At 40.8% G+C, this 72,089-nt stretch overlaps 2 protein-coding genes and 1 pseudogene across 9 annotated transcripts; 2 read left to right on the top strand and 1 right to left on the bottom strand.

The window, feature by feature from the left end:
* Positions 1–29, top strand: part of LOC109557016 (single-stranded DNA-binding protein 2 pseudogene) — a 1,012-nt pseudogene extending 983 nt beyond the window's left edge.
* Positions 30–19,865: 19,836 nt separating this feature from the next.
* Positions 19,866–22,235, top strand: PSMB4 (proteasome 20S subunit beta 4). Its single transcript, XM_019955595.2, has 7 exons — positions 19,866–20,042; positions 20,287–20,493; positions 20,738–20,884; positions 21,061–21,142; positions 21,513–21,629; positions 21,838–21,926; positions 22,113–22,235. Exons 1-7 carry the CDS (start codon positions 19,903–19,905, stop codon positions 22,123–22,125), a joined length of 795 nt encoding a protein of 264 aa, XP_019811154.1. The 5' UTR covers positions 19,866–19,902; the 3' UTR covers positions 22,126–22,235.
* A 2,001-nt stretch (positions 22,236–24,236) lies between these two features.
* Positions 24,237–70,654, bottom strand: POGZ (pogo transposable element derived with ZNF domain). Of its 8 annotated transcripts, none has more exons than XM_070785687.1 (19): positions 70,458–70,654; positions 54,405–54,529; positions 53,272–53,430; positions 44,780–44,955; positions 43,779–43,887; positions 42,332–42,622; positions 42,033–42,224; positions 39,164–39,270; positions 38,145–38,482; positions 37,596–37,750; positions 33,017–33,117; positions 32,188–32,334; positions 29,199–29,333; positions 28,910–29,082; positions 28,613–28,753; positions 28,078–28,134; positions 27,771–27,883; positions 27,496–27,520; positions 24,237–27,365 (listed from the first exon to the last, which is right to left on the bottom strand). In XM_070785687.1, exons 2-19 carry the CDS (start codon positions 54,526–54,528, stop codon positions 25,694–25,696), a joined length of 4,215 nt encoding a protein of 1,404 aa, XP_070641788.1. In that variant the 5' UTR covers position 54,529; positions 70,458–70,654; the 3' UTR covers positions 24,237–25,693. The 8 variants fall into 8 exon arrangements, with proteins under 8 accessions (XP_070641788.1, XP_070641787.1, XP_019811110.1 ...); XM_070785686.1 differs by having other exon boundaries at positions 42,033–42,251; positions 70,458–70,652; XM_019955551.2 differs by lacking the exon at positions 70,458–70,654 and adding an exon at positions 68,955–69,860 and having other exon boundaries at positions 42,033–42,251.
* Positions 70,655–72,089: the final 1,435 nt, after the last annotated feature.

The following is a 72,089-nucleotide window of genomic DNA, read 5'->3' as shown; positions in this document are numbered from 1 at the left end:
CAATGAATGTGTGATCCATTACCAAGTCTCCTCACAGAAACCACAGTGAGTCAGCAGTTCACAGCACTACTACGGGAAAAAATTATTCACCACAGTGTACAGTTAAAGGAATCTCAGTCACACCAAACCAACCTTTTTATTTCCTGCTCTATCCCCGATTTTGTGAAGAAAGTGGGTCCAAACATGATTCGAATAATTGTATGGAGCAGCACTTTAGAAGTGCCCTCAACTGAACTTCAAATGATTATCTGTGTATGCATATGTGTGGGAAAGAGAATGTATTGTATGTGTGGCTCAGGAGGGCTGAGAGGAGCCACTCCACTTTCAAGGTCAGCAGGGGCAGCGGTGAGGAGATACCCCTCCTCCAAGGTAAGGAGCAGTGGCTGCGCTTTGCTGGAGCAGCCGTGAAGAGATACCCCACATCAAAGGTAAGAGAAACCAAAGTGAGATGGTAAGTGCTGTGAGAGGGCATCAGAGGGCAGACACACTGAAACCATAATCACAGAAAACTAGTCAATCTAATCACATGGACTGCAGCCTGGTCTAACTCAGTGAAAACAAGCCATGCCATTTGGGGCTACCCAAGACTGGCGGGTCATGGTGGAGAAGGCTGACAGAATGTGGTCCACTGGAGAAGGGAATGGCAAACCACTTCAATATTCTTGCCTTGAGAACCCCATGAACAGTATGAAAAGGCAAAATGATAGGATACTGAAAGAGGAACTCCCCAGGTCGGTAGGTGCCCAATATGCTACTGGAGATCAGTGGAGAAATAACTCCAGAAAGAATGAAGGGATGGAGCCAAAGCAAAAGCAATACCCAGCTGTGGATGTGACTGGTGATAGAAGCAAGGTCCGGTGCTGTAAAGAGCAATATTGCATGCTGCTGTTGCTGCTGCGTTGCTTCAGTTGTGTCCGACTCTGTGTGACCCCATAGACGGCAGCCCACCAGGCTCCCCTGTTCCTGGGATTCTCCAGGCAAGAACACTGGAGTGGGTTGCCATTTCCTTCTCCAATGCATGAAAGTGAAAAGTGAAAGTGAAGTCGCTCAGTCGTTTCGGACTCTTAGAGACCCCATGGACTGCAGCCTACCAGGCTCCTCCATCCATGGGATTTTTCTAGGCAAGGGAACTGGAGTGGGGTGTCATTGCCTTCTCCAGCAATATTGCATAGGAACCTGGAATGTTAGGTCCATGAATCAAGGCAAATTGGAAGTGGTCAAACAGGAGATGGCAAGAGTGAACACTGACATTCTAGGAATCAGCAAACTGAAATGGACTGGAATGGGTGAATTTAACTCAGATGACCATTATATCTACTACTGCGGGCAGGAATCCCTCAGAAGAAATGGAGTAGCCATCATGGTCAACAAAAGAGTCCGAAATGCAGTACTTGGATGCAATCTCAAAAATGACAGAATGATCTCTGTTCGTTTCCAAGGCCATCCATTCAGTATCACAGTAATCCAAGTCTATGCCCCAACCAGTAATGCTGAAGAAGCTGAAATTGAATGGTTCTATGAAGACCTACAAGACTTTTTAGAACTAACACCCAAAAAAGATGTCCTTTTCATTATAGGGGACTGGAATGCAAAAGTAGGAAGTCAAGAAACACCTGGAGTAACAGGCAAATTTGGCCTTGGAATACGGAATGAAGCAGGGCAAAGGCTAATAGAGTTTTGCCAAGAAAATGCACTGGTCATAGCAAACACCCTCTTCCAACAACACAAGAGAAGACTCTACACATGGACATCACCAGATGGTCAACACCAAAATCAGATTGATTATATTCTTTGCAGCCAAAGATGGAGAAGCTCTATACAGTCAACAAAAACAAGACCAGGAGCTGACTGTGGCTCAGATCACGAACTCTTTATTGCCAAACTCAGACTTAAATTGAAGAAAGGGGAGAAAACCACTAGACCATTCAGGTATGACCTAAATCAAATCCCTTATGATTATACAGTGGAAGTGAGACATAGATTTAAGGGACTAGATCTGATAGATAGAGTGCCTGATGAACTATGGACGGAGGTTCATGACACTGTACAGGAGACAGGGATCAAGACCATCCCCATGGAAAAGAAATGCAAAAAAGCAAAATGGCGGTCTGAGGAAAAGAAGTGCTGCGATTCATGGAGTCGCAAAGAGTCGGACACGACTGAGCAACTGAACTGAAGATCTTACAGAAAAACCCAAATGAACATTTTGGCCAACCCAATACATACAACAGGATATTATTTTTCCTTAAAAAAGAATGAAATCCTGACAAACAAAATGAATAAACCCTGAAGATACTACACTAAACAAAATAAGTCAGACAGAAAATGACAAATATTGTGTGGTGCCACTCATTATGAAGTATCTAGAGCAGGCAAACTCATAGAGATTCAAAGTGGAACAGGGCTTACCAGGGACAGATGAAGAGGGAAGGGGTAGATATTATTTAATGGGTATACCGTTTCTGTTTGGGATTAAGAAAAAATTCTAGAAATGAACAATGATGCTAGGTGTACAATATTGTGAAGATACTTAATGCCATTGAATGGTACACTTAAAATGGCTTAAATAATAAATTTCATGTTAAGTGTACAATAAAAAACTCAAAACAATTTTAAACGTACACACCAACGTATACAATGGAATACCACACAGTAAAACAAACAAACAAACACAATCATACCATTATATACGACAACATGGATGAATCTCAAAGACAAAGTGTTGAGTGGAAGAAGCCAAACACAAAGGAGTGCATACTGCATTATTCTGTGCATCTGAAGTTTAAGAGCAGACAGAATTTCTATGTTAATAGAAGTCAGAATAATGGTTTTCTTTGCTGAGGAGGATTATTGATGAGAAAGGAGGAAGGAACATAATAAGAGTTTTCTGGGGGAAAGATTTATATCTAGATCTGAATGGCGGTCACATGGGGATATATACACACATAAATGTTATTTGAGCTATGCATGTAGAATTTCTACACCATAGATAAACCCATAAAGATGTAAAAAAACCAGTATCTTTGATTTAGAAATCACAATTTTGGGAATCTAACCTACCGAAACAAAAGCATCACTATGTAATAACAAAAGTTTGCACATCATAAAAACGAATCACAAGATTCTGGGACAATGATGATTACACCATTTTTGAATCTCACTGAATTCTCTCATAAAAATAGAACAACTGGGCAGCAAAGCCAAAATCCCATTAACAATGACAAACTGACGTGACCGCAGCCCCATGACATCCAAAAACAAGTGGGGGGGACAAACCACTAAAAGCTAAAAGACCAGTGTGGCGTCAGCACTCGTGTGGGAGAGACACTGGGGCCTCCGACACACCCGAGAATACCAGACCCCCAGAGAGCCAACAGACATTGAGAGGAAAGCTGAACAGGGTAATCTGAAAACAGCAGTTCCAGGAGAGCAGGGCTTTGCCCAGTGATGAAGCTGAGGAATGCACGTGAGGTCTGAGGGGGCTGGACTAGCCTCAGTCCCAGGAACTCTCTGACTGAGCAGGAAGGCTCCTTCTGGGACAGGGCTCCACAATGAGGAGAAATCGATGCAAGCAGAATAAAAATCAATTAAAACAGGACGATAGAGCCGGATGAAGAGAAGGAAGGTCTAAGGAAAAATGAAGAGAAAGCTAGGAAATCTCAGAGAATAGGTCATGTTTTTTGAAACACTACCTAAAAAACAACAGCAGAGGGAGCTCTATGATGTTAGAAAAGCTATCTTGAACCATGCCTCTTAAAAGTTCAGGAAAAGATTTTTGCTATGGTCTCTTTTGTTTCTTTTGCATTTATTTCTGCTCTAATTTTTAAGATTTCTTTCCTTCTACTAACCCTGGGGTTCTTCAGTTCTAATGAGGTGGATGAAACTGGAGCCTATTATACAGAGTGAAGTAAGCCAGAAAGAAAAACACCAATACAGTATACTAACGCATATATATGGAATTTAGAAAGATGGTAACAATAACCCGGTGTACGAGACAGCAAAAGAGACACTGATGTATAGAACAGTCTTATGGACTCTGTGGGAGAGGGAGAGGGTGGAAAGATTTGGGAGAATGGCATTGAAACATGTAAAATATCATGTAAGAAACGAGTTGCCAATCCAGGTTCGATGCATGATACTGGATGCTTGGGGCTGGTGCACTGGGATGACCCAGAGGGATGGTATGGGGAGGGAGGAGGGAGGAGGGTTCAGGATGGGGAACACATGTATACCTGCGGCGGATTCATTTTGATATTTGGCAAAACTAATACAATTATGTAAAGTTTAAAAATAAAATAAAATTAAAAAATAAAAAGTTCAGGAAAAGAAATATTTCCACAGTATGGTACTGGCACAAAGACAGAAATATTGATCAATGGAACAAAATAGAAAGCCCAGAGATAAATCCACGCACATATGGACACCTTATCTTTGACAAAGGAGGCACGAATACACAATGGATTAAAGACAATCTCTTTAACAAGTGGTAATAGGAAAACTGGTCAACCACTTGTAAAAGAATGAAACTAGAACACTTTCTAACACCATACACAAAAATAAACTCAAAATGGATTAAAGATCTCAACGTAAGCCCAGAAACTATAAAACTCCTAGAGGAGAACATAGGCAAAACACTCTCCGACATACATCACAGCAGGATCCTCTATGACCCATCTCCCAGAATATTGGAAATAAAAGCAAAAATAAACAAATGGGACCTAATTAAACTTAAAAGCTTCTGCACAAAAAAGGAAACTATTAGCAAGGTGAAAAGACAGCCTTCAGAATGGGAGAAAATAAGAGCAAATGAAGCAACTGACAAACAACTAACCTCAAAAATATACAAGCAACTCCTACAGCTCAACTCCAGAAAAATAAATGACCCAATCAAAAAATGGGCCAAAGAACTAAATAGACATTTCTCCAAAGAAGACATACAGATGGCTAACAAACACATGAAACGATGCTCAACATCACTCATTATCAGAGAAATGCAAATCAAAACCACTATGAGGTACCATTTCACCCCAGTCAGAATGGTTGCGATCCAAAAGTCTACAAGCAATAAATGCTGGAGAGGGTGTGGAGAAAAGGGAACCCTCTAACACTGTTGGTGGGAATGCAAACTAGTACAGCCACTATGGAGAACAGTGTGGAGATTCCTTAAAAAACTGGAAATAGAACTGCCTTATGATCCAGCAATCCCACTACTGGGCATACACACTGAGGAAACCAGAATTGAAAGAGACACGTGTACCCCAATGTTCATCGCAGCACTGTTTATAATAGCCAGGACATGGAAGCAACCTAGATGCCCATCAGCAGATGAATGGATAAGAAAGCTGTGGTACCTATACACAATGGAGTATTACTCAGCCATTAAAAATAATACATTTGAATCAGTTCTAATGAGCTGGATGAAACTGGAACCTATTATACAGAGTGAAGTAAGCCAGAAAGAAAAACACCAATACAGTATACTAACACATATATATGGAATTTAGAAAGATGGTAACAATAACCCGGTGTACGAGACAGCAAAAGAGACACTGATGTATAGATCAGTCTTATGCACTCTATGGGAGAGGGAGAGGGTGGGGAGATTTGGGAGAATGGCATTGAAACATGTGTAATATCAAGTATGAAACGAGTCGCCAGTCCAGGTTCGATGCACGATACTGGATGCTTGGGGCTGGTGCACTGGGACGACCCAGAGGGAGGGTATGGGGAGGGACGAGGGAGGAGGGTTCAGCATGGGGAACACAGGTATACCTGTGGCGGATTCATTTTGACATTTGGCAAAACTAATACAATATTGTAAAGTTTAAAAATAAAATAAAATTTAAAAAAATAAATTAAAAAAAAGAAAGAAATATTTCCAAAAGAAAAGAGAAACAAGAAAGGGTAGAAGGCAATTCCTACACAAAGTTATTATGAAAATAAAGAGAATAAGAAGCAGAATAACATCCTTACTGACAATGAAAGTACACCAGGCAGACATATCCACAAGAACAAACTATAATACGCTATTTCAAAATGAGCTGAAAGATACTGTGAAAATAATGTAGAAATGAAAGACCAACAGAAATGAGATTTTTTTTAAATTTTATTTTTAAACTTTACAAATTGTATTAGTTTTGCCAAATATCAAAATGAATCCGCCACAGATATACATGTGTTCCCCATCCTGAACCCTCCTCCCTCGTCCCTCCCCATACCATCCCTCTGGGTCGTCCCAGTGCACCAGCCCCAAGCATCCAGTATCGTGCATCGAACCTGGACTGGCAACTCGTTTCATACATGATATTATACATGTTTCAATGCCATTCTCCCAAATCTTCCCATCCTCGCCTCTGCAACAGAGTCCATAATGAGAATTTAAAAAATGCAGCTATTAGGTGACTAAACATAGGAAAGAACTGAAAATAAAAGAAAAAATCTTTTCAGAAATGAAGACTAAATTAGAAGGAATATAAGACTAAGTATATATAATAGGTAGTGTCTTAAGAGAAATAGAAGGTAAAAATTTTTTAATTAAAATAAATGAGATACAGGGAATACATACTAAAAGTTAAAAATCAAGAAAAAAATTAAACAACTACATATTGAACTAACATACCACATATATAAGATTATCAATTCAGAATAACCACTGTTGTCATGTTCTGGTAAAATTACTGAGATTTAAGGAAAACATTAATGCTAAAGATTTAATGCCTAAGAATGCTCAAACTACCGCACAATTGCACTCAACTCACACACTAGTAAAGTAATGCTCAAAATTCTCCAAGCCAGCCTTCAGCAATACGTGAACTGTGAACTTCCTGATGTTCAAGCTGGTTTTAGAAAAGGCAGAGGAACCAGAGATCACATTGCCAATATCCGCTGGATCATGGAAAAAGCAAGAGAGTTCCAGAAAAACATCTATTTCTGCTTTATTGATTATGCCAAAGCCTTTGACTGTGTGGATCACAATAAACTGTGGAAAATTCTGAAAGAGATGGGAATACCAGACCACCTGGTCTGCCTCTTGAGAAATTTGTATGCAGGTCAGGAAGCAACAGTTAGAACTGGACATGGAACAACAGACTGGTTCCAAATAGGAAAAGGAGTTCGTCAAGGCTGTATATTGTCACCCTGTTTATTTAACTTATATGCAGAGTACATCATGAGAAATGCTGGGCTGGAAGAAGCACAAGCTGGAATCAAGATTGCCGGGAGAAATATCAATAACCCCAGATATGCAGATGACACCACCCGTATGGCAGAAAGTGAAGAGGAACTCAAAAGCCTCTTGATGAAAGTGAAAGTGGAGAGTGAAAAAGTTGGCTTAAAGCTCAACATTCAGAAAAGGAAGATCATGGCATCCGGTCCCATCACTTCATGGGAAATAGATGGAGAAACAGTGGAAACAGTGTCAGACTTTTTTTGGGGGGCTCCAAAATCACTGCAGATGGTGACTGCAGCCATGAAATTAAAAGACACTTACTCCTTGGAAGGAAAGTTATGACCAATCTAGATAGCATATTCCAAAGCAGACACATTACTTTGCCAACAAAGGTTCATCTAGTCAAAGCTATGGTTTTTCCTGTGGTCATGTATGGATGTGAGAGTTGGACTGTGAAGAAGGCTGAGCGCCGAAGAATTGATGCTTTTGAACTGTGGTGTTGGAGAAGACTCTTGAGAGTCCCTTGGACTGCAAGGAGATCCAACCAGTCCATTCTGAAGGAGATCAGCCCTGGGATTTCTTTGGAAGGAATAATGTTAAAGCTGAAACTCCAGTACTTTGGCCACCTCATGCGAAGAGTTGACTCATTGGAAAAGACTCTGATGCTGGGAGGGATTGGGGGCAAGAGGAGAAGGGGACAACAGAGGATGAGATGGCTGGATGGCATCACTGACTCGATGTATGTGAGTCTGGGTGAACTCTGGGAGTTGGTGATGGACAGGGAGGCCTGGTGTGCTGTGATTCATGGGGTCGCAAAGAGTTGGATATGACTGAGCGAATGAACTGAACTGAAGGAAAAAAGTATTTCATTATCCAAGCTATTTACATAAGGGGGAAAATTATATTGTCATTAGACTGTTTGACAGGAACAAATTATGTCAGAAAAATTCCCTGGTGGCTCAGTAGTAAAGAATATGACTGCCAACGCAGGAGATTCAGGTCAATCCCTGGGTTAGGAAGGTTCCTTAGAGAAGGAAGTGGCTACCTACTCCAGTATTCTTGCCTGGAAAGTCCCATGGACAGAGGAGCCTAGTGGGCTATAGTCCATGGGGTTGCAAAAAGACTTATCAACTAAACAATGACAACTGAGATATACTTCAGGGGGAAAAATGTGGGCTAAGGGTTTTATATCCAGCAAAACTGACTTGGAAGTTTGAAGCGCACACACAATTGTTACTAGTGATAACTAAGAGAATGTATATTCCATGAGCCCTCCCTGAAGGATCTAGAAAAAAGCTTTACAAACAAAATGATTACAGCAACATCAACAGAAGGACTGGTGGTAAGACATATGCTGCTGCTAAGTCGCTTCAGTCGTGTCCGACTCTGTGTGACCTCATAGACGGCAGCCCACCAGGCTCCCTGTGTGTATATCTATAACTTATAGAACCAGGAATAAATATGTTTATTTTCTTTTCCCCAAACCTTTCCTTTTGTGGACAATTCAGTCCAAAGCCATTAGGTGGGACCAGGCAATGTGGGCAACTGTGTATGAAGTAGAGAATGGTGCAGAGCCACCGTGGCACAGCATGAGATGTGAGGAGGACATCTAAGCATGGAGGTAGGGAGCAGTGATAGGGAACTGACATAGGCTGTTGGAGCCACAGTAGGATAGAGGGCATGCACTTGGAGAGATGGCCCAGTATGGTAGCCTGAATGGGGTCCAGAGAAAACCTTCATGAATGGATGGTCCAGTAGGCTGTTGGAGCCAGAGCAGAGTGAAGAGGGAATGGTGAAGGGATGCAGATGTTGACAGTGATGGAAGATTGGTTATGCATAAAAGAATTGATTTACATATAGAGAGAGGATAATTGGAGCTAGATTTCTCATTTTCAGAAAAGGAAATTACAAATATGAAAAGGAAGGAGATTAGAATATGCCAAATAGTGGATTGAAATTGGAGATACTGGTATAAACCTGTACAGATAGTTTTCAGTTCAGTTTAGTTCAGTTCAGTTGCTTAGTTGTGTCCGACTCTTTGTGACCCCATGGACTGCAGCAGGCCAGGCTTCCCTGTCCATCACCAACTCCCAAAGCTTACTCAAATTCATGTACATCGAGTTGGTGATGCCATCCAATCATCTCATCCTCTGTCATCCCCTTCTTCTCCCACCTTCAATCTTTCCCAGCATCAGGGTCTTTACAAATGAGTCAGTTCTTCACATCAGGTGGCCGAAGTATTGGAGTTTCAGCTTCAGCATCAGTCCTTCCAATGAACATTCAGAATTGATTTCCTTTAGGAGGGACTGGTTGGATCTCCTTGCAGTCCAAGGGACTCTCAAGAGTCTTCTCCAACACCACAGTTCAAAAGCATAAATTCTTCAGTGCTCAGCCTTCTTTATAGTCCAACTCTCACATCCATACATGACTACTGGGAAAACCATAGCTTTGACTAGATGGACCTTTATTGGCAAAGTAATGTCTCTGCTTTTTAATAGGCTGTCTAGTTTAGTAATAGCTTTTCCTCCAAGGAGCAAGTGTCATTTAATTTCATGGCTGCAGTCACCATCTGCATTGATTTTGGAGCCCCCAAAAATAAAGTCTGTCACTGTTTCCCCATCTATTTGCCATGAAGTGATGGGACCAGATGCTATGATCTTAGTTTTCTGAATGTTGAACTTTAAGCAACTTTTTCACTCTCCTCTTTCACTTTCTTCAAGAGGCTCTTTAGTTCTTTGCTTTCTGCTATACAGGTGGTGTCATCTGCATATCTGAGGTTATAGATATTTCTCCTGGCAATCTTGATTCCAGCTTGTGCTTCATCCAGCCTGGCATTTTGCATGACATATTCTGCATATAAGTTAAATAATCAGGGTGACAATATACAGCCTTGATGTACTCCTTTCCTGATTTGGAACCAGTCAGTTGTTCCAGGTCCAGTTCTAACTGTTGCTTCTTGACCTGCACACAGATTTCTCAGGAGGCAGGTCAGGTGGTCTGGTATTCCCATCTATTGAAGAATTTTCTACAATTTGCTGTGATCCACACAGTCAAAGGCTTTGGTGTACTCAATAAAGAAGTAGAGATTTTTCTGGAACTCTCTTGCTTTTTTGATGATCCAACTGATGTTGGCAATTTGATCTCTGGTTCATCTGCCTTTTCTAAATCCAGCTTGAACATCTGGAAGTTCACGGTTCATGTACTGTTGAAGCCTGGCTTGGAGAATTTTGAGCATTACTTTGCTATCATGTGAGATGAGTGCAATTGTGCAGTAGTCTGAACATTCTTTGGCATTGCCTTTCTTTGGGATTGGAATGAAAACTGATCCTTTTCCAGTCCTGTGGCCACTGCTGAGTTTTCCAAATTTGTTGGCATAGTGAGTGCAGCACTTCAACAGCATCATCTTTCAGGATTTGAAATAGCTCAAGGGGAATTCTGGAGAAGGCAATGGCACCCCACTCCAGTACTCTTGCCTGGAAAATCCCATGGACGGAGGAGTCTGGTAGCCTGCAGTCCATGGGGTCGCTAAGAGTTGGACATGACTGAGCGACTTCACTTTCACTTTCATCACTGGAGAAGGAAATGGCAACCCACTCCAGTGTTCTTGCCTGGAGAATCCCAGGGACAGTGGAGCCTGGTGGGCTGCCGTCTATGGGATCGCACAGAGTTGGACCTGACTGAAGCGACTTAGCAGCAGCAGCAGCAGGAATTCCATCACCTCCACTAGCTTTGTTTGTAGTGATGCTTCCTAAGGCCCACTTGACTTTGCATTCCTGGATGTCTGGTTCTAGGTGAGTGATCACACCATCGTGGTTAACTGGGTCATGAAGATCTTTTTTGTATAGCTCTTCTGTGTATTGTTGCCACCTCTTCTTAGTATCTTCTGCTTCTGTTAGGTCCATACCATTGCTGTTTTTTATTGTGCCCATATTTGCATGAAATGTTTCCTTGGTAACTCTAATTTTCTTGAAGTTTATATATAGTTTTCAGTATATACATTGATAGATAGATAGATACAGAAATAAATATGATGTAAATGTACGTGCACAGCTCTATCCACTAAGTAGTCTTGGGGACAGCAAAATCTCAGTAATGAACTCATTAGAAACCAAATTTGGCCTCTAAATACCAAGATCAAGAATTTCAGTGGTGGTCCAGTGGTTAGAACTCTCTGCTCTCACTGCCAAGGGCCCAGGTTCTATTCCTCGTAGGGGAACTAAAATCCCACAAACTGTGTAGCCAACAAACAAACAAACAAACAAAAAGAGGAATAAATATCTGTCTCCACTAAAAGGAATCAAGGTCCTTTGGAAAAATGACTGATCCAGGGCTGGTGCAGAGAAAGTACGAGCCTGGAACATCTTGTTTTGCCAAAAAGTAAGGATGTGATCAAATAATGATGTGTGTGTTCGTTGCTCAGTCATGTCCGACTCTTTGTGACCCCATGGACAGTGGAGCCTCCAAAAATATTGGAGTGGGTAGCCCTTTCTTTTTCCAAGGCATCTTCTCGACTAAGAGATCGAACCCAGTCTCCCACATTGAGGCAGATTGTTTACCATCTGAGCCTCCAGGGAAGTCCAAATAATGATACGATATGTTAAAAGGATCCAGAAGCTAGTATTTTTAAATTAAAAGGCTCTTGCTGGACAAATCTGGAATAATTTGAGCATCAGAATGAATGTTTAAATCTATGAGTTCATAAAAATATATTAAAAAAGCTAACTGGTCACATTTAGATAATGATAGGGGTAAATCATTTAAAAAGTCATTAAAGAGAAAGAATAAAGCATTTATCTGACCTTTCTTAGATGAGTTTCAGATCAGATCAGATCAGTCGCTCAGTCGTGTCTGACTCTTTGCGAACCCATGAATCGCAGCACGCCAGGCCTCCCTGTCCATCACCAGCTCCTGGAGTTCACTCAGACTCACATCCATCGAGTCAGTGATGCCATCCAGCCATCTCATCCTCTGTCGTCCCCTTCTCCTCCTGCCCCCAATCCCTCCCAGCATCAGAGTCTTTTCCAATGAGTCAACTCTCCACATGAGGTGGCCAAAGTACTGGAGTTTCAGCTTTAGCATCATTCCTTCCAAAGAAATCTCAGGGCTGATCTCCTTCAGAATGGATTGGTTGGATCTCTTTGCAGTCCAAGGGACTCTCAAGAATCTTCTCCAACACCATAGTTCAAAAGCATCTATTCTTCGGTGCTCAGCCTTCTTCACAGTCCAACTCTCACATCCATACATGACCACTGGAAAAACCACAGCCTTGACTAGATGAACCTTTGTTGGTAAAGTAATGTGTCTGCTTTTGAATATGCTATCTAGGTTGGTCATAACTTTCCTTCCAAGGAGTAAGCGCCTTTTAATTTCATGGCTGCAGTCACCATCTGCAGTGATTTTGGAGCCCCGAAAAATAAAGTCTGACACTGTTTTCACTGTTTCTCCATCTATTTCCCATGAAGTGGCAGGACCGGATGCCATGATCTTTGTTTTCTGAATGTTGAGCTTTAAGCCAACTTTTTCACTCTCCACTTTCACTTTCATCAAGAGGCTTTTTAGTTCCTCTTCACTTTCTGCCATAAGGGTGGTGTCATCTGCATATCTGGGGTTATTGATATTTCTCCCGGCAGTCTTGATTCCAGCTTGTGTTTCTCCCAGTCCAGCGTTTCTCATGATGTACTCAGCATATAAGTTAAATAAACAGGGTGACAATATACGGCCTTGACGAACTCCTTTTCCTATTTGGAACCAGTCTGTTGTTCCATGTCCAGTTCTAACTGTTGCTTCCTGACCTGCATGCAAATTTCTCAAGAGGCAGACCAGGTGGTCTGGTATTCCCATCTCTTTCAGATTTTCCACAGTTTATTGTGATCCACACAGTCAAAGGCTTTGGCATAGTCAATAAAGCAGAAATAGATGTTTTTCTGGAACTCTTGCTTTTTTTATGATCCAGCGGATGTTGGCAATGTGATCTCTGGTTCCTCTGCCTTTTCTAAAACCAGCTTGAACATCAGGAAGTTCACAGTTCACGTATTGCTGAAGCCTGGCTTGGAGAATTTTGAGCATTACTTTACTAGCGTGTGAGATGAGTGCAATTGTGTGGTAGTTTGAGCATTCTTTGGCATTGCCTTTCTTTGGGAATGGAATGAAAACAGACCTTTTCCAGTCCTGTGGCCACTGCTGAGTTTTCCAAATTTGCTGGCATATTGAGTGGAGCACTTTCACAGCATCATCGTTCAGGATTTGAAATAGCTCAACTGGAATTCCATCACCTCCACTAGCTTTGTTCGTAGTGATGCTTTCTAAGGCCCACTTGACTTCACATTCCAGGATGTCTGGCTCTAGGTCAGTGATCACACCATCGTGATTATCTTGGTCGTGAACATCTTTTTTGTACAGTTCTTCTGTGTATTCTTGCCATCTCTTCTTAATATCTTCTGCTTCTGTTAGGTCCATACCATTTCTGTCCTTTATTGAGCTTATCTTTGCATGAAATATTCCTTTGGTATCTCTGATTTTCTTGAAGAGATCCCTAGTCTTTCCCATTCTGTTGTTTTCCTCTATTTCTTTGCATTGATCGCTGAAGAAGGCTTATCTCTTCTTGCTGTTCTTTGGAACTCTGTATTCAGATGTTTATATCTTTCCTTCTCTCCTTTGCTTTTCGCTTCTCTTCTTTTCACAGCTATTTGTAAGGCCTCCCCAGATAGCCATTTTGCTTTTTTGCATTTCTTTTCTATGGGAATGGTCTTAATCCCTGTCTCCTGTACAGTGTCAAGAACCTCATTCCATAGTTCATCAGATACTCTATCTATAAGATCTAGGCCCTTAAATCTATTTCTCACTTCCACTGTATAATCATAAGGGATTTGATATAGGTCATACCTGAATGGTCTAGTGGTTTTCCCTACTTTCTTAAATTTAAGTCTGAATTTGGCAATAAGGAGTTCATGGTCTGAGCCACAGTCAGCTCCTGGTCTTGTTTTTGCTGACTGTATAGAGCTTCTCCATCTTTGGCTGCAAAGAATATAATCAATCTGATTTCGGTGTTGACCATCTGGTGATGTCCAAATATAGAGTCTTCTCTTGTGTTGTCGGAAGATGAGTTTAACACCGGTTAACTAAAAAGTAGATGAGAAATGTCTCTTTATGGAAACATTCAAGCTAATGAATTAAAACAAAGTTATAGAATTAGAATATCATTATTGTGCAACAAAGAATAAATTAACTGAAAAGGAGCAATTGATAATATCACAATAAAGAGAGACAACTAGACACAGTGGGCTTCCTGATTAAAAAACACACCACCACTTACAGTCTTGCCAAAGGCATCAAATATGAGTGTAAAGAGACCTCTGGATTGCGCTGTCTATGTGCAGGGACTGAAGAGGACTGAAGAACATGTCAAAATACTCCATTAGTGTGCAATCAGTAAAACCCAGGCTGTGCGCAGAAAGGAGGGTACGCAGCTCATACATCCTGAGGTCTTCAGCAGATACACTGTCATGAAAAGAAAGGGCTGGAGGAGGAAGTATGTAGGTTAAGAAACTCAAAACACATATAAGTCAAATAAACAGGAAATCCAAAGTATAGTGTCCAGGGAAGCACACTTGGATGATGAAAGTATAAAGAAATCCAAGGGGATAATTATCACAAAATTCAGGAGAATGGCTCTTTTCAGGAGAGGGAGACAACTTCGATCAGAACTGGGCTAGCTGGAGAAGCTCCATTTCTTGATTTAGATGGTAGTTTTAAGGGTGTTGGCCTTAAAATAATTCATTAAGTCATATACTTATTTATGTGTATTTTATTTTTCAGTTTTATAAAAGTAAAAAAAATCAACACATCATGACCTTCTGATTACAGATGTGGTAGGCTAATAACGGTTTCCCAAGATATATCCACAGTCTAATCTCTGGAACCTGTGAATACTTCCTTTTCTGCAAAATAAGGAAAAAGAACTTTTATGTGGAAAAAGGGATTTTCCCTGCAAATGTGATTAAACTAAGGACCTTTAAATGAAGAGACTATAATGGATTATCTGGGTGGCTCCTATAGGTAATCACAAATGTCCTTATAAGAGAAGAGCAGAGGGGGATCTGATAGAGGAGGTTCCTGAGGAGAGGAAGTAAGAGGAAGATGGAGAGAGATTAGAGTGATGTACAGGACAAGGAACACCAAGTAAGTAATGCCAGCAGCCACCAGAGGCTAGAAAAGGCAAGGAATGAATTCTCCTCCAAATCCTCCAGAGGGACTGTTGCCTTGATGTTGCTTGGCTTTCAGACTCTGGCCTCTAGAACTGTGAGAGAAAAAAATCTGTTTTTCTAAGCCACTAAGGTTGTAATTACTTGCTAAAGCATCCACAGAAAACCAATACATCAAGTAAGTTGTAGGGCATGGCTGGTCAGTATTCCTCCTAAAAGAAGCTAGAAAAGTTATAAAAACCATATTTTTTGAAGGAAACAAGGACATGTCAAAGGAATGAAGACTAAACCAAGTTAAATTCCAAGGACAGGAGAATCTTTCTGAAGTGAGCTGAGCACAGGCTAGAGATAAGGCCTAACTTAGGTAGGCCTGCTTGGGGAAGAGACATCACTGAAGATCTTGATGGTCATGCAACATTGGAGTGCCAAGTTAAAACTTAAGGTGCCTCAAATGATGGCTAGAGTTATATATGGAAAATTTGCTGAACTCTGGGAATGTTCATGAGACTGGAGAGTTGGGCTAAAAGCTTCTAAAAGGCACAGTGAATCTCCCATGTGTGTGTGTGCTTATTCACTCAGTTGTGTCCAGCTCTTTGTGACCCTGTGGACGGTAGCCCACCAGGCTCCTCTGTCCATGGGGATTCTCCAGACAAGAATACTGGAGTGCGTTGTCATGTCCTCCTCTTGGGGATCTTCCCAACCCAGGTCCTCCGCATTACTGGCGGATTCTTTATCATCTGAGCCACCAGCAAAGCCCAAGAATACTGGTGGATAGCCTATCTCTTCTCCAGGGGACCTTCCCAACCCAGGAATCGAATCAAGGTCTCCTTCATTGAAGGCAGATTCCTTACCAGCTGAACTACAGGGAAACCCAAATCTCCCATAGTCTGGCATTACTGATTAGGAAACGAAGACTTTCTGAGGCAGGGAAAGAAGAGCCTCAACTCAACTGGTCTCCTCCTCAAGATACTTGCCAGATTTTGAGACTCTCTGGAACAGGAGCCTGGAGAGCTAGCTCAATCTTCTTCAGTATTTCAGAGCTAAGGAGACCAATACCTGCCCAGCTTTCAGTTAAAAGATTGTGAGAAACATGCCTGAAGAATATGGGTGAATCGGGCTGAAACAGCAACCCGACCTTGACATAGCCTAATCTTTGACAGGATAGACTGCTCAATCCCTCATTTTATCTGCCTAATGGGAAAAAGGGAGAACTTTCTGGGGGAAGGGAACATGGTATGGAGCCTCTGTAGTTATTCAGTTTCTGGAAAACAGCAAAAAAGCATGGGACTTGTAAAGAGAGAAGAAATATGACCAAAATGAAAAGAAAAAAAGAGATAATAGAAAAAGACTCACAGAGGACCCAGATACCAGAGTTAGTATGTACGTGTGGCGTGCAGTCGCTAAGTCAGGTCCGACTCTTGGTAACCCCATGGACTGTAGCCTGCCAGGCTCCTCACACATATGATCAGTGATTTCAACAAGGGTTCCAAGCCCATTCAGTGAGAAAAACAGTCTTTCCACAAATGATGTTGAGAAAACTGGTTATCTACATTTGTCATAATGAAGTTAGACCCTTACCTTACACCATAGACAAAATTTAACTCAAAATGGATAAGAAATCAAAACATAAGGGCTCTAAGTATTAAGCTGCTAGAAGAAAACATAATGGAAACGCTTCTTAAAAGTGCATTTGGTAATGATTCTTTGGATATGACATCACAAGTATGGATACGCTATCAAAAGTATGGGCAAGAAAAAAAGATAAACAGGACTACATCAAAATCTGAAACTTCTGTGCCTCAAAGGACACTGTTGAAAAACAATGTTTCTGCTTTTGTGGAACTTTTGGTTTAGCATGGCAGCCAGTTTTTAGATGAGTGTAACACATGCTGTGAGAAAGGTATTGCAGAACTGAATTATAGAGGATATAAAATTGCAAAAATCCCTAGGGCATACCCACAGGGAAGTGCATCCATGAATAAGCTGGACCCATTTTCTTTTTCATCTTTCTGTTATAGCCCCCAGGGCCTGGCCCTGAGCAGGTCAAGAAATGATCCTTAACTCTTTTGTAGTTGAAGTTTCAAATTCCACTTCTAAAATATGGAGCATTAGCACTTTCACTGTGGGAGTATAAAATCTTAATGAGGTGGTGGTGATGGTGATGATTAATTTCAATTTAGTCTAGTGTTTTATTTCTTTTCTGAGCATTTCAAGACATTCCCTATAACCAGGGATATCCTGACATGTTACAGAACCAGTCTGATGACTACTGATTTAAAAGCTTGAACACTGGTGAGAGCTAAATACTAATTAAACTCAAAGCCAACACAGAAAACTGGGCAAACTTAAAAATGACTTTCCAGATAATACCAGACCTGATTTGACTTTCCAGATAATACCAGACCTGATTTAAAAAGAGAAGAAACTTCTTAACTTGTCTTGTTTCAGTTTAACTTACGACTTGATGTTTTCATCTTAGCACAAAAGTCATGCTAGTCGTCTTCTGAATACTGCATCATCAAACATGAGTGGTTTGCTTTCCCTGTCATCCTACTCTCAGGCTCGATGAATCTAGATTCTTTCACTTTTCTTCTTTTCGACCCTGTGGAATTTGATTGCCTGCCTGATCTCTGGAACTGGTACTGGCCCTACCAGAGCCTTAATCTAGGGATCTAAAATGGAGTGAGACCAGAAACCAGCAAGCCGCCTCAGGCCATTTCCAAACAAGGATATAGTCAGTTAACTGATGGCTAAATTGCTTTAAAGTTCATGTGATGAGGGCTCTCCTAGCTATGAAAGTCAAGGATTCTAGCAGTTTTGGAGGAATCCCAGTAAGCCTTTTGTTATCACCTGCTATGTATCCAAGTAAGCCTCTGAGAGGCCCAAGAATCACCTGGAATATGGGGGTTGGGAGAAGATGGCTATTAATTAGAAGAAAAAAATAGACTACCTGGTTTTCAAGTCCAAAAATTGACACAAAGAGCATCATTTGGGTGCTTCTAATGCAAGATCTTCAGAGAAGGCAATGGCACCCCACTCCAGTACTGTTGCCTGGAAAATCCCATGGATGGAGGAGCCTGGTGGGCTGCAGTCCATGGGGTCGCTAAGAGTTGGACACGACTGAGCGACTTCACTTTCACTTTTCACTTTCATGCATTGGAGAAGGAAATGGCAACCCACTCCAGTGTTCTTGCCTGGAGAATCCCAGGGACAGGGGAGCCTGGTGGGCTGCCGTCTCTGGGGTCGCAGAGTTGGACACGACTGACTGAAGCGACTTAGCAGCAGAAGCAGCAGCAATGCAAGATCTTGGCCCTTCCCTTTCCAGGGTTTCAAGACCTAATGAAATAACTTCATTTCAATTAAGCTAAAATTTCATGCATTATTTGGTTCAAATTAACTCAGGGAATTTAAAAAACAAAACTGATTTGATTTGGTTTCCTGCTGAGTAAAAAATTTTGAATCTAGTTGTGAAGGGAGGAGTGGCAAACGAGTAGTTTGAGGATTATTGTTTGATTCTAGACACTGCTTTCAGGCACTGCTACAAAATCACAATGAGACGGGAACGCTTGGAATTTAGTTACGCTCCCACAGTCGATGGAGTTTTTCTGCTGTTTAAGAGGAAGGCAAGAGCATCTGACCGGAGAAGGCAATGGCACCCCACTCCAGTACTTTTGCCTAGAAAATCCCACGGACGGAGGAGCCTGGTAGGCTGCAGTCCATGGGGTCGCTAGAGTCGGACACGACTGAGCGACTTCACTTTCACTTTTCACTTTCATGCATTGGAGAAGGAAATGGCAACCCACTCCAGTGTTCTTGCCTGGAGAATCCCAGGGACGGGAAGCCTGGTGGGCTGCCGTCTATGGGGTCGCACAGAGTCGGACACGACTAAAGCGACGTAGCAGCAGCAAGAGCATCTGACAGAAAACTTTCAGAGATTTGTCCAAGGTCCTACAGAGTGAGTGATCCACCTGAGATAGCACATATCCCAAGGTACTCGCAACTGTTTGTTTCCTTTTTTAAATTCTGAGTTTGAAAACTCAGACCTACCATACCTTGCCCTGTGAACGGGTTAATCACTACACAAGTCTCGGTTTCTTATCTGTAAAATGGGTCGAATGTGCCACATGAAGCTGCTTTGAGAAATACAAATTTAACAGACTCTGAGTTCACTGTTAGTTTCGTATGGGGTTTTCTTTTCCAATCTAAAAAAAGAGCTGCTTCCTCGCGCAGCTTCAGCGTCTTGAAGTGCCCCACCCGCGCCCCACACCCATCTCCTACACCACCCACCCCTTCCTTGAATTCGTGTGTCTGAACACAGTTCTAGTCCAGACTCTACCGCGTTGTGACACGAGGTCAGGCACTTCCAGTTTTCAGGGTCTCGGTCGCTGCCCGGGACACGGGTACGGTCGGCCCCGACCTTATCAACATGGCTGCTGGAAGTGGCTTGTAGGAAGAAGAAAGGTACGGCACTGAAGGATCACTTCCGTTTCCGTTGGTGCAAAAGCTTTCACTTCTGGTGCTACCGTGACTAAGATGGAAGCACTACTGGAGTCGCGGTCCGGACTTTGGGCCGGGGGTCCGGCCCCCGGGCAGTTTTACCGCATTCCGCCCACTCCCGGTTCCTCTGTGGACCCGGTGTCCGCGCTGTACAGGAGTCCGATTACGCGCACCCAGTAAGCTCTCGGGGCCTTAACCTGCGCAGGGGGAGGGACAGTGGGGCCTGGGGCTGCCGGCCGGTTCTGGGAGCCGGGGAAGTCGAGGCGAGGACCCCGGGGCGCGCGACAGTGGGGGAGCCCGGGAGGAGGGTCTCGGAGAATGAAAGGAGCCGTGGAAAGTCAGAAACGGAACCCACAGCTCGGGAAGCGGGCTCGTGCTTTTCGCCGCGCCGCCCCTCGCCAGACCTCCCTCTCTCTCTAGGAACCCCATGGTGACCGGGACCTCTGTCCTGGGGCTCAAGTTTGAGGGCGGAGTGGTGATCGCAGCAGACATGCTGGGTTCCTACGGCTCCTTGGCTCGTTTCCGCAACATCTCTCGCATAATGCGAGTCAACAACAGCACCATGCTGGGTGCTTCCGGAGACTATGCTGATTTCCAGTATTTGAAGCAAGTTCTCGGGCAAATGGTGTAAGTCATCTAGAGAATAGAAGTAGTTGCCAAGTTGGGAGGGGAACCCACTGTTTTTTAATCCCTTCAAAAATTTCTGCGGGTAGAGAACAGGGAGACGTACTGGGGGTGGAAGATGTGAGAATTTTTGCAAATAGTTTATTTCAGTGGGTTTAAATGGGGAAGAGTGTGGTAACGTCTTTTGGGGGTGGATGAAAATCCTGACTTCTGTTCTCTCCCTTTTCTCACAACCGATTCTTATAAGGATTGATGAGGAGCTGTTGGGGGACGGACACAGCTATAGTCCTAAAGCTATTCATTCATGGCTGACCAGGGCCATGTACAGTCGGCGCTCCAAGATGAACCCCCTGTGGAACACCATGGTCATTGGAGGTTATGCTGATGGAGAGAGGTTGATTTTAATACAAATAACTTTATTTCCTTGACCACCCAACCTCTAGTGCCTGTTTAGTGTCTGTCTCTTCTCCCTGAGTGAATGAATCCCACTTCTGCTTCAGACCCTATAGTCCTTCATCCATTCTTCAGCTAAGATACAGAAACCTAAGATGACCTATTGTGTCTTTTTAGCTTCCTGGGTTATGTGGACATGCTTGGTGTGGCCTATGAAGCCCCTTCGCTGGCCACTGGTTACGGTGCATACTTGGCTCAGGTAAGTAGTCAGTTGAGGGGTAGAAGACAGAAGGTAAGATTAGTGGCTGTCTGCTTGTTTTACCCTTTAAATTCTGACATGAGAAACAGACTGTGTCCCCTACTGCTGGGTTTATTTTTGGTCCAGAGGCTGTAATGACAAGGTGGGGTGTGTCTTGGAGTGAGTCAGTATATGTACGAAAAGTGAGGACACCCGTGAATTTCCCCTTCAAGTGGGTCTTAGCACAAGCAAGCAGAATTCATTCTGCTGAGGCAGTAGGTGGAATGTCAGCTTTTCACTCATTTATGATTCTTTTTACATCGTGGATTTGCAACAGATCATCTGGTATTCAGCCCATGGTATCTCCTGTTTTTTCCTCCAATCTCCCTAGCCTCTGCTGCGAGAAGTTCTGGAGAAGCAGCCAGTGCTGAGCCAGACGGAGGCTCGAGAACTAGTGGAACGCTGCATGCGAGTGCTGTACTATCGAGATGCCCGTTCTTATAACCGGGTGAGAAGTGTGAATAGTAAATGGGGATCTAATTGGCAGGCTGTACAATTCCTGAGTCTCTATACTTTGAAGAACCTATACTTTGAAGGCCATTTCTTTGTCTATTTTACACATTTCACAAAAACCCTCCACTTGACCTTTGACCAGGCCCCAGACTCCTTTGATGACAGGGTTGGTATTTTCATTGAGAGCTCTGCTTTTTTTTCAGTTTCAAATCGCCACTGTAACTGAAAAAGGTGTTGAAATAGAGGGACCCCTGTCTGCGGAGACCAACTGGGATATTGCCCACATGATCAGGTGACTGAAATTAAAATTACAGTGGAATAATTGTTGGGAGATCCCTGGTTGTAGTAAGGTTGGTTTTTCTGGAGGTCTTAACCAAAAATTCTCTGGGTGGCAAGGGTTTGGGTTGAAGATAGAGCTATTTTGGGGAACCGACTTCTCACTCTATGGCTTCATGATTTTATCATCTTTTTTTTTTAGTGGCTTTGAATGAAATACAGATGCATTATCCAGAACTGAAGTTGTACCCTTCTTCTAACTTTGAACTTGGTTGGTTCAAAGGTACTATTCTTTTGTAAAATAAATAAATCCTTTGAAATGCTGGCTGAGTGGTTGTATCATTTGACTAAGTCACACCAAGAATGAAACTGCTAAGTACTGCTATATGCCATCTCCCTGCCTGGTCAGAGAACTCTGGTTCTTGTAGCACATATAGACTTCTCTGCATAGTACATTAGATCCACTACTGTCTTCATTTGGGTCTGTACTGAAGGCTGCTTTCTGTAAAAGTCAGACTTGATCTTTGTGTGATAATACAATTAGTTTTTGTGTTTTAACATTTTTCTTCAACATTCTCACCCATGCACTGGACTCTAAAATACAGATTTTCTGGTTAATGTCGACTGCATATGTTAAAATTTGTTAAAATGTCATTTCAAAGATGGAAATGTAACATCTAGTCGACCTGTAGGTTACTCCCAAACCAGAAGTAATAGCCTTAATCCTGCACCCATCCAACATCCTCACCCTTCATGGGGAAACCTAATTTTGACATATAACCTAAATGTTTATTTCCAAATCTACTACTGATTTCTAGCACTGTAAGACAACCCCTTAGAAATATTGTGTGTTGACTAGAAGTCCTGTAGTGTGAGTCAAATCAGTTGGGAGTTATTAGCCAGTTCTTTTGCCAGGATGGTGTTAAACTCGAATTTTAAAAAACACCCTGGGTAATACTGCTGGTGTTTCTTTTCTAAACCTCTTTTTGAGAAACTAGTATAGGCAGGAAACCCCAGAACTATTCCAGGCATACCTTGTTTTTTATGCTTTGCAGATACTGCAGTGTGTTTTACAAATTGAAGGTCTCTGGCTACTCTGCATTGAGGAAGTTTTGGTGTCATTTTTCCAACAGTATTTGCTTACTTTGTATTACATTTGGTGATTCTTGGAGTATCTCAAACTCTCATTATTTGTTACCGTGATCAGTGGTCTTTTTCTTTTTTTTTAAACTTTACAAAATTGTATTAGTTTTGCCAAATATCAAAATGAATCCGCCACAGGTATACATGTGTTCCCCATCCTGAACCCTCCTCCCTCCCCATACCATCCCTCTGGGTCATACGATCAGTGGTCTTTAATGTTACTACTGCAAGAAAGATACAACCTGCTGAAGGCTCACCTGGTGATAAGCACTATTTGGCAGTATTTTTTAAGGTATCTAATTTTTTTAGACATAGTGCTATTGCATATTTAATATACTGTAGTATAATCATAACACAAAAGATGTGTGACTCGCTTTGTTGTGATAGTTGCTTTATTGCGGTGATCTGCATCCCAACCTGCAGTATCTCCAAGGTATGCCTGAAATTCAGTGAGGTGAGTGCTGAGGGAGAAATCAAAACCCTTTCACTTGTGTCATCATGATTACAGTTAGCAAAATTTAAGCAAAAGAAAACCATCAGCTTTCAATCTGAATTTCACACAGTCTCAACACAAAGTAGTCAATAAATACTTGTTTATTGATTAAACTGAATTATAAAAAACAAAACAAAAAAAACTTCCTTCTACTACTAAGCCATGCAGGCAGAATCCACAAAAGTAATAACTTCCTGGCCAAAACCCAGTCGATCCACTGTTGGTATTATGGCCTTAGAAAAATTACCCATCAGGAAAGTCATACAGTGTGCAGAGGCCAGGAACCCAGCTCTGCTAAGTCTGGGGCTGCTGCGGAGACTACCAAAGAGAAAGATTAGTCATTGTACATAAGAGTTGACCATAGTTCTTGAACTTTCTGAAAGGCAAAGTTTTGACTCAAAAGTCCATATTCTGTCAAAATGGCATCAGGCAAAAAGCTGGGGAAGAGAAGCCCAGGTGGTTCCTCCATTCAGTTTTCCTATGCCATGGGTTCACAAAGCTGGCCAAGCTGTTTACGGAAGGGATCACTCCAGTTCACTATATTATAGTGTGCTGGGAGTTAAAAAACACAGAAAGAAAAACAGATGAGGAGAAACAGGTGGTGTACTACCAGGCCCATCACATTTTGAGCACCTCCCAGTCCGTGAAAGCCTGTTCAAATAGGGTCACCTAGGAAAAAAACCACATTGCTTATAAATCCATTTCCCCTCAATTTATTAAATGTTCCACTTATGTACATTTTAAAGTTGAACCATTTACAAGCCTACGCGGGTTGCCTCCTTGGCTCACAGAAGGGAAACGTTGCAGAAAGCCTCAGGATGGATAGAAAGACAGGATAGTTGTGGGAAAGGTAGACCTGGATTTCTTTTGCTCCTTTTCTCTGTTTCAGTACATTTCAGTCTATAGCCATGAGTACGTATGATTAAAAAAAAATCCCTCATGCAAATTGTAGAAAAAATTTTCTTTCCTTGAAGCTGGCAGTGAAAAATAAAGATTCATGTCTTTTTCTTTGTGCACACCCCTATGTTTCTTCTTCAGGTCAGATTCTTCTCTAAGCATTAAGAGAAATAGGGGAAAGCCACAGGGTAAGCAGGATTTCAACAAGTGGTCTTTTTAAAGTTCAATACAACTTCTTGCAGTTAGCTGCTGGCTGGAGGACATGTGATCCCTTGAACAAGTATGCTGTCCACTTAATAGGAAGTTCGACAAAGCAGGGACTGCCCCGTGGATTGCAGGATGAAGACCCATACACTGGGAATGGCTTCCACCCTAATTCTGTGTGATCACCTCAGTACCTCCTGCTTGCTAATGACCCATGTATGATCCTTTGTCCAGAGGGATGGTATAAGAATGGGGAAGGGGGCCAAGGATCACGAGTGCAAAGAATATTGGTTTTATTGTGTTTTTGTTGGAGGGAGGGTGGTGAGGAAAAAAAACCTCATCATCTTGGATGATTAAAGGTGGTTTCATGCATTTTTAAAGCCACAATTTTATATCTAGAGTTGCTGTGGAAACCAACATCTCTGGAGAGGGAAGGAAAGAAAGGAGAAGGAAGAGAGAGTTCAGTGGGATTCTTTTTCCATTTTCATTTTTATATAAAAGTGTTAAGACCACAATGAAAAAACTTTATCCATATATATATATAATAAACCAGTTTGTGAGCTACAACGTTTGTCTTTCCCATCTTCAGAAATGTTCTCACATTGACAATGGTTGGATAGCATCATGCCCAAAGACATTGGCCACACAGTAAAACAAACAAAATCCAGATGTACTATGATACAGTTGAGGTAAAAGGGGAAACAAAAAATTTAACATTCGCCCACAAAGGATTTTTTTTTCTTTTTCTTGATTTTTGTCAGAAAAATACCAAACACAGTGATTTAAATTTAAAAAAAAGTCACAAAAACCTGTTTTTAGCAGAAGTGAATGACCAACAGGCCAGTTTATCGGCTCAGACATGATCGCTATAGGTTTTCCTAATAATCCACAAATCCACAGGGATGTATATAAGTCACCATCAGGGGGGAGTGGTGGCATAAAATTAAAAAATATAAACCCAATACCCCCACTTGGTATGCCCCTTTAGCCTCTACCCCCCTCACGCTTCCCCACCCCTACTCCACACCCCTTTGTGACCCCAACACTCAAATCTCCATCAGATCTAGGTCAGCTTCTTCAAAGCCATAGAAAGACTCGGTCTCGCTTTCACCCTCAAAGAGCTGGTGAAGGCTTTCAGGCTCAATTGTCTCTTCAGGAGATGACCTGGGTCGAGGAGTGGAAGCTGAGGGTTCCTCGGACTGTTCCCCACTCAGCTTTAGCTGCTCCTCTAGGGAGGCAATTAGCTCCTCCTGCATGTCAGCGTTTCGTGTGGGTGAGTTCATGTTGCCATCAGGGCCAGGCAGAACGCTAGCCACCAGGAAGGACCGCTGAACTAGCTCTGGACAGTCCCCGATAACACCAAGCACCTCAGCCAGCCAGACCAGAACTAGCTGAAGCAGGACATCAGAATCACACGCAGTATCTGCCATTTCCCGAGCCTGCTCCTTCCACTTTTTGTGCAGGAAGTTCTTGACAGTCCGCTTGATGCATACATCTAATGGCTGGATTTTGGAGCTGCAGCCTGCGGGGATGACCGCAGGCAAAGTGCTAGAGGCACTAAGCATGGCCAGCACCTCTTCTGATAAGTGAGTGCGGTGGCAGTCCATCACCAGCATGCCTTTGCTGCGCTGGCAAGCCGTATGTTTTTGCCACACTCGGGTTGACCACAGCTCCATGATCTCATCGTCACTGTAGCCACTCTCCTTCGCCTCTAGCAAGATAGAGTCTGGCACGTTAGCAGGCTGATCCACCTGTCCTCGGTAGAAAACCAGGGTAGGGAGGACAGTGCCATCTGCCAGAATGGCCAGCACCACGTCACACCAAGGCTCCCCTGTGCCCACTGTCTGCAGAGCATTCTCCTTTCGGTCTTCACTGCTCAGTACCTCCGTATCAAGGAACAAGGAGACCTCATCAATAGCCACAATCATAGACAAGGACAAGTCCTGGTTGTGAATTTGCCGTTGTACAAATTCAATGAAGAGTCCTGCATTCTCTGCCACATCCTTAGGTAGAGTGTGGGCCACAGCGCGCCGTGCGTGGGGAGTCAGGTGGTGCCGTAGCATGAAACGCACAGCCCACTCGTATGAGATCTTAAATCCCCCCTCCAAGGAACGTCCTATTTTGGTGGCTTTCTGGAACAAGGTCTCCTCATTTACAGGTAGCTGTTGCTCTCGCTGGGTCAGCACCCACTCAGCCAGTTTCTCTTCTGCCTCTAAGCTCAGATACTTGCCCTCTAGACTCTCCCCCTGAGAGGCCTGGAAGCGCCGAAGCCAACGCCGGATGCGTCGCTGGGGGTTTCGGAAGTGTTCAGCTGCCTGTTCTGTGTTGCAGCATAGGGCAAACAGGACCACTCGAAGCTTCTTCACAGAAAGCTGCTCTTTCTTGCCAATCCCACTGCTACTACCACCCCCTGATGCTGGCTCAGGCTCCTGGGTGACTGGGCTCCCTTCATCCTGGTCATCAACATTCAGACATTCGGCCTCCTCTGCAGCCAAGGGTGGAAGGGCTAAAGTCTGGAGATGCGTGGGGGTGGGTGGTGGGGTTGCAGTTGAGGCCGGTGACGGGAGTGCCTGGGCCACGGGAGCTGGCAGCTCTTCAGGCTCAGCTGGGGTGACTCCAGCAGACTTCACAGTGGCAGCTTTATTAGAGGAGAAGGAAGGAGGAGGGTACAAGTTTTTCAAGTTCCGGTCGTGCGCTCGGTCACGAGTCTGGCCATGCCTAAAGGGTTAGCAAAACGGAAGAAAAAGCTCAGTTAAATTAGGAAAACAAAATAATAATATTTGTAGTAGTAATAAAGAACAAACATACTATAAAATAAAAATTAAACCATCAAACGAGTTTCTGTTACCTTGAGTGAGATATCCAAGTGAGTCCTATGGGAAATAACACAATAAAAAAATGTTAGCTTGGTGAAGAAACAAACCCTCCTGAGACAGTTCTTGAGATTTTAACCAAAAAAGCAAATCTACTGCTTTCCCAGCCTTCTATAAATCTCAGGTTAGAACGCTTCCAACTTGGTGAGGTGTGTCTCAGCAGCGGACGGGTTAGGCCAGGAGCAGATGCACCTGGCTCACCATGACCTGCATCCTTAGTCCCACCTCCAACCCCATCGCTCTTACTCACCCCGTGGCAGGATGCTACTGGATCTATGAGAAGGGTTGAATACCAAATGCTTAGCCATGGCATCTCCCACAGAGGTAACAAAGGTACATGAAGTGCAGGCCAGCTTGCTTCCACTGAGAAAGAGAGTCAAGAGTATGTCAGACAAATGCAGCAATGACTACTGAGAGTTAAGCTTCAAGGCTTTAATAAAGAAAAAGAGGTCCCTCTTTTCTCCTCTCAAGTTAATGCATATGTCTATACCCCAAATATAAGGGATTTAATGTAAAAGCTTGAACAATTAACAGTCCATCAGTAAGTTTGTCATTACCTCACAGAATTTTTAAACAAAGCCAAATACTTGGGGCTCTTCCGTGGAACATGATTGCTGAGAAAGACAAAGAGAAAGTTGTATGAGTTACATGGTTCAGCTCACTAAACTAGAGATCACCAGCCATTGACAAGGCCTGAACGAAAGAAATGCCTCTTTAATCAATCCTAACCTCAACCCAAGCCTATCACATTAATATTTCCTATTAATATGCAAATAGATCCTGGAGGTGGGGGGAAATCTATTAAAAGGCATATTGTGGTTGAGGGTAGAGGGGTGGTGACCAGGGTCAGAGGCCATATTTCTAAGAAGCACCCTGGCCCTTGGACCACATTCTGAGTAGCAAGGTTGTACAAAACGATTACAGACCAATGAAAGCCAAATAAAGCCAGGTCTGGCCTCTGACTCTGCTAGCAAAGGTGCACAAACAGCTCTAAAAGTTGAAGGGGGAATCACCAGAAGCAGGGAAGGGAATGAAATGAGTTCTGAAGAATCTGAAATCCCAGAGAAGAACATTGGTTTAATCCTGACTCACTTGATCATATGGTTGGCGTAAGCTCGAGAACAGCAGGTACTATAGCGACACAGAGAGCAATGAACGTAAGTAGGGAAATGATTGGGGAAGTCTGGGATCTCAAAGCTGCACTCCAGACACGTCTGCCGGCCCATGACACTCCTGTCGAGAAACAAAGAAAATCATATTACTGCCTCAGGGGTCCCCAAACTGTACAGATTCAGGCAACAGACTCTGCTTAAAAGGCTACCAGATGACACTGGCTCTCAGGAATAGCTGTGCCCGCCCGGCCCCCAGCCTCCAACAGAAGGCACTGACATTTTCCTAACAGCTCTCTTCTGGACGTTGCGCTGCACAGGGGGGTAAAGGAAGACGGGCAGAGGGTCTGCTGAGGAGGCCAGTGGTGCTGCTTCCTGCAAGCTGCCAGGAGGTCCATCACTGGAGGGTACAGGAGCAGTTCGTGGCTGCCCTCGGGAAGCCCGGATTGTCACCTGGGAGTCAAGGGAAGGAATAATTAGACGCTACCTATGAAAGAACCGCAGAACACTGAAAAGCTCTATTCCTCCCCTTCTTGGATCCACGAAGGCAATGTCAACAAACCCTTTACCTTGGTGCCTGGTTTCAAACCTTCCAGCTGCTTGGGTTTACGGAAGGTTTTATGGTGCTGCAGCTTGTGTTCAATTTTGTCCTTGGCAAAGAGAAACTGCAGCCGGCATTTGTTGCAGTGATAAACATTCCTCTTCTGAAGGGGAAAAAAAGAGACAGAATCCTTTAAAGGTTCCCAATGAATTTTCTTCCTGAGGAGAAGGTAGATCATCGCCAATCATAGCATTCTTTCCATCTTTCTGTTGATAATTTAACAGAGTTAAAATGAAACAGACAATATAACACCAAACCTAATTTTTCAATCTTTAACTTTATATATTTTGCAATACAGTTACAAGCCTTATTATTAGGTGGTGAGAATCATCACGTCCCATGCTCCCAGAGAAAGGTGCACGGAAAGCCAGGTTAACCAGGTCCTCAGAGCATCACGCCTGACTTGCTTTGACAGTTTGGCTGAGCGGCTTCAGCTTTACTTGCCCTACTACTTTTTTTTTTAGTTTAGTTATTGTTTTTATTTGAATTACTGTAAATGTTCATTTCATCCTTGATAAACTATAAGCTTGAGATTGTCTTATTACTTTATTTTTACAGTGTGGATGGACATTGCTACTACTTCTGGATATTATTTTTTAAAAATATAATAAAATGTATATGGTGAAAAAAAATCATACTTTTGTACTCCTTCATGTGTAAGTTTACCTTCAACTGCACTCCTCAGTCCCCTTCCACAGAAACAACTTGCTACCAGCTTCCTGGGTGTTCTTTCACAGATAGTCTGTGCAGATAACCATACAGCAAACTCAAATGTCTCCATTCACCACCCGTTTTCCTTTCTCTCTTTTAACAAAAAACAATAGTACTTTCCTACACAGTGCTGTTTTTTCCCTTTTAACATATCAACACATACAGATATGCCTCCCTGAAAGGCCATTTTGAGGATTCAGTCTGCTCAGTATTGAAACAGGAGACCTGTCTATGATTCCTTCCTAGGATAGCAAAGGCTCTATAACCTCAGCTACAGGTGACAGTTCCTATGCTACTGTATGGAAATACACCAGCGGTGGATTACAGCAGGCACCATGTGTGAACCTAAGAAGGTGCTTACAAGCGAGAAGCCAGGGCACGTGTGCACACACGTGGATGTCACCCACCGGTGCACCCATCTTGTTCTCTAATTTGTTCCCTCTCTATGTACCTTCACTCTCCTCCACTAGTGGCTCCTTTCCTGCAACATTTTAAAACAAAGGCTTATATATTCCATCTTCAAACCAAAACACAGCAGCAACAACAACTTCTCCCTTGATCCCTCCTTCCCTGCGTCTGCCACCCCTGGTCCTGCCCTTCATAAATTTCTTTAAGTAAGTTCTCTCCATTTCCTTACCTCTCATTCATCTGTCCCATTAAAATCTGGCTTCTACTCTGCTGACCAACAAAATGGCTAAATTAAAGGCTGGACTCTCACGTTTCTATCTTGCTGATACCTTCTTGTAACACTTGACCACACACTTTCCTTCAAAATGCTTTTGTCCCAGCCTCTTCCTCGACATCGTGACTCTTCGGATTTTCATTCCAGGACTATGGCCCTGGCTTTGTGGAGAGAGAACTCAATGGTCCTTCACCTTATTCTCAATTTGGGGGTTTGGGGGTGGGGGTGAAGCTTAGCACTTACAAATTTAAATCTACTGGATTTATATAATGATGATTTCTAAGTATCTTTCACAATTCAGGCCTCAGACCTATATATCCAACTATTTAGCATTCAATTACACTTGATGTCCACAGATAGTGCCAACTCAGAATATCCATCCGAACTTAGAATCCTCCCCTCAAAAGTTACTTTCTCCAGTGTTCCTATCTCAATATAGTCTCCGCATTCATCCAATTACCCAAGACAGAATCCTGGGCACTATTCTTAACTACTCCCTCACTACCTTCACCTAATCCATCTCTAAATTACAGATAGCATTTATCTTCTCAGTATTTTGCAACTCTAATCCTCTTCATCTTCATTTCAAAAGCCAATAGCCACTATCATCTCTCAGGTAAACTACTGAAAAAGCCTTTGGCTTGCCTCCCTAACTCTTGGAGCAGCCAGTATAATCATAAGTAAAAGCAAATGTGAACACAGTCCAGGATTTGAAAATCTCTTCAACGGCTTCCCAACATCAACTTCTTTTTTAATGAACAGAAGTCTGTGTTTTATGTTGATTTGCTTAGTTTTCACATACACTTTTTTTTTTGGTTCTAGGTTCCCATCCAGGATACCACCTGGTATTTTACTAGTCATGTCTCAAAGTTCCTCTTGGCAGTTTTCCTCAGGCTTCTTTCTCCCAACAACTTTTTATAGTAAAAGTTGAAGCTCCTTTTTATTTTTTAAACTATTTTAGTTTTTGGTCAGTTAAAGCCACAGGTTTGTTTATTTACTGGTTGTGCTGTGAGGCATGGGGGATCTTAGTTCCCTGACTGAGAACTGAACCTGGGCCCCCTGCATTTGAGAGTGCAGTCTTAAACACTGAAGCACCAGGGAAGTTCTGGAGACTCCTTTTTACAGCTCTAAGATTCTCTAACCTCCAACCTCCCCCATACCCTACACACTCCAACCACACTGAACTTTCAATTCCTTGAGCCTCGCTGTGCCCCTGGGCATGCTGTCCTTCTAGTCCACTTCACCTGGCTCATCCTTACTTATCCTTCGGGTCTTGAACAACCCTTTTCCTGTAAGACTTACTAGGTTCCCAGAGTAGGTTATGTTCTTTTTTATATTCTGTATTTCCCCTAACACAACACTGTTCCTGCTTTATTGTACTGTTTAACTCTCCTGTTTAACCACTAAATCTCTAGCATCTAGCCCAGTGCCTGGTACATATTACTGGAATTCAATACATTTTTCAAACTCACACATATAATCTTCTCAACCAAAATTATTTGCCTCGCTCAGACCTGGCCCCAGCATCCATAATTAAACAGAGCAATCGCTTGGTGTCTGGTACCTGGTGCCTCATGTAATGCTGTTGGAACGCACTGCCATTTTTGAAGACCTTCAAGCAATAAGGGCAGAGCAGGTGCCGAGTATCCTCATGGATCATCCGGAAGTGGACGTCTACCTCAGAGTAGAGTGAGGAGCGGTACTGACACACCTGCATCACGTAAGGAAAATAAGCTGAAGTGAAGTGAACAACTGAGGCCTTAGGAAAGGGGTAGCAACAACAATGTTAACACAAAAAAAAATTTTCCTAAATGTACAGAAATCAAGTTATTTTTCTGATTTTGTAATGCAGGGTTATGTTTGTGATCATGAATTCAGCCGTGAAATATAGTAAAAATGGGAAGGACAGCAAAGTCTGAAAAGTCCAAATTCTGGCTAAGAGGAGCAGTTTTTTTTCCTATCTCCACAGGGAACATTCAGGAGACAGACACTCCCTCACTTTTTAAAAAATATTTATTTATTTGGCTGCACTGGGTCTAGAACTGCATGTGGGATCTAGTTCCCTGACCAGGAATCAAACCCACGCCCCCTCCACTGGGAGTGCAGAATCCTAGCCACTGGGCCAACGGGGAAGTCCCAGACACTCCCTTACTACAGGCATTGTGTTCCAAGACTGGGTTCCTCGGCTGGGTACATGCATATATCCTTTCTGTTTTTCTCCTGCATGATGAACCCTGAAAATAGAACCTGGGTTCAGTATTTCTTTTGTATTTCCTCAGTGTTCCTTAAACTGAGTTTGTGCAATAGATACTGGGAAATGTTCATTAGTGGATTCTTCATATTCAGCCTGAGAGCAAAAGACTAAATAAAGCTTCCTAAGGAAAAGGCAATACCTGGCAAACATAAGGCATCTCTCCAGGCTTGTGAGTATCCTTCATATGCTGGAGAAACAGGGGCTCACTCTCAAATGCCCACTCACAGATCTTGCACTTGGCTGTAAGAAGAAAAATAATTGGTAAATACACCTGAAAATATGACCAAAATCCTGCTGATTCATAATCTTTACTTTCTGACTCCTGTATCTTCATTTGCAATAGTATCAGTAACTTATGGGGTCTCTTCTTTTCTTTAAAATGGTTGTCAACAGTTGTGTCGCTGATAAAAAGTATCCTTCTGTCTCTAGCTCAGACGTCTTCACCAAAGCTCCATTCCAGATTTTGAACTCTCTACAGGACATTTAAACATGAATAGTCCACCATCTACAAATACAGATTTGTCCTTAAAAGACTGACAACATGAACAGAATTTCTTGCCTTATGAGTTATTACTAACAAACTGAGATAATTAAACTTTAAAATTAGCCATTTTATCAAACTTCTATATAAGCCTGCAATTCTAAATTTTTGGCAAATATTTTAATTGCTACATATTGTGAATTATACAGGCAAAATAAAGACAGTTATTTGTATTTTTCTTAACATTACTAAAATTATTTTCAAGGTTTGCAAACACAAAAATTGTAAATTACAAGTTCTAAGCGCTTATTTACTGTCTAACCCCTGCCCACCACTCCCAAATGAGTGACGCTGAAATAAAACAAAGGAGCAAAAACCAGGGGTTTTAAATCTGGGGTCCAAGGAAGAGATCTCAGGGAACCCAGGTATCCCCTGAAATTATCTGCAAAGAGTGAAATGTTTATTTTGGGGGGAAGTTTTGTGTTGATTTTCAAAGGTATCTGCAACCCATTTAGAACCACTTCCCAGAAGTACATCAGGTATGAGAACAAGATAAATAAAAAATTCTGCCTAGAATGAGAAAAGTTGATAACATAAGCTGAACCTTGAAAGAATAGTGATTTGCCAGACAGAGAAGACAAGAGAGGAATTTGAGCAAAGGCATGGAACTACATGACATGTTTGGGAAACTGTAACTAGTGGCATGACAATCTTTTCTCCTGTTTTCCTGCCCTTTACTTCTCAATTCAATTCGCTTAGCTTCTTTTTTCTTATCTAGAACACTTTAAAGCATTGGTATTTCCCAGCCTTCTGTCCAAGCCTTTTCCTAGTCTCTGTGTTTTTCCTGGGCAACCTCACTCACCCTTAAAGGCTTTTCCTATATCAGCTCTATTGTTATATCTGTCTTATAATATCAATAGTAACATTTATTAAACAATTTCTAATGCATAAGCAATATCCTAAGATTTACATGTATTATCTCATACAAAGAAAATCAGTGAGAAAGGAACCAAAGCCATCAGTGGATTTAAGAGATCTCGAATAACCTTTCACACCTGTTCTAAGGGGGAAGGAGTTGATCTGAAGAAGATTCAAGAGGGATAATTGACTGATTTTCCAAAGTGGCCATCCTAACACTGTCCCTCCCAGCCCTGTCACTCTCATCTCCTTAACACCTACCTCAGTCTCTTGCTTTGAGAAATAGGGGTGAAATACTATAGATTCTGCTTCCTGCTTTCCAAATTTGGACGGACAGATCCTTTTTGCCTTTCTAAGGTTCATCCAATCTCCATGTATATATACCATGACTTTATCAAACAAGGGGTTCTCCCTTTCCCGAGTCTTTCTTCACAAAGGATCCTCCTGACACGTGAACACAAGCATGCATCCATCCCTCAACCTTACCTCTTAAACAAGTTTAAACACAATAACCCATTGATGTTCTGGAGACAATTCAGGAAAACTTGAAAATGAAGATAGATGATATTAAAGACTTATGATTAATTCTGTTAGGTCTTGATAAAGATACTATGGCTATGTATTTTATTTTGTTTATTTCTTTCAGGTTGGAAATAAAGTTTACTAAAGTGTTAACTATATCAGCTGGACTGATCAAGTTTATACTTGTTTAAACTTGCAGTTATCACAAAGTGTGATTTCCATTAGAACCCGTAGCTTGAACACAGACCTGGTTGCTCAGGCCATGGAACCCCAGGAAAACCACTGGACTCTGTCGCACTTGGCCTCGGCTTGTGGCAGAAGTCCTACTCTCCCTGGGTGTCTCCCATGGCGTCTGCTCCATGGCTCGTGCAAGAGTGATTTTACATACGCAGAGCCGTCTAACTGTTTCAGAGTAGGGTAGTTATGCATTTGCTCATGTGAATAACCAAGCGTGTCTCTTCCTATCATCCTTCAGAACCCACATTCTTCAGGGACCCATCCTAAGTGTTCCCTAAGACTCCTGACTGTGGTCCATGTAGAGTCACAAGATCTGCAGCGGGTGTTAACTCTTCAGTGAACGTCAGCTCTCTCACCTCTTGGCCCCACGTTGAGAGGTACAGATAGAAAAAGGCCATCTTTTCTGATGAGGATGGGAATACCTATGTATTTTAAATGTCCTTATTTTTCAGAGATATATAATGAAGTATTTAGAAGTGAAACGTCATTATGTCTATAATTTAATTTAAAAACACTTCAGAAAATAAAACAAAAAATTTTTTCAAAACTAAAAAGAAAACAATGGATCTCAAGATATTAACACGAAAAAATAAGCTACTTTCATGAAGGATCTGCCACAAATGCAAAAAAAAAAAAGGGAGTTATAAAAGAATCCAAGAGTAAAATTGATATATACTAAAGCATAGAAAAGGCATTTACCTGTTTGGATCAACAATGTCTGGGTTTTTCATCAGTATAAACTGAAGTCATAAGATACTCAAAAAATTCAAAGTCAAGGATAAAACAGTGGTAAACTAAAAGGGAAAGACTGATGAGGTTCTGCATTGCCCACTTTGTTTTTTCCCATTAGGAAGAACTTATCTTGTTATGTATAGTACAATATGTAAGTGGAATAACACACTCCACCAGATTTCTGTATAAAAGCAGATGTTTTCACTGGGAGATTCAGATGAGTAATTTGGACTTCCCATCACTGACAGTGAAGAACGTGGGACCTAACTTAGACCAAGATGCTACTCTGCTACATGTGGTGTTAGGATGGTTGAAACCAATATCTACTCCACTCACAAACTGTTAGTCCAAAGTTCCACTGCCTTCTATGGTAACCACCAGTATCCACATGGCTAGTGAACATATGAAATGGGATGAGCTCAAATTGAGACTATTTGCTCTGGTATACACACTAGATTAAAAAAATTTTTTTTAATTTTTCATTAATTAAAAAATTTTGATTATATGCTAATATTATCTTGGCTATTTTGAATTAAATAAAATATATTAAAATTAATTTCACCTTAAAATATTTTTATTTCAAATGACTACTAAAAAAATTAAAATTACATACGTAGCTCATTATATTTTCTGTTGATCAGCACTCATCTGAGCCACTCATGACAATCCTACTTCCCTTGACAATATGACCACAGCCAAAGAGAGAGAAAGGGAAAACAATTCTGCCTTGAAGGAACAGACTTAGGAAAGACAGGAAGACATGGCCTCTTTTTCATCTGCACAATCTTACATCTGAATGAATTCCTGAAATTAACATAGCCTTCCTGCTAGAAAGCCAGACACAAGAAAACTGTTGAAAAGTAAAGACTTAAGTTCTGGGCGTGATGCTTACTCTACCTTAAGTCTTCTCGGTTAAAGGATCTAATAATAGATGTCCTTAATGTTTAATCCAATTTTAATCAAGATTTTTAATCTGCAGCAAAAGCATCAATATTATGCATATTTTTCTGTCTCTACATGTTTGCTCATGCTGTTCCCCATCACATAAAATCTCTTCTATTTTCCATCCACCTAAATCCTTCTTGTATTTAAGACCAAGTTTATACATTACCTATTCTGTGAAATCCAGCCACAAGGATCTTTTCCCTTCTCTGAACTATTCTACCTATCATTCATTTCATCCAATGTCTGTATTTATAGTAAATACATAGTGTTGTTCTCAGATTTCCCTAGTTAAGCAATTTTTGTCTCTTCAACAAAACTAGAAATCACTTATATGATAAAGGAAATATTTCTAGAAGACTGGATTCAAATCCTCACGTCACCTTACAAGAAGTGTATGCTCTTAAGTAAATGACTAAGTATTTCTGGGGTTGTATTCAGCCTGTTTCTCACCTTTAAGATGTAGCTAACACTCCAACTTATCTTATATTTCATGAAAGCACTGTCTTAATGGTAAAGTACTTTATAATATTATCTTTTATCCTACATAAAAACGACGACATTACTAACTAAAGTGGAGACCCAAATACAAATGCTTGCTCCTTCTATAAAACAATCTAGGTAACAAACTCTTAAAATATACCTCTCTACAGTGGTCCAAGGCCCCTAATATTTGGAATCAAGCACTGAACTCAACTCAAGCTTGAACAGAATAGAAGCCAGGCTTGTAGGAAAACAGAGTAAGTGAAGTACTGACTATAAACATGCAAAAAGCTACCTGACACTGTTACCCACATATGAAGAAATATAAAGGGCTCCCCGCTAGTGCCATTCATTGAGTGAAGAACAAAGTACACCCCTAGAGTTTATGAACTTCCAAACTTACTAGTTGATTCATAGGGACTATGAACATTTTCCAAGTGGCACTGGAGCTGGAAGGGAGTGGAAAACTGACGATAGCAGTGCTGGCAGATAGTATGACCGTCCACCTCACCATTCTGCTGATCAAGCTCTACATGATGTTTCATATGGTTCATAAATCTGTAGCACAGCACAAAGGAAAAGTACAGACAACATAAAAAATCAGAAGCCTTGGAGAAATACAACAGTGGAATCACAGAACAAACTTTACATATGTCCCCCCTTCCACCTTCTCACCCAACTTCCTCTTTTTTGGGATAGTCCTTTGCTCAGCCCAGAAACTAAGAGGGTTCCCGAAACTTATCTGAGAAAGGAGATGCACTGGTCTCACTCTACCCAAAGTTATCTTTTATTTATTATCACAATATCTCCTGTAATATTAGTTATTGATTTGATAACCCTGAGCAAGAGAGGCTATAATTAGAGCCATTCTCCAGACAGAAAAACTGAAACATGTAAGCAGCTTTCAGCCTTCACTTGTCCAAGGTGAGCTCCAAGGCTCTTCAACACTCACCGAATGTTGTTTTTTAGCCTTTTGGTACAATGTGGGCATCGGAAAGATGTGGCGACCTTAGGGAAGTTTGTGAGCTGGGCTACTGTGCCACCATCCCGTCCATAGTAGAAGTCATCTACTAGCATAATGAGCTTGGTCTGGACAGCATCACCCACATTCTCATTTGGCTCTGGTACTTTGGTAGGTGGTGACAGAGCAGGAATAGGTGTAGAAGAGGGAGTGGAAGCAACAGGAGCTGTTTTCTCAGGGGATGGGGGCTTTGCTGCTGATGGGACACTGGGTTCTGAATCCAGAGATTTTCCTTTCTTCTGGTATTCAACCATTTCTGGGCAACAGTACTATAAAGAAAGAAGACATCTGATCATCCTGGTTCTCCTGGGGGCTGGATGCATGTACTCCTCAGGTCCACTAACATTCCTTGGTAACAGTTTGGTTCTAGGTATTCTCACCTAGTTTCCACCCTGCAGTTTTCTACAATGTCCAGGTTTCACTCTTTTTCATGTGTCTGTGTGTGTGTACTTATATATAGATCTATGCCACTCCAAACACCATACTTTGTACTTCTTCCTGTTTTAGATCCTTGAACCACTCGCTAGTTTAAGCTGGTTCTGGGGTCCCTGGTAGGAAGAAGTCCCAACCTTTGCATCTGGACTAATACCAAAAAATGAAAGGCTTGAGTTAGTAATTGGTTAATAGCTCCTGATTTATCCAATGACACAATAAATAGAAAATGAACTGAGGCCAAAAAGTTCTGAATATCTAACAAACCCGTCCTCCTGTGCAGTTCAAAATCTACCAACTAAGGAATTAAGGTCACGTATGTTCTGATCTATTTGAGGGACTTTAAATGTTTCCTATTATATTTTTGAGTTCATTCTAAAACAGGCCAAGAGTATAACCCTTTAAAAGGCTTCCAAGTCATTTCAGAGCCCTTGCCTCACACTCTCCCAAGACTACAGGAAGTACACAGTGAACGGTAGCCATTTACGCTGGATCCCATCACAGGTGACATCACTTACACACATGTGACCTCTCAGAGCTTCAGTAACACGGAAGTGAGCATTACACTGTGGACATATCTTCCGTCCACCATCCTGGAGATCAAACACTGGGATGGGCGAGGTCACTGGAAGAAGTGAGAACATGGTAAGATTAGTAAGATACCAGAAAAAGACTATCGGCCTTTTGGAAAAAAATTATTAAACACTTCATAAGGGGTATAATTAAGGTTGGTAAGCAAGCATGAGAGGTCACTATGAGGCACATTCCTTTTACCATTCTTCTAACTTTAGGCCAGGGGTTAGCAAATCACAACTCGTAGACCAGATCCAGCCAGCTGCCAGTTTCTGTGTGAACTAAGAATGGCTTTTACTGGGTCGGCCAAAAAGTTTGTACAAGTTTTTCTGTAAGTTGTTGGGGAAAACCAAACGAACTTCTAGGCCAACCCAATGTATTTTCTGTTGTTGTTCTGGTTATAAATCATGGTAAAATATACTTCACATAAAATTTCCTCTTAAGCATTTAAAAATGTTTGGTTCAGTTGTTAAGAATGTTCACATTTTCATGCAAGAAATCTCCAAGACTCTTTCCATCCCTCAAAACTGAAACTCTATACCCATTATTAATTCCCCACTGTTCATTCCTCCTAGAACTCTAGCAATCACCACTCTACTTTCTGTCTCTGTGAGTTTGACTACTCCAGATACCTCATGTAACTGGACTCACACAGTATTTGTCCTCTTGTGACTGGCTTATTTTACTTAAGATAATGTCCTGAAGGTTCATCCATATTATATCATGTATCAGAATTTCTTTCCTTTTTAAGGCCGAACAATATACCATTTAAGTATTGATGCTTTTGAACTGTGGTGTTGGAGAAGACTCTTGAGAGTCCTTTGGACTGCAAGGAGATCCAACCAGTCCATCCTAAAGGAAATCAGTCCTGAATACTCATTGGAAAAGACCCTGATGCTGGGAAAGACTGAAGGCGGGAGAAGGGGACGACAGGAGTTTGAGCAAGCTTCGGGAGTTGGTGATGGACAGGGAATCCTGGCATGCTGCAGTTCACGGGGTCACAAAGAGTTGGACATGAATGAGCGACTGAATATACCACTGTATATATACACACCATATTTTGTTATCCATTCATCAGTTGATGAACATCTGAGATGCTTCCTTCCATCTACAGGCTTTTGTAAATAACGTTGCTGTGAACACGGGGGTACAAGTACCTGTTTGGGTCCCTGGGTATATATACCCCAAATGGAAGTTATTACAACATGTGGTTAATTTCATATCTCATTTTTTGAGGGACCATCATCCCATTTTACACTCCCATCAGCAATGGACAGGGGTTCTACTTTCTCTATATCCTTCACCAACAGTTATTATTTTCTGCCCCCCCCCCTTTTTTTTGGATAAGAGCTATATTAATCGGTGTGAAGCAGTATTTTCTGTAGTTGTGGTTTGCATTTTCATGTTCAGTGATGTTTAGCCTCTTTTTGGTGTTTAATGGCCATTTGTATATCTTCCTTGAGAATTCTCTATTCAGCTCCTTTGCTCATTTTTTAATTGGGTTGTTCTTCTGTTGTTGGTTGAGATACAGAAGTAGTTTATATATTCTGTATATTAAGCCCTTATCAGATATATGAGTTACAAATATTTTCTCCCATGAAAAGTGAGTTGCTTTCCCACTCTCCATAACCCTAACCCTTTGATGCTCTAAAGTTTTAAATTTTGGAGTAGTCTCATTTATCTATTTTTTCTTTTGCTGCCTATGCTTTTGGTGTCATATGCAAGAAATCACTGCCAAATCCAATGTCATAAAGTTCTCCCTCTAATGCTTTCTTCTAAGAGTTTTATGGTTTTAGGACTTTTATTTTGGGATTTAATTCACTGAGTTAGTTTTTGTATATGGTGCGTGGTAATGGCCCAACTCCATTTTTTTGCATGTGAATATCCAGTTTTCTCAATACCATTTGTTAAAGGTTTTCGTATTTGTAAAGGGTTCAAATAAAAGCAAAAGAAGAATAAGATTTTCTGACACATGAAAATAAAATGAAATTCCAAACTCAGAGCCCATAAATAGCTTTAGTGGCACACAGTCATATGTCTAGGGCTACTTTTGCACTGAAATGGCACAAAGTAGTTGTGACAGAATCATAGTGTACATGAAGCCTAAAATATTTACTATCTGGTCCTTTACAGAAAAGGTTTGCCCAGTCCTATTCTAGGACTGAAATTGAATATGGTTATGCTCATAATCCTACACCTGAAAACCTCTCTACCAAATATCAACTTTAAAATCTAGTTTAGAAATACATCTCCTGCTCCCTGAACTATCTTTTGATTATCCTACTCATCTCTGATCACTCAATCCATTTCATTCGTCTCCAAACCACAATTAACAGAAAATTCCTTTGGGCTGACTTAGTTACACTTTTCTGGAGAAGGAAATGGCAACCCACTCCAGTACTCTTGCCTGGAGAATCCTGTGGATGGAGGAGCCTGGTGCACTGCTGTCCATAGGGTCGCACAGAGTCGGACACAACTGAGCGATTTCACTTTCACTTTTCACTTTCATGCACTGGAGAAGGAAATGGCAACCCACTCCAGTGTTCTTGCCTGGAGAATCCCAGGGACAGGGGAGCCTGGTGGGCTGCCGTCTATGGGGTCGCACAGAGTCAGACACGACTGAAGCGACTTAGCAGCAGCAGCAGTTACACTCTTCACAAGTGGCAGTCCCCTTTACTAAAGTTTCTGTGATAACAGACTATTGCAACTATACCCTATTTTCTCTATTTCACAGTATAGACTTCTGATACAATAAATACGTTATGCTAATGTTTTTGAATGATTGGCTGCCCAGAGTCTTTCTGATTATCGTACCTTTCATTGAAGACTCAGGCCCGCTGGTTCTTTGAGAGCCATGTGCGGAGCTGTTGTTGGATACCACCACTGGCCCAGGACTCTGGCCCAGGGAAGGGATGGTGTTAAGGGTATTCACCAGTTTGGCCACTTCATTGCTATTTTCACCTGTAACACCAGGTCGCTTCACAGTGACAAAGCTGGCAATGCTCACTGCAGGTGGAGAGGGGAAGGAGGGAGCTTTTTTGACCAAGTGATAATCATCTGTTCTCCAGCCACCACCCACCCCAACTGTGCTATCTCCTCTTCCCAAGCCTCACCTAGTTTGGGGTTCTGAGTCTGGCTGGATTGGCCTGGGGGCTGGACAGCAAGGTGCCCCAGTGAGGTCGGCTGTGTGGCAGTGGGTGTGGTGGAAGTGCTGGGAGTGGACTTGGTCGACTGGGACTGGGACTGTGGGACGGTGCTTCGAATGGTGAGAGTGGCTGGGATGACGGTGGTGAAGGTGTTGGTGGTGGGCCGCACAGGCATCGTGGAGCCTGGCCTCACAGGGGTCATCTGAGAGAACACTTGTGGGACGCCAACTGTCGGCTTAACAAACTGGGTACCTGGGGCTTCAAAAGAGAGACAAAGAAAAGCACCAAATCTTGGTTAGTGAGCTCTCCTATAACACATTCCCTCTGTGTTTACTGGAAATACTAGAATAGGAAAAGATTATTTCCCCAAACTGATGAAAGCAGTTAGCCTCAGTAATCAGCCCTACAAACATCACAGTGAAAGCAGATTTCCATCAACTCCTCCCCAAACACCTTAGCACGCTGCCTTTTCTATTCCAAGAGTAAATCATGAATAGCCTGACCTTGGTACTGGAAGAGAATAATGGGTATAGAGTGGGAAGCAGTATGGGTATACATAGGCCAAGAGGCAGAGCTGGTTCTGAAAAAAGTAATCCTTCTTTCTCAGAATACTAAAGAGTCTTTCATTCTCTTACACAAACTCACAGAGAAGACAGACTATGCATGCCATTCTACTAGGATGTCCCAAAGGTGAGTCTCCTGGATCAACTAGACAATTCACTTACAAGTATTTAAGAAATATCAGAACTAGATAGGATAAGCTCAGACCTGAAGGCCAAAATCCCAATGGGCTCTGAGAACAATGACAAAAACTTAGGAAGACAAGCTACCTTTACCACAACTAAAATAATATAGTATTTTTTGGCCCAAAATGTAGTAAACACTGAATATAGAACTGGGGGCAAAATTATAAGATTTTAAAGAATTATCTTTCAATTTCTTAAAAACAAAAACAAAAAAACCCCACCACTAGTCATTAGCAATATTCATCCTCAAAGAATATGCCATATGTTTAACTTATATTCCAAATCTATGCTGTAAAATGCAAGCAAAATAAGTTTTTAAGCCCACCATGTAAGTAAGTAGACTTATTAGGAATACAGAATTTGGGAGTTTGCATTAATAACAGTCCTCCAGGATAACAAACAACAGCTGAATAAAACAGCAGAAACAGGAAAGTAACTATAAAAACCCTGTTTTACTACCTCATGAAAGGTGGTAAAAAGTTAAAAAGAAAAATAAAATTACCACCCTGGCCAAAGGTTAGGAAGTTTTTTAAAAATGGGGCTTAACTCAATATGATTTTTGTAGTTTCAGAAAGTATACTTTTTAAATGACCTTCAACACTTAGAAACAACAAAAACAAGTCTTTTGGATGCTGGTTTATTCCAAATGGGTAGACATTTTTCCTTACCTGGGACTAGTGTAATTGGTCTAACCGTTTGGCCTTGCTGTACGTTCAACACAATCCCAACCTGATTCATTGCATTTTGTACAGGCCGGACATTTCTTACAGGAAATCCCTGCATTAAAAAGCAAAAGGATCTTTAACATGGAGATCAGCTAACACTAGCAGAGACTGTATTCAGACCTATGTCCAAAAAGTTCCCACACTCTTACCTAATGATTCTCTCTCTCGAACTAGAGCTTTTAAATGACTGAGATGGAGAAAATTCTGGACTTCTGGCAAACTTTTGAGTGACAAATATTAAAACTGGAGAATGAGGTTTGGTGCATATGAACAAAAATGAAAACCTAGTTCTTGTCTTAAGAGAACCTCAGTTTAAAAAACTCATCCACAAACTGACCCCTAAGAATGGGGAAAAAACTGACACTAATGGAGTGATTCAACACATAAACAACTGTAGGAAACTGTCCCCAAAGTCTACTTCAAAAGGCCATACACCTCTGGGAAATCTGTAAGACAAGGCAGGAAAAAGCATCTGCCTTTTTATCCCACACCAGCACTGGGTTTTCAACTCCAATTCTCATTTATATCAAATAAGTCACCTTCCTTCTCTTTCAAAGATCTCCCTGCACTTCACCAATTTTGCACATATATTTCTGTAAGTCAACTAACTCACCGCAGTTTAAGAAAAATAGCCCAAGCAAAGGGTGAGAACTTTTGAGGACCAAGGCTTCCTCTTCCTCATGCAAGCTTCCCACTCTCTCCTGCCTAGACCTCAATCAAATTACTTAACAGCCTCTGGGGGCATAAAGAGGAAATTGCCCAGCTATATGCTATGTTGGGCTGACTACTGAAGTCAGCAGCAAATAAAAACTAGTAAATGAGAAAGCCAGACCAAAGGACAGAACCTAGAACCATTTCTAATTATGCTGGAGACTCAAGTCAGAGCCACAGTTCCCACAGTTCCCACAATTCTACCAGGTCCCAGAATTCAGAGTCCTACTTACCTGTGTAGTGATAAATATTGGCTGTGAGGCTACCGGCGAACTAGTCACATGGTTGGCATTCTGCATGACCTGCACAGGCCTCAATACTGGTTGAGTAACCATTGTACCGAGACCTGGGGCTGGATTCTGGGTTAGGATGAGTGGCTGTCCACCTTGTTGGACCAAAGAATTGCCAGCTAAAGGGTAAAAAGAAGAAAAAGAAGAAGGAAAAAAAAACCACTGTAAGCCACAATTTATAAGCAACACAATGGTCTTAGGTAAGAAATGGTGTCCCCATGTATTAAGATATCCAAGACTGTCACTCACCTCAGGTTTAATGTCATCAAACTTACCAAATATTTAAGCTTTACCCAAAGCTACAATGAACAGAAAAATACATAGATACAGAAAGTTCACCAAAATCTCCCTCATATCTTAACTTGTTATTTAATTGCTAAATTGTGAACAACTCTTTAGTGATCCCATGGACCGTAGCCCGCCAGGCTCCTCTGTCCATGCGATTTCCCATTGGAGTGGGTTGCCATTTCCTTCTCTAGGACATCTTCCGGACACAGGGATCGAACCTGCGTCTCCTGCAGTGGCAGGCAGGTTCTTTACCACTGAGCCATCAGGAAACCCACGTATCTTAACAAGGCATGTCTTAACACACATGGTAAGACTTTTACATGGCTATCACTTTGATGATTTAAGTGACCACGTATAATTTCCCAATACCAAATCAGCAAAACCAAGTAACATATAAATTCTTTCTCCATATTTTTACTATGTAAAACCTATTTTTTGGAATGTGATTTGTTGTTAATCTACCTTAAACTTTTAAAAAGAGGAATATTCATCAACAAACAGTAATTCAGCTTCCCAGTGAGCCAAATCTCAGAAATGCAACAGGTTCTCTAAATATCCACTGTCTTGTATAGGATGTATAGGTATGGAAACAGAGACTTCTTTATGTCATCTGAACTTATAAAGAACACACCTGCCAAAACCAATAAATATGACTTCAGAAGATTCATTCATGAATAAACAGTAACAATATCATAAATATCTGAAAACTAAAGTATTTTAAATTCTTTTTCCTGTGTGATAAAAGTAACTTTGGAAATGTTTAAGTCCTATATTTGCTGGATGTTCTCAGTGCTCAGTCATGTCCAACTCTTTGCAGCTCGTTGGACTGTAGCCCACTCTGTTCATTGGACTTCCCAGGCAAGAATCCTGGAGCAGGTTGCCATTTCTTATTCCAAGGGATCTTCCCAACCCAGGGATCGAACCCTTGTCTCTTGAGTCTCCTGCATTGGCAGGTGGATTCTTTACCGCTAGCTCCACCTGGGAAGCCTCTGTTTGCTAAGTTTGGCTAAAAAAATCATTAACACTAAGTTTCCTGATTTACAAAGACTACTCTAAATTCTATTTCAGAGAGCCAGTATGCCTAAATCAAAGATTCAAGCAAAATACTGCAGCTCTTTTCACTAGAATGGGATGAACTCCTATGAAGTTTTAAGTTACATGTGACAAATGGCATTAGTAGTTAGCTACAAAGCTAGACCACCAAAGTGGGTATACAGGTGGCTGGCTATTAATGGGCCAATAGTGACTTGCCCCATGTTCTCCCAGAAACTGAGAGATCATCAGTGGACTAGATTCTCATGGTAACTGGGCCAGCAAACAAGTAATTATAGAAGCTGACAGACAAAAAAATTCCAAGTTCTGTCTATGCTAATTATATGGGTCCTTTTCTCTCTATATATTTCAACATAAATATTTTATTATGAAAATGTTCAAATATATAGAAAAACAGAACACTATAATAAACCTCCATGTACCTATACCAGCTTCAATAATTATCAACTTAAAGCCAACCTTCTTTCATCTATACCTCACACCCTCTTACCAGTTCCCATATTATGCTGAAACAAGTATCAGATCATATCATCTATAAATACGTCAATATATATCTCTAAAAAGTAAAGATCCTAAAAAAGAAGAAATACAACATCATTATCACTCCTAAAAAATATTATAATTCTGTGACTATAGTGGATAACACTGTATGATATAATTAAAGTTTGCCGAGAGAACTTAAACATTCTCACTATTCCTATCCCAGCCCCCCAAAATGATAAATATGTGAGGTGGTGGATATGTTAATTAACTATACAGTGAGAATCCTTTCACAACACATACATATATCAAATCCCCATTATGTACACATTAAGTATCTTACAATTTTATTTGTCAATTATGCCTCAATAAAGTTAAATATATAATTCTTGGGGGCTTTCCTGGTGGTCCAGTGGTTAGGACTCTACACTTTCACAGAAGGGTGCACAGGTTGGATCCCTGGTCTGGGAACTAAGATCCCACATGCTGTGCAGTGCAGCCATAAATAAACAAAACAATTCTTTGATATTAAATATCCAGTTAAAATTCAAATTGACAATTATATTTTTTTGTTTGAGTTAGGTTACAAAAGCATTCATAAAGTACAACTGATGGACATCTTTAATCTCTTTTAACCTATAGCTTCCCCATCCATCTTTTTATTCTTTCACAATTTATTGTTGGAAAAATATTGACTAAATAAAAATACATATTTTCTAGTCACTATTTTACCTGCTAGAGTAAAATAAAATAAATTATCTGAAACTAAAAATTCTTAAGATAAAATCAATGACTAAACATCTCATCTAAATATAGGAAGGGAAGGATGGAAAATTTTTTGCATTTATGTGGAATCAACTAGTATTAGAAAGTCTCAAAAGACAGGCCTTGTTTCCAGGAAATCTATACATAGTCTACTACTATAAAGAACATTAACACATTTTCTGCAAATATTCTCTGATGTTAGGGTCATGTTTGAATTCTGGTGAATTGTTAGGACCTTCCCAAAAATAAAGTGCAAACAAAGAAGGCTTCTAACCATAGACTAGGTTTACAATTCAACTGAAAGCAAAACCAGCATATGGCAAGTCACCCAGAGTAAATATTTATTTAATGAATTCTATAAATTCATTCCAATATAATAATTCCAATTCAAACAAATGAATTGTTTTTAATGATTCCTGCATTCTTATTCTTTCCTAAAAGAAATGCTGACAATTCAGAAGTCTTCCAAAGTTCTATTTCCAGAAAACCAGTCAGTCAGTCAGAATCTTGAGGCTTAAAAAAGCCTTTAAAAGAATCATCCAACCAATTCTCTACCTGTAGGTCTGCTCTCAATTAAGTACCACAGCCTTAAACAGATTAAATAATAGAACATCCAACAGCTTCTCTCAAAACACATTCTGTTTATTTTACAAATCTGAAGGTCCTGATTTTTTTCATTAAGTTTATTTACATAGCCTTAAACCTCAGAGATAAGAGGGCTAAATGGAGTAGAAATGGACCAAACAGGAATTGAAAATCATAATTACAGTAAAAAATTTATAACATTAAATTCACATTATTCACAGCTCAGAATTAAGCAGGTCATTTCATTTCATGTTCCTTTCCAATGCATATATACGATCAGCCAGAACTATAGGAATAATTTCTAAATGCTGAGTGATGGATTCTCAAGAATGGCAAAAACAATAGTAAAACATCTTCTGCAATTTTATTCCTAACATTTTCTTAAAAAAGAAAAAAGCCTTACTGAGATGTAATTCACATACCATACATACTGTATCACCCATTTGAAGTGTATGATTTGAAGGCTCTTACGTATATTCACAGATTTTGTGCAATCATCACCACTATTTAATTCCAGATTTCATCATCCCCAAAAGAAACCTTATACCCATTAGCAGTTATTCCCCATTCTACTTCCCCCAGCCCTGGCAACCAACAGTTTTACTTTCTGTTTCTATAGATTCGTCAGTTGTGGGCATTTCATAATAATGGAGTCACACAATACATGGCGGCCTTTTTGTATTTGACTTCTTTCAGTCAGCATGTTTTCCAAGGTTCATTCATGCTGCAGCATGTATCACTATTCCACTTCTTTCTATGGCCCAATAATGTTGCGTTGTATGAATATACCACATTTTGCTTATTCATTCAACATCTTATGTAGTTTTCACTTCTGGGCTATAATGAATAATGCTGGCATTTCAAGAGTATTTGATAGAAGTCACACAGCTATATATTTTATACAAAAAAGAAAGCTAGACAAACTCAATCTATTAATGTGTGCTTATCTATGCATGAAAGAAATTTTAAGCCTTTATTGTTTTTTTGGCTGTGAGACTTATGGTATCTTAGTTTCCCAACCAGGGATTGAACTCAGGCCCTTGGCAGTAAAAGCTCGGAGTCCTGACTACTGTACCACCAGAGAACTTCCAGAACTGAAGAATTTTTGGAAGAACACACAAGACATATGTAACTGTAGTAACCAGTCTATACCTTTTTTTTTTTTTTAAACCATGAACACGGGTCAACATTTTAATTTGAATGCTAGAGCTTTCTAAAGTAAATAAAATCAATTTTTATATTTCAAAAAAATTTTTGCACATAGGCCACAGGAATCAAAGGTCCATTCAAAGAAATTAAGTCATGTGATGCTCATCTTGGGCCTCGGAATGCTGTGATCAAAGGGAAATTTAGCAAAACTGGTTGCTCATAGCACTGTGACAAGATTATTTTAAGAGAAACACAGGAAAGCAGTATAATGCAGTGGGAAGGCCACACGTTTCGAAGTCTAAATAATTCAAATCCAGTTTAGTCACTTACTATTTGACCTTAAGTATATTATTCAGACTCTCCACACCTTGGTTTCCACATCTGTAAAAAATGAAAAAAATCTCTAGAGGTTCCTCATCTTTATATATATATGAGGGTCACTAATTATATGTTGAAAAAGAATTCTAGGGGTTTTCCATGTAATAAAAATTATTTTTTTGATATCCAAAGATTGACTGGTGAGGCCGTATGTAGAGCAATCTCTTATGGCAACTTGATACTATCAAATTTTAAATGCCTGACCCAGCAATCTTACTTTATATGACAGATATGCTTACATAGTAGGCACAGATATGATGCCTGAGAATGTTCATCGTAACACTGTTTATAATCACAAAAAATGGGATTGTAATAAATGTCCAAAAATATGGGAGGTAAATGGTTATATCCAAAAGTAAGAATACCAGGTTCACTTCTACTGGAAACATAAGATACAACATGTCTAGATGGCCATTTCAGGAAAAATACTGATCAAAATCCTTAAAAACTGTGATAACCTCTGATACAACAATTTGACATTTAGAAATATATTCTCAGAACTAAGGATATGAGAAAAGACAGATGTTTACAAAAACTCTTTGAAAGTAGTAGTACACCCCTTTACAACCTATTGCTAAGGACTGTTAACCAAACAACAGGAAATAATCATCAAAAATGTTACATAAAGATTTATTAAAATCACTACATATTAAGGGGAAAAAGCAATTAGAATCTGTATGGGCTCATTTTTATAAGGAGTGAATCACTTCACATAGCATATAGATGTCCATAAAGTACACATATGGGGACTTCCCTAGTTGACCAGTGGTAAAGCGCCAATGCAGGAGACACAAGTTCAAATCCCTGGTCTGGGAAGACGCCACATGGCAACTAGACCTGTGTGCCACAACTATCGAGCCCGTGCCTCAACCACTAAGCCCTAGGGCCCATGGTCAGAAACAAGACACACTGCTGCAATGAGAAGCCTGTGCACTGCAACTAGAGAGTAACTAGAGAAGGCCCGCACAAACCAACAAAGACCACGTGCAGCCCAAAATAAGAAAATAAATGAATTAATTAAAAAGATACATATAAGTACAGAATAAGTTATAATCAGTTATCTCCAGGTAGTAGGATTATAGTTAAAAATTGTTTCATTCCTTTTACTGTCCCCTTTTTCTACAATGCACGTATTAATCTTATAAAATAATTAAAAATAAGTCCTTTATAGCAATGCAGTAATTCTATGAAGATGTTTACTCTAGACATGAATCTTGAGACATAACTTGCCAATAACTCATTTTCAGAATGTAGAAATAGTCATCAGAAAGGAAGCAGGAGGTATGGGAGGAAGGAAACATAATAAAAAATGTTATAATGAAGCTCATGACTGACCTTTGAATAGTAGTTTTAAGTACGCTGTTAAAAATTTGAAAGGGGCCGTTATGAAAATTATCAGACTGTAAGAGAAATGTGTGAGCTCACTAAACAAGGATTTCAAAGTAGATTTTGTCTTTATCAAATGAAGTTAAAGCAAGAAGCTACAGTTAAAGTTTGAATGGAAGGCCTGCCATTGTTGTCCCACATCTGGTAGTTGCTGTTTACATTCCTATGAAGGAAGCCTTCGTAAGCTTTTTGGCAGGTACGTGGTGAACACTTCAGTTGCACGGTCAAGAAAGGATCCGAGGTCATGGATACTACAGCTGATTTGTCTGTTTTCTTCTGCCTCATCCTGATTTACAAGCAAAATCTAGAAAACCTGCAAAAGTAAGTGTTTGGTGGCTTATCTAGAAATACTACGAAAACAATGCTGTTATTTTTGGTGAAGAATATCAATTTGTATAGTTTATTTCAGTGTAAATAAAATGTGAATTTTGTGTAAAGTTCAGGTTGTTTTTTTTTTTTTGGGTGGGGATGAAACATATTTTTGTGGTAAATTCTCTTTTCAAAAATATTTATCATCTTCACAATTGAAGACAAGTTTTTTTTTTCTTTCCTTTTTTTGGTATATGGTTTACTACTTTGGGGAATAAAAAAGCCATTTTAATTGTGAAATTATTAAGATTTATCTAACTTTAAAAATATTACATGCTATATGACCCCTGATATAAATTGTTAATGCTTGTATAATTGTTGCTGGCTTTATTGACTATGCCAAAGCCTTTGACTGTGTGGATCACAATAAACTGTGGAAAATTCTAAAAGAGGTGGGAATACCAGACCAGGCCACCTGACTTGCCTCTTGAGAAACCTATATGCAGGTCAGGAAGCAACAGGTAAAACTGGACATGGAATAACAGACTGGTTCCAAATAGGAAAAGGAGTTATGTCAAGGCCGTATATTGTCACCCTGCTTATTTAACTTATATGCAGAGTACATCATGAGAAACACTGGGCTGGAAGAAGCACAAGCTGGAATCAAGATTGCCAGGAGAAGTATCAATAACCTCAGATATGCAGATGACACCACCCTTATGGCAGAAAGTGAAGAGGAACTCAAAAGCCTCTTGATGAAAGTGAAAGAGGAGAGTGAAAAAGTTGGCTTAAAGCTCAACATTCAGAAAACGAAGATCATGGCATCCGGTCCCATCACTTCATGGCAAATAGATGGGGAAACAGTGCAAACAGTGTCAGACGTTATTTTGGGGGGCTCCAAAATCACTGCAGATGGTGACTGCAGCCATGAAATTAAAAGACGCTTACTCCTTGGAAGGAACGTTACGACCAACGTAGATAGCATATTCAAAAGCAGAGACATTACTTTGCCAACAAAGGTCCGTCTAGTCAAGGCTATGGTTTTTCCAGTGGTCATGTATGGATGTGAGAGTTGGACTGTGAAGAAAGCTGAGCACCCAAGAATTGATGCTTTTGAACTGTGGTGTTGGAGAAGACTCTTGAGAGTCCCTTGGACTGCAAGGAGATCCAACCAGTCCATCCTAAGGGAGATCAGTCCTGGGTGTTCATTGGAAGGACTGATGCTAAAGCTGAAACTCCAATACTTTGGCCACCTCATGCAAAGAGTTGACTCATTGGAAAAGACTCTGATGCTGGGAGGGATTGGGGGCAGGAGGAGAAGGGGACGACAGAGGATGAGATGGCTGGATGGCATCACCAATTCGATGGACATGAATTTGAGTAAACTCCGGGAATTGGTGATGGACAGGGAGGCCTGGCGTGCTGCAATTCATGGGGTCGCAAAGAGTCGGACACAACTGAGTGACTGAACTGAACTGAACGTAAATGAATGAATATTGAAAAAAAAAAGAAAATAGGAAATGAAACAGAAGCCAATACTATGTAACTTCACTAGTCAATCAACTCACTAAAAAAAAAACACTCTTTCACCATTTCCTTCAGGTAGACAACAACCCTATCCTATTTTCCACACCCAAGAACCAATGACCAAATGAAGCTGTCAAAGAAAATATGGAACAAAACTACCCTGGGAGAATTCTTATCAGACTAGTGGGGCTCTTCTAATTAAAAACAAACAAACAATCCCGTCCCCTTCATATCTCCTTAACAGTTAGGAATTTGGAGGTTACATTTTCTTTCCTAGAAATTATCAGTAAGAAGAAATCAGCTGCCCTCTGACTTGAAACACCAGCATCGACTCAGCACTAACTCAGAAGGAACACCACCACTTACTTCCATATCAGAGAATCAGGACTAAACTCACTCCAACATCAGCAGAACCACATCAGTACCTAAAACTGAAGAGGTACGGCTAATCTTAAGACCTCTTTTAGTCTCTCAACCCTCTAGCCCAGGAAGAATTTCCCAGTAATCCCACTTACCATTGTTGTTGGCAATGAGTGTGACAAGAGTCTTCTTTGTACTGTCGCTGTTCTGTGCCCCGCTGCTACTAACGGTGGTGGATGTAGAGAGATGCCCAGCGACAGAAGCATGGGCAGCGATGGGCACTGGAGCCGAGACAGGCTGCTGGCTCACAGAAACTGCGGGGAAGGGGAGGCACAGTCACTTGGAGACAGGGACAGATGACACTGAAGGACACTCTTCTAATCTTTCATCTTATTGCAGGTCTCTATAACCATAAAGTTTCCTGCTTTATTTGTAAATCTGACTGGTTATCTGATTTCTCCTCCTGTGTGTCCCTCACACCACAAATTAGACACAATGCCTTCTTTTTTGTCTCCGATTTCCTGGTGAATTAAGTTAAATTACAAGCTCACCGAACCAGATTTCACTATTTTGCTTATAGAGCACAAGCAAACCTCTAGAACTCAAAAGACTTATTATCACCACTACTGGTATTCATAACCATGCAAGAGTAAGCTGTCCACAAGACCACGAACTGTCCTGTTTCAAACCAATGCCATCTTCAGTTCTCAAGGCAAGAAAGATTAAAAAAAAAATAAAAAAAAAAGAGCAACAGATACAATGCAGGGGAAAAAGAACTACCACCCACTTTATGAATTTAGGGCAATCTAGAATTTGACCCTGCAACCGCACCTTTTTGAAAGAGAAACTACAAGCCTAAGTTTGTAAACTGTCCCTGAAGGCAGACACGAAGCAAATTCTGCTCAGCTCACAAAGGAAACCAAGTTCAAATAAAACAAACAAAAAAGCCCTCAAGACTACGGGAACCTGTTTTTCACTGGGTATATAAATGAACACTAACACACACCGCTTGTTCACACATCATTTGGTAAGAGAACTGCTTATGTGTTTGATAAATATTGGTGTACTCAACTCTCAATGTTTTTAATTTATTAAATATAGTGTTTCTAGCTTTGTGTATAAGGAAAACCAAAGCACTTACAGACCAGAGAATAGGAAAAGGTAGTACCAGTGCCACAGAAAAGCAACCCTGAATTCTTAAAAGTCTTGCACCCCATACTTTCTTAACAAAAATGCCATTCAATCCAGTCAATATAACAACAATCTAAGATCAAAGAGTTTTTGTTACCTGTAGTAGTTTTATCCACTGAATTATAGTCCTCAACTACAGAATCCTCAATGACATCACTGATTTTCTGCCATGGCTCCAACTCCTCCTCCTCACATTCCATAAACAGGTCGGTGTCCGCCATGCTACAAGAAAAAAAGATTAAATTAAGATACTGACCTCACAATGGGAGAAATAGTTTTATACAAAATATAGAATCAGACTCTGAAGCTATTGGTAACCTACACCATTGTGCTTCCTCTACCATTTCCCCTAACCTCCTCCAGTTCCAAGGTTCCAGAATTATACCTTTTATTCCTAAAAAAAATTAGTGTGGAAGACTCCACAGCAAATTATTTAATAATTACAGGTGAAAAAATTTAAGCTATAATACTCAGGGCTGGGATTAGGGTAAGGTGAACTTTGTAAGTGGAGAGTCAGACCTTTTTTATTTACAATTACTACTTGGCTCATTATGAATTTTTTTGCACGAATATTGAGTTTTTAAAAATGATACATTTGCCATTTGAGGAAAGCATCCTAGGAACTTGTTTGGAAAACCAAGAACTTTTGAAGAAAGCACTAACCATTCTGTGTCTAGACTGCTGTTCTACTAATCCTGGACTTGAGGTACAACATTTCCAGCCTCCAGCCAACTCTGCTTGCTTCAGACTGGCCCCCACAATCCTAACTGGCAAGAGCCAGTTCCTTAGTATCATCCTGTTGCTACTGCTCTGAATTCAGTGCTGTTTGCGTACTGACAGACTCCTTGGCTTGTCACATGTCTGAAGTCAAGGGGAGGTTCTGTCAGCAACCAAGGACCTCTCTGCTCAGTCCTGAATAGAACTTCCTCCAAGTACGTGGCTGATCCCTGAATTTGTGCTACCAAATCCATGTGGTGGTTGTTTAATCACTAAGCTGTGTCCAATTTTGCGACCCCATGGACTGTAGCCCACCAGGCTCCTCTGTCCATGGGATTTCCAAGGCAAGAATACTGGAGTGGGTTGCCATTTCCTTCTCCAGGGGATCTTCCTGACCCAGGGATCGAATCCCAGTCTCTTGCATTTAGCAGGCAGATTCTTTACCACTGAGCCACCAGGGGCGTCTGTATCTATCTAATATCTATAAATATATTTAAAGGTATTTATAAAATACAAATATATCAAATCTATAAAGGTATATAATTATACCATTCCCTAGATTTTTCTCTAATTGTTTAATATATTGTACAATTTTAAACACACTGCATCCTTAAAGTTGTCTGCCCATTTACCTTTATTTCAAAAGTCTGAACAAAGGCCCAGGATATACTTAAGTTCTGTGGTGAAATTTAAATGTAAATAAAATAAAAATAATAGCATAAAAATGATATATAAAATACTATTTATTTTGATTACTGAGCCTTTTTGTACTCAAGAGCCATACTCTAATTTCAACCTCTGTGCACGTGTGTGTGCTCAGTACTTGACCTTTTGCGACCCCATGAATTGGGCACCACCTGGGAATTCCAACCTTGAACTCCACCAAGATTTTGGGAGTCAGCCTTTAATTTGAAAACACTGCTTGAACCACATTCTTCTTTTAAAAATAAAGCCTACCTATTTGCAATGCAAATTAACAGCTATTATTATGATGATGCCCTCCAATATGAGTTGAATAAAGGTTAGTTTCTTTGCTTTGGAATGGGAGTAGCACCACTGCCCAATGTTCAAACAAAGCTTTGACTGCAAGAGCTCTCAGTGCCTCCGAATCTCAGAATTTTTTCCACCACACCCTAAGGCAAAACAAACAAAACAACCAATTTAACCATTGTGTTATAGGGCCATACAATTTGATAGTTTGCAAGATGCCCAACAGATGGCGTTGTCTACTTGAAAATTTAAAATATTCCATAGCTAGTCAAGGGCCCATTTTAACAGGTAAAGTGCTTTACCTGATTCTAAGTGGTCTCTAATATTCTAATTATTTGTTTTCTCAAATCAAAACCATAAAGGAGAGATGCTATGAGTAAGGTAAGAAAAAGCTCTAAGGTATCAACTTTAACTTCCTTGTCATTTAGTTGCTAAGTCGCGTCTTGACTCTTTTGAGATTCCATGGACTGCAGCCCACCAGGCTCCTCTATCTGTGGGATTTCCCAGACAAGAATGCTGGAAGGGGTTGCCATTTCCTTCTCCAGTAAATTTTCTTAGTTTTTCATTTAATTTACATATACAAAAGACAATGCTAGCCAGAAACTGAATTAAAAAGAAGCCAAATCCGTATCAAAGGAGTTCTTTGAGTTAAGACTACACAACACAATTTTGTATTTTCCAGTCTAGTTCCACTGAAAGAGATAATATTCTAAACAACTTTTTTCTAACTACTTAGTTTTACACTACTGTTCTTTGCTGTATAACTTAAGAGTCCAAAGCCAAGAGATAATTCATGCATACTATAAAGCATCCATCAGAATGAATATAAACTGTAGATAAATGTTTTTTAAGGACTTTCTTTCAGCTCTGACCAGCTGCAAGCAAAATCTTCATACTTATGCTGAGGAATCGGTAGAAAACTTTCTATGGGAATAAGTAGAACTATCTGAATGCAAATTGTGGCTTTTCAGTGTCATGAATATGGACATTTTAATACTATATTCAAAGGCTAGTCTTTTACCTCAACTACTTATAGCATCTTAAGAGACTGAGTTCAGGTTTTGTCAAACAATGAAGATTAATAAAAACAACGAAAGTTTCCTCCACCTCACAGTCCAATTATGTTATTTCCACCATGAAGAAGGTATTCTAAGAAACAAAGAGTGGAAAAGGCAGCTGTGGAAAGATGGGAAGAGGACATTTATATCCTAATTACTTTTTACCAAGTGAGAAAAAATAACTCCCCAGGGTATATGCTCTGCCAAGACAACCAATGTAAATTAAAGGGTTCAAGATTAAAAGTTCAACTCAGAATATATTTTTCAAGATTTTTACAATGTGAAAGATGGAGTTAACCAACAAGGTGTATCAACTCAGAAAAATAATAAATCTGCTGACTGAACATATTTTATGACTTACACCCAAAACATCTCAGAAAGACACTGAAATCAAGTTTTTCAAACAGTTCTCAATTCTGATCTAGACTCTGTATCTGAGAATGGGATCATTCCTTTCATTTCACCATCTATAGCTCAGGGTCAAAAAATTAACTCTGCTGAAAAGATGGGCCATGCCAAAATAGATATCAACCTGAATTAAATTCCTTGTAAATTTTAAAAATGAAAAATGCAAATTTAGTACCCTTCTGTAGTTTTCCAGCTATCAAAAAGGAATTTTCATTAATACAATGAAGTGCTATATTTAATATCTCCACCAAGATGCTCAAGAAACACGATGATTCTCTGATCCATGAGAACACAGTCAAGTGATCTATGGTATACAAAGTTACCTTTCAACTATTTTTGAACAAAGACAAGAATTACTACATATGTAGTATTAAAATGTATAAATCTTTCCAAACGATCAGTCTACTTGTGTTTAACTTCTCTCCACACTAAACCTTCAACTTAATTTCTCACAAGGAAAAAAAAAAATTATAAATTTTCCCTATTATTTTGCTATAAAGGATAAATGTACTCATAGGCTTGGCATTATTTCACACTAAAAAACAGAGTTATGTTCAAGTTGAAACATTTTCATTTCTCCTGAAGAAGTGCCAGGTAAAAATGTGAATTTAGGAAATTAAAGGCCAGCATGTAGGGAACACCATGCTCCATCAAAAGGAAAACCTGGACAGGCAGTAAATTTGAGGATCACACTGTAGCCAAGTAAAGGGGCAAACCCCATCATATTTCAACTATGAATCTCTGAATCACTACTCTAGGGATTCCTTTTCTGCTGTTCTTCAAATAAGATATAAACTTTAATTATATACAAGAGTAGGGAACTCACTGGCAGTCCACTGGGTGAGGACTCTGCTTCAACTATAGGGGGCCCAGGCTGGATCCTTGATTGGGGCAAACACACACACACACACACACACACACACACACACATACACAAGTAGACATATATCCATAACCCAGGTTTAAACATTATCAACCAGGCTTTCCTGGTGGTCCAGTGGTTAAGAATCCACCTTGCTATGCTGGGACACTGGTTCAATTCCTGGTCCAGGAAGATCCTGCATGCCCCGAAGCAACTAAGCCCATGAGCCATAACTAGCTGCTCCCACACTCCACAACAAAACAAGCTACCACAACGAGAAGTCTGCACACTGCAACTAGGGAGTAGCCCCTGCTCGCTGCAACTACAGAAAACCTGTGCACAGCAAAGAATACCCAGCACAGCCCCAAAATAATTTTTTAAAGTATCAACCAACCTTATTTCATGCATGCCCTCTTTCCTTCATATTATTTTGAAACTAATTCCTAATATCCCATTCCTAAATATTTTGTGTGTTGTATGCTCTGTCATGTCTAACTCTTTTTGACTGTAGCCGTGCTTTGTCCATGGAATTTTCCAGGCAAGAATACTGGAATGGGTTGCCATTTCCTACTCAAGGGAATCTTCTTGACCCAAGGATTGAGCCTGTGTCTCCAGCACTGGCACATGGATTCTCTACCACTGCGCCACCTGAAATATATTATGTATCTCTAAAAGGTAAGGACTTGAAAGATCATGTATTTAAAAAAAAAAAAAATCACAGAGAATTCCTTGGCAGTCCAGTGATTAGGATCTGGCGCTTTCACTACCAGGGCAGGATTTGATCCTTGGCTGGGGAACTAAGATCCCGCAAGCCCCTCAGCTAAGTTAAAAATTAATCAAATAAACAAGTCATAGTACCATTAACATGCCTGAAAGATTTGTAGTCTCAATATCAAATGTACAGGCAACACTGAAATCTCAAATCCTCTCAAATACTGTAATTTTTTTTTTTTAAAGATTTATTTATTTTTGGCCACACCGGGCCTTCACTCCTGCACGTGGGCTTCTCTAGCTGAGCTGAGCAGGGGCTACTCTTGGCTGCAGTGTGTGCTTCTCACTGCGATGGCTTCTCTCGTCCACAAGCACAGCCCCACGGTGCGTGGGCTCAGCAGTTGCGTTACATGGGTTTAGTTGCTCTTTGGCATGTGGGATCATCCTGGATCAGGGATCGAACACCCCTGAACTGGCAGGCAGATTCTTGACCACTGGGGAAGCCTCTCAAATACTGTTATTGGAGTATGATTTACAATATTGTATTAGTTTCCAGTGTACAGCAAAAGGATTCAGTTACACACGTTCTTATATCCATTCTTTTTCAGGTTCTTTTCCCATATTGGTTATTACAGAATACTGAGTACAGTTTGCTGTGCTAAACAGCAGGTCCTTGTTGATTATCGATTTTATACACAGTAATGTGTATATGTTAACCCCAATTTATCTCCTAATTTATCCCTCCCTCCACCTTTCCCCTTTGGTAACCATACATTTGCTTTTTTCTCTTTCTTTATTTGGTTGCTCTGCACCTTCATTGCTGCGTGCTCACTTTGCTAGCTGTGGAGAGGAGGGGCTACTCTCTGGTTTAGGTGCGCAGGCTTCTCATTGTGGCGGCTTCTCTTGTTGCGGAAGACAGGCTCATGGAACCCAATGGCTCAGTAATTGTGGGGCACAGGCTTAGTTTTTCTGTGACACATGGAATCTTCTCAAACCAGGGATCAAACCGGTGTCCTCTGCATTGGCAGGTAGATTCTTACCCACTGTACCACCAAAGAAATTCAAAAATTTGTCTTTCTCTGTCTGACTTCACTCAGTATTATAACCTTCAGGTCTATGCATGTTGCAGCAAATGGCATTATTTCATTCCTTTTTATGGTTGAGTAGTATTCCATTGTATACATGTGTCACATCTTATTTACTTCTCTGTTGATAAGACATTTAGGTTGCTTCCATGTCTTCATTAAACATCATATTTCTTAAAGTTTGCTTTGATTTGGAGTCAAATAAGGTCTACATATTATGATTATTTGATAGATTTCTTAGGTCTCTTAATTTCTAGATCTTGATAAGCTGGATCTACAGGCATGATTAGATACAGGTTTAACATTCCCCTCTCCCCCAACAAGACTACTCTTAAGGGCAGGGTTTTGTTCCATCAGGAACCCTCCCATCCAGGCTCAATGCCTAGATATAGTCAGTCTAAATCTATAATTTCCTTTTCATTTGTTAACTGAAACACTCTGATTTAAAAAAACAAAAACATATCTACCATCTGGTCACCCAGTGGTGCAGTTCAAATAGAAGTCTTGATTCTCTCCACTTTGCTTCTCTTTATTTACCAGTTTTCAAAATAATAATCTGTTTCACTAGCATTTCTTCAAAGTGACCAATAAGCTTGTTCTTAAACTATCGTTATATCACAGTATAATCATTTGATATGCTTTGATCCACAGCAGTTAACCTTATTGATATTCAAAGTGTCCCATTTTGCTCACTGGAACTTCTCCGTCGGCTCCTGAGTTCTTGTGACACCGTGCTTAGTAGTGTTTGGTAAAATTCTGGCTCTGGGATAAATAAAAAGTTCCAGGCTCATCTCCTGCATTCCTGCCCCATATCAAGAATCATCCATTTCCCAAGGAACCCTGATTCCTTCTGTTACAGAATGATACTCCAGGATCACAGTCTAGATGCTAGGGGTTTCTCTGCTCATTGTAAACATGAAATTATTTCCACATTAATCCCCAACTCTTAGTCAGCTACCTTCTATTTGCTTCTGTGTCATTTGGGGGAAAAAAAAATTTTCACATCTACAAATAATCCTTGTCTTAGAACCTTAAAATTCTATCTTCTCCTGAGATTCCTGAGATGTTTCAATCTTTTAAACTTATATTTATTAATTCTCAGTACTTTCACTCTTTTCCAAACCTTTCCCTTCCCCTTCACAAGATGCCGACATCATTTTCCTTACTGGTAGAATTCACATCTAGTTAAAAAAAATTTTTTAAGAAGAATCAAAGAGGACACAACATACAGATTTTAATCAAGTCCTTTAGCAAGTAACTTTTTTTTTTTGAGTCTGCCTTCATTACCTTAACACAATCATTTAGGTTTTGTGGAATTTTTAAGCAGTTTATTTTTTATCACTGAGTAGTGCTTCATTTATGGAGAAGTCATCATTTGTTTATCCATCCACATGTTGGCAGATAGTCGTTTTCAATTTTTCAGGTTATTATGAATAAATCTGCTATGAACATTTGGGCACAAGTCTCTGTATGTGCATACATTTTCATTCTTTTGGATAAGTAACCTGAGAGGAATTTCTGGGTCATATGGTAAGTGTATGTCTGGCCACTTTTCCAAACACTGGGATAAGTAGCTTCTGACTTTCCCACTTTACAAGTCCTGCAGAGACAGCCTTGTTATTTATTTAATTTATAGTCATGCTACAGGGCATATGGGATCTTAGCTCCGGGTCTAGAGATTGAACCCTGAATTAGGAGCACAGATTCCTCACTGATGGACCACCAGGGAAGTCTCTGCAACTTACTTTATAATGTCAAGTTGCTTAGCTCCTTTGACCCTTGAAGTTTCGGGCTCTTAGCTGATACGCTGGAACAATAGGAACATTCATATTTAACTAACATAAGATAATTCAATTTAACATTCTTCCCTTAACTACCAGAAATATCTGAGTGGGCAGGAACCATGTCTTTCTTGTTAAACTGAAAAAAACTGATTTACGATGTGTCAGTTTCAGGTGTACAGCAAAGTGATTCAGGTATACCTACAGATGTTCTTTTTCAGATTCTTTTCCCTTACAGGTACTGAAATAATGAATATAGCTCTCAGTAACTATTTAAAAGACTGTCTTTTCGTGAATGCCAAGATATAAACAGATCACTCCAGAGAATTTTAAACAAAACTTTTAAGTACTCCTAACACAAACTTTATCCACAACACATAGCTAATAAGGTTCTTTTTCAAGCAAATTGGGAGGTGGGAGGGGGATGAAATAAAGTAAAGACCTATACTTGACTTACAAATGAAGAGCTGCTTTCTACTTTCAATAAAATTTCCAATAGAGCTAAAAAAATGTCATCATATTCCAGTGTTCTTCAACATATAGTAAAAACAATCCAAACTGTGCAGCATATCTACAGAAGGTAACTATGTTCAACAGCTGCACATAGATTATATAAAAAGAAATCTAGATCATTAAGGAATCTACATATGCCAGTGGCTTTTATCCAACTCAGTAACATTCAAACAGGGATAATCTGCCCCCAGAAGACATTTGGCAATGTCTGGAGACACTTTTGGTACTCACTAGGGGTGGGGCTGGGGAAGGGTGCTGCTGGCATCTATCTGGAGACAAGTGGCCAGGGGTGCTACTGCACATCCTACAATGCACAAGATAGCCAGGGACTTACCAGGACCAAAATGTTAACACTGCCAAGACTGAGAAGCCCTGAGCAAACTCAATCCATGTTCTGAAGCAGAAATTAAAAAAAAATCATCTCACATTCTATGCATAAAGAACGCTCATTTTTCTTTTAAACTGAAGTACAGTTGTATTCAGTTCAGTCGCTTGGTCGTGTCCAACTCTTTGAGATTCCGTGGACTTCAGCACGCCAGGCTTCCCTGTCCATCACCAACTCCCAGAGCTTACTTGAACTCATGTCCACTGAGTCAGTGATGCCATCCACCCATTTCATCCTCTGTTGTCCCCTTCTCCTCCCACCTTCAATCTTTCCCAGCAATTCTTCTTCAAAGAATCCCAGCAGATTCTTTACTAGCTGAGCCACAGCCCATAGTTGATTTACTTTATGTTAATTTTCTCATTTCTTTTTAAAATAACTTATCCTCTCTGCAACAGAAAAGATGAGCACAAGATTCCCATGAATTGTTCAAATGGTTACACCTTACACAATAAAAACATTTTTATAAAGCTCATATAGATCTAGTTTTGTTTCACCCTACAATGATCTGCCCATCAAAGAGCTTGTTCCCGCCTAAGTATATAATTTCTCCTTAGAAAACTTTAGCACAGCACTATGATGTTAGTTCTCTAAATTTATGGTTACTATCAGTAATCCCCATTATCAGAATTAACTGTGGTAAATAATCCTTGTGAAAATAATTTCCCAAAGTCCCCAAATCTCCATTTTGAAAATTTCTGGTTTTGACCTCTTTACTATTTATTCTATTCCTCTATGGGTTGCTTTTGCTAAATATATCAATTCTTCTTGCCTCTTCAACTTTCAGATCATTTTCTCAGAGGGTGGCAAACCAAAATGACATGATGCAAACTTACTACTATGGTCTTTCTCAAAATCTTATTGTGCTTGAACTTCAATTACAGAAGTAGCTCTATATCTCAAAGCAAAAGGTTATGACAATAGTAAGTTTAAATAGAAAAATGTGAGCTGATAATCCAAACTTTACCTGTCATCAGCTGTTCTTTTGTTAGAACAAAAAAAAACAAAACAAAAGCTATTGACAATAATATGTAACCTGAATCAAATCTAGCACTTAAATTGAACTTCAATTTTTAGGAAGTATAGCAATAGAATAAGTAGTACCACAGGGAAATAATGAGATAAATCCAGAAAGTGGGACATTTTAAAACAAAATAATCAGACAAATGCAGAATACAGAATACTTTATAAAACTGCCAACACACTAAAACTGTCAAGCACACACACAATTACACACATGCACACACACAGAGACTAAACCAGACTGAAAGAAACTAAAGAGATATAACAAAATGCAACACGTGAAACTTCACCGGATTCTGGTTCATAAAAAAGGTATAAATGACATATTGGGGACAACTGGAACATTTAAAAATAGACTACATATAAGATTATATTTGAGAATTTTACTTTTCTTAGAAAGGATAACAGTATTAGTTATGGAGGAGAATATATTTATTCTTAGCAAATGCATGAAATGTTCAATGTTAGTATCATGACTTTCAGGTGGTTCAGCAAATATATATTTTGGTGTTTTCTTATAGACATCAAATATGCCAGCGTGTTAAAAATCATTGAGTCTAGGTGGTGGATTCATTGTAGATTCTCCTTGTATTCTTTCACCTTTTTTTACATGCATGACATTTTCTTGAATAAGGTCTGAGAATCTAATGCAAAATATGGTGGCACAGTTGGTAACACTGTATAACTGAGATCCACTAAGAGAATAGAACCTAAATGTTCACACATACACAACCTAAATATGTGAGGTGATGGGTGTGTTAACTGAATGGGGGAATAGTTTCACAATATTTATGTATGAAATTACCATGATGTACACTTTAATATCCTACAATTTTATGTCAGTTACACCTCAATAAAGCTGCAATTTAAAAAAAAGAAAAAGAAAAAAACAGGGGGAAAACTACCTAATCATCTTTTGGTTGTGACATTGTATACCTCTATATTCTGCCATTTCCTTTTTGCTATTAATTAAACTGGTAGCCTTGTGGGTTGAATTTTCTGTTAACTTGTTTTCATTTCTAGGAGTAATTTTCACATAGATTATATATACATATTTCTTAATATATTGCACAATAATTAAATAATACTAGAAAAAATAAAACCAAGTTGGGGTACACAGATTACCAAGGAGGTACTGCAAGATGAGAGAACACTGCCATCTTCCATTCATCAAGACATCTTGATCATGTGACATCTTGGTAACTACGTGGTTTCTCTGTTCTGTGGTAGTTATCTCACTGGTAACATGACTTCCCTGTACTCAGTACATTTTACTCAACACTACAACTTACACAGGACTACTAGTGATTTTAAGTCTTTGACATTCATCTTTCCACCATAATACGGGTGTACCAGATACATACCTTTCGAGGGAGGACTGCACTGTTACCTTAAATGCTGGCAAATATGGTCCTATAAAATCAGCTAATGAGTAAAAACCTATATAACTGAAAAGCAAGATACAAAGAGACTATGCAATCTTATTTACAAGCAGCAAAAAGAATCCCTCAGTTACAACTGTCAGTGTACTTCTGAGGTATTTAATGGGCAGAAAGGTTTACCTATCTTCATCTCATGTAAGATTAAGAAAACATCTGTTTTCTACCAAAACTCTCCAGACAGATTTGGCTTTTGAAGCTCTGGATTCCTATGTCTGATTCTTTTATAGCACTAAAATAAGTTCCAGGAATGAAAAATTCAGTACCTAACATTTTCAATTCACTGATAGTGCATACCCACCCATAAATCAAGATAAAAAGAATATGTGGAACAGAAAAAAATGTTTTAAAAACAAAAAATTTAGAATACTACTCTCTCTTGCTCCTGGGTGAGAAATAAACATAATCCTCAAAACAATTTGCATTTGTATTCAAGTTGAAGGCAAAAGGAGAAGGGGGGGCAGCACAGGATGAGGTGGTTAGATAGCATCATTGACTTAATGGACATGAATTTGAGCTAACTCTACAAAACAGTGAAGAACAGGGGAATCTGGCGTGCTGCAGTCTGCTGCTGCTGCTAAGTCGCTTCAGTCATGTCCGACTCTGTGCGACCCCATAGATGGCAGCCCACCAGGCTCCCCAGTCCCTGGGATTCTCCAGGCAAGAACACTGGAGTGGGCTGCCACTTCCTTCTCCAATGCATGAAAGTGAAAGTGAAGTCACTCAGTCATGTCTGACTCCTAGTGAACCCATGGACTGCAGCCCACCAGGCTCCTCCGTCCATGGGATTTTCCAGGCAAGAGTACTGGAGTGGGGTGCCATCACTATGGGGTTGCAAAGAATACGGACATAACTTAGTGGCTGAAAACAAAAAACGTCAAGTTACCTCAATTTTTTCCTTTAAAAGGGATTAATTCCAGAAAATCTATAGGCCTGAATACTTAGTATGGCTACGAAACAAATTATTGTTGAACTTGTAGCAAGCAGCTTTTATCTACCCAGTCCATCCCTCACAGGAACTATTGTGGAACCTCACATGTAACTTTCACAATGAGTTCTTAAATACTCTTTAATAATCTAATATTCCTAAACATAAAATACTTCCCACTTATCTGGCAGCAAACTTCCTATCAAGAAGAATCCATATATATTCATTATAAGCTCTCTACTGAACAACTGAAGTGAGCAGTTAAGTTTCCTATTTTTAAAGGGTTCAATATTCAGTTTCTCTCCCAAGAAAAATTCTTCATTGACATGTCTGTTGTCTAAATTCCATTTCTACTCAATTTAACTCTGCCAAAGCTAGCAAAATGTTATTTTCCTCTCCTCTCCTCACGAGTTACATGTAAAAATGTTTTTGTGGATATGGTTTATTATCACAAACCACACTGCCAAAGAATCTATCAAAGTCTTATCATACTGATACTATGACAAAGACACCACCAGTTCTAGGATTTGCAATTTAAATCAGAGATCTCCACTTACAACAAAAAGACATATATGGAGAAAAAAGACGAAACACCATTTGGAATATATTTTATTTTACTGTCATATAATACCAGGCATTATTATGCACTTTACATTCATTACCACAACGAATTCTCCTAACTATGTCCTAAGTAATATACTTTATGCTGCTGCTGCTAAGTTGCTTCAGTCGTGTCTGACTCTGTGTGACCCCATAGACGGCAGCCCACCAGGCTCCCCCGTCCCTGGGATTGCACTCCAGTACTCTTGCCTGGCAAACCCCATGGATGGAGGAGCCTGGTAGGCTGCAATCCGTGGGGTGGCTAGGAGTCTGACCCGACTGAGCGACTTCACTTTCACTTTTCACTTTCACGCACTGCAGAAGGAAATGGCAACCTACTCCAGTGTTCTTGCCTGGAGAATCCCAGGGACGGGGGAGCCTGGTGGGCTGCCATCTATGGGGTCGCACAGAGTCGGACACGACTAAAGCGACTTAGCAGCAGCAGCAGCAATACACTTTATAGATGAGGTCAAATGAGGTTTAGAGAGTTTAAGTAACTTGCCCAAGGTTACAGCTGGTCTGGTAAATTTACTAAGCTTTTTTGGTCTGCAACTCTCCCAATTCACTGCCTCTTCCACTATTAACTCCAACTAACATTTCTGAATTCTCCAGAAGTTTCTAAATGGGAGACAGATTTGGATGATCTCAGGAGCACAGGATAGGACAGACCCATTTTCTGGTCTCAGAACCCCTTCACATTCTTAAAATTATTAAAGATCTTAAAGAGCTTTTATTAATGTGGAAAAGATCTTTTGATATTTACTTTAGAAATTAAAACGTAAAAAGTTTAAATATTTATCAGTACAATAAAAAACAACAAACCCATTACATGATAACATAATTAAAATATATAACATTTTTTCAATTAAAAATGACTATTTTTCCCCAAAACAGTGAAATGATGTTGTTTTACTTTTGGAAATCTCTCACGTCTAGGTTAATAGAAGGCAGTTTGACTCTCAAAGCTGCTTCTGCCTTCAGCCTGCTGTTCTATGTTGTTTTGGTTGTGTATATAATGAAGATCTGCTGTCACAGAGACAGAAAAAGGGAAAAGCATTCTAAAAACCTTTTCAGATAGTTGTGTGTATGGAGACAGTACTAAAACTAGACAAATAACAGTCTCTTAAACAATAGTTGGATATTGGAATCTGAAACCCTACTGATGAAAGTTATGTTAAATTCCATCAGTGTATGTTGAATTTTGAAGATTACTCACGGTGACTTGAGTTATGCAAAAGTCATTTGAAAATACAGATTTACTGAGTTATGCCTGTCTGCCAAATCTTGACACATTCCACCATAAAATATATTTTAAAAAACCAGTCATTAACAATGACTTGCAAGGAAAGTCTTTTAAGTACCAGAAGTTGTTAAACCTGGTATCAAATTTTTAAAAATTCTAATTTTCACTCTCAAATTTTTATCGCTGAGAACAAATACTGTCAATTGTTTTCCCTGAAGTGACAAGCTCACTTCATTTGCTTTCAAGAAAACTCATGTGTGAAAAACTGTAGTTTGTCAGTCGTTCTTTCCAAGTAAAAATGCTGGTCCAGGAAACAAGCAACTCGCAGCTAAATCTCATAAGTGCCTTTCCTTATGACAAAGATTTACCTAAGCAGGCAGCATCAGTGGTTTATGTACATCTCCCATTTGGTCACAGATTCTTACAGGTTAAAATACGTGTACCGAAGGGCTGAAATGTAATTTATTGCTTCATCAAAGACATTCTCAAGTAAGTATGGTAGTTGTTTCCCACAGTAGTTTTATCAAGTGTTACCTTTGGACCATCAGTGCAAAAGCCAGTGAAAAAGCTAACCAGGGTCTTAGTATTATTTTGAAAACAGTTACCACCTCGTAGCTCTCCTGAGAGGGCCTGAGGGGAACCCCAGGAATTAGCAGGCCACATTTTGGGAACTGCTTTTCCAGATTTTACCACTGGTTCAAGGTGGGGTGAACACAAAATCATGTTCATCCCAAGAGACTCTATTCTGTCAGTTCCTTTAGCTTTAGATACTTCAGCATAGCTGGTACATTACAACCATAATATAGAAAGGGGAGGAAATCAAGAGCATAGATTGCCACTTAATTGTTCGAAGATGATAGTTTGAGCACCTTTATGCTAGAACCATAACTCTTAATATGGTGGTTACCTTAATCTATCTCAGCTGAAGGACTGCAGATTAAAAATGTAGAGACGATATACCCCCCTCAGCATCCCATCCAAATAAGCTTGGAGCTGAGGTATCCAGCAAACAGCACTTCTAGCGACCTGCAAGGTACTTTTTATGCATCTTGAAGTTGAGACCGACTGTGCTAAGTAGTTCAAACTCAGAATCCAAATCCCAGAGCCAAAAGCAACGGATCTCAAAATTTAACGCCGTTTGCCAAGAAGCAGCCCTCCGCCCCCGCCGTTTCCCTTCATCTAGATGGAAAAATTCCTTTGAAAGTCAAACTGCACGTCTGTGGGGTTTTGCGCGGAGGTGGGAGGTGTCTAAAGGAGTGCAGAGGGCTGGGCCACAGTCTGCAATAGAATGACGGCTATTCCGAGACAGAACACCTGTATCTCAGTTTCCATCTCGAAAAAGAAATTTGGACTAAATGTCTAACAAGACTCCTTCCAGCTCTACCTTTTTCTGAGCTGAAAATGTCCTAGACAAGCAAAGAAACGCTCAGTATTATTAACAGTTTGAAGGAATCCCGCGTCTGACGGGAGAGAAAGCAGGACAACTTGCGAAAGCAGAAAAAGCAGATGGATCAACAATATCCCTCCTTTTCAGAAGGTGCTAAGAATCTAGAGAAAATAGTCCCTGGGATAAACATGGCGCCCACCGCGGCAGGATATAACCATACGAAAATAAGCTTTTTCCGCCCCATCCCATTTTATAAATCACGGCGCCATCCCGAAGAAATTTTAGAGCCAGGGGAGGAGACTTTGTAAACTAACTGCAGCGCACTAAGGCTTCGGATGTACTATAGGCGGGATTACATAACACAAGGGAGCGGCTAAGCAATCACTCATTTTCCTCCCCGCGCTCAAAAAGAGCGCCCCACTAGTTCCCCGGCGGGGGTGGCGGGGGAGGGCCGAGCAACACCCCCACCCCCGGGGGACGTCGGCCCGCCGGCCTCCCCGGCGCGGCCTCGCCCCCTCGCCCGCCCCTCCCGCCGCGCCTCGCCGTCTCGCCACCGCCCGCGCCTCCGCCCCTTCCCCAGCGGGCCGCCGCCCGCGCCCGCGCCCGCGCCCGCCCACTCCTCCGAGACGCCTCGCGCCGGGTGTGCGTGTGGACGTCGGGTGTGTGCGGGACCGTGGGGCGCGAGTGCGCGCGCGCGCCGCGGCGGGCGCCGGGGGGCGGGGGCGGCCGGCAGGCAGACAGGGGCCTCCCCGGCCCGGCCCGCCGCGCGACTCCCGCGGCTCCCGGGGCGCACGCACTCACACACGCGCCCGCGCGCCGCACCCCACGCCGGCTGCCACCGCGGACCGCGCCGCCACTCGAGGGGGGCGGGGGCGCGCGCCACCGGGCCCCCGCCCCCACTTCTCGCGTTCCCGCCCCATCCCCCTCTCATTGTCTCGCCTCGGAACGTCTCGCCGAGCAAAAAGATAACGGAACCCCCGGGAGAAGGGGGTGGGGAGAGGGAAGGCTCGCTCGCTCACTCACCTCCCGTGGTCGTCGCCGCCGGTAGTCTGACCCGAGGAAGGCGCCGTCGCCTTAAAGGGACCTTGCACCCGGCGCCGGGAGAAGGGGGTGGGAGCAGGGGAGGGGACGGGGGCTTGGGGGGGAGACGGAAAAGAGGCAACCGTTGAAATCTCGTCTCCGCGAGGGTGAAAGGAAACCTCCCTCGGGTTCGAGTGATTTGGGGTGGATTTTTTTCCCGAGGGGGGCGGGGGGGGGCCCCGAGGGAGGGGGGCGGGGGGGCCAAGGAATGCGGCTCCGTGTACGGGAGCTGGCGCGGGGGAGAGAGACGCCGACTCCCCCCACCGACCCTCTCGCTCCGCGGAGGGATACGGCTCGTCACTTCCGCCCTCCCCCTTTTGTGGTTTTTCAATTGGTTGGAGTGCGTGGCACGTCATGGACTCATCCTAACTCTTGCCCGGGCTTCTTTTCTAGTCAAGTTTGTCTGGGCCTGCAAATAAATAAATAATTTAAAAAATGAAATGAAAAATAATTAGCTTTAGAAGCAATCTCTAAATTTTGGTGAGAACGATGGGGTTTCCAAAGGAAATACTTCCCTGGACTTCCTGGGAAAATTTTGAGAGTCTCCACACTTTGCACCCAAGGCTTATACCTAATCAAGAGGATAACCTCATTCTATAGGCCAGATGGTGAGGCCCAATGGCACCAACGACTGTCATTGGAACAAAGGCATCAAAATGGCACTCACTGTACCTCAAGAGACATTTCAGTCAAGTAGCATTAAGTGAAAAGCTTTTAAAAGCTATTTTTACCCTAAACCTTTCTAGATTCTGGAAGCCACACGTGATTGCTTATCAAGGTGATTCATGTATGGAAAGTACTTTGAGATGAATAGACTCGTCGTAGATCTTCAAAGAAACTGTAGACTCCCCAATAGCTTTTTGCTCCAATCAAGGCTGAGATGGATTGGCCTAAAGACATTGTTTTGTCCATTCAAGATTATCCTCCTGTTATTCTAGCTCAAACAAAAACTTAACCTCTTTCCCAAGTAACTTAAGAGATTTTTTCCTTTATGACCTCCTGAGGTGATAAGATTTTAGTATTTCCCTTGGATATTTGAGGATATTATTGCTCTTTAAGCAATACACAAATATTTGTTCCAAACCAAATGCTAAATCAAAGTACTTGGTGCAAGACTGGAGGATGCAGAACCATATTTATTCCTTGTCTTGTACACACTCCAAACCACCAGACTATGAAAATAGGCAGTGGAAGGAAGCATCCCAGATTGTGCACCCATGCACATGTGTGCACCACCACCCATTTTCATCACCCATTTCACACCAGAAACATGTGAGTGATTTCAACCAGTCATTCATAGGAAGAATTTTATTCTTTGAATTGTAAGAATCACTGAGCCTTCTCAAAATGCTTCTGAAGCTTTTCCAGACCCGATCTGGAAAGGCCCATGGTGGGATTATGGAATGAATTGTCAAAAGAGATTCTGCATGAAGCTCTAATCCTATTTTATGTTTTCCTCCAAAAATTATTATAATTCATTATAATGTCATTTGCCTCTGAAATATTCTTGCTGAAAAATATTTTGCCATGCTTTCAAGTGCCAACTTATGATCTATGCCAATGAGGTCTAACCCA

This window comes from Bos indicus, chromosome 3 (assembly GCF_029378745.1).
Source record: "Bos indicus isolate NIAB-ARS_2022 breed Sahiwal x Tharparkar chromosome 3, NIAB-ARS_B.indTharparkar_mat_pri_1.0, whole genome shotgun sequence".
NCBI lineage: Eukaryota > Metazoa > Chordata > Mammalia > Artiodactyla > Bovidae > Bos > Bos indicus.
This window is presented reverse-complemented; position numbering and strand designations above follow the sequence as displayed.

What these genes read in the sequence shown, in the direction of transcription:
- POGZ (XM_070785686.1), bottom strand. Translation starts at nt 54,528, where the DNA reads ATGGCGGACACCGACCTGTTTATGGAATGTGAGGAGGAGGAGTTGGAG. An exon ending in ACTCATTGCCAACAACAATG is followed by an intron (nt 44,956 to 53,271) that starts GTAAGTGGGATT and finishes TTTACCCTTTAG; the next exon opens with CTGGCAATTCTTTGGTCCAA. An exon ending in AGATGCCTTATGTTTGCCAG is followed by an intron (nt 32,335 to 33,016) that starts GTATTGCCTTTT and finishes TACGTGATGCAG; the next exon opens with GTGTGTCAGTACCGCTCCTC.
- PSMB4 (XM_019955595.2), top strand. Translation starts at nt 19,903, where the DNA reads ATGGAAGCACTACTGGAGTCGCGGTCCGGACTTTGGGCCGGGGGTCCG. An exon ending in GGTTATGCTGATGGAGAGAG is followed by an intron (nt 20,885 to 21,060) that starts GTTGATTTTAAT and finishes GTGTCTTTTTAG; the next exon opens with CTTCCTGGGTTATGTGGACA. An exon ending in ACGGTGCATACTTGGCTCAG is followed by an intron (nt 21,143 to 21,512) that starts GTAAGTAGTCAG and finishes CAATCTCCCTAG; the next exon opens with CCTCTGCTGCGAGAAGTTCT.